Below are 72,089 nucleotides of genomic sequence, written 5' to 3' on the forward strand. Positions count from 1 at the left end.
GTGCCCATCAAGTTTCATCATTAACACACAGGATGGCTGTCAAATGCGTTGGCAATGTTGAGAGAAACAAAGTCACAAGCCACAGAAAATTAATCGCCAGAAATAAACCGTTTTATATACTTACCGAAACATCATCTGAGCTGGAACTGCTGGTCGATGGATGCCAAGATTCATCACTGACAGGATACAAAGGGTAAAGCTCTTTACTTCCACTACTGTCTGTGTCAAATATGCGTTGAAGACCCGAAGACGCTTCAGACGTTCCTGACCCACCTGCCATCTTGCCGTGGCTTGTGACTATGTATCTTCTGAAACTACTACCAGATGGCACAGCATAGAACTGCACTCCATCATAGCCTGCCATCTGTTGCAGTAAAATGGAACTTTTTCAACACATTGTGAAGAAGACATTGTTAAGAATGCCGCAACATGAAAAACTCAATTTCGTGAAAGTTGTGGCTTGTGACTATATCTCTCCGAGCCCTTCATATACCCATTATAACATTTTTTATTCGTGTCAGTGAATAATCTTTCGAATAATATTTGTTACTCAAGAGTAACTTACATCTGCATTCGTTATTTGCCATTCGCATAAATTTCGCCCAATTCTGGTGCGAAGCGAAGCTGATCGCGCATGTGCATCTGTAAATTAGCACCCTGTCTGCAAATGAGTGCAGGCTATGCCAGTCGCGTGTACATGCACTAATGCGGATGCCATTAGCATCGGTAATGTTCGGCAACTTCCGCTAACGTTCACGAAGCGAAGCGTATTAGCGCTGTCACTGGCACACCACAGGCGCATGCGGACCATGTGGATAGGCCACGCGGTTGCAGAGCTCTAGGTGGTGGTAAGTTACTATGGGACCAAACTGCTGAGGTCATCAGTCTCTAGGCTTACACAGTCCTTAATCTAACTTAAACTAACTTACGCCAAGGACAACACACACACTAATGCCCAAGGGAGGACTCGAACCTCCGACAGGGGGAGCTGTGGGAACTGTGGCAAGGCACCTCAGACCGTGCGGCTACCCCATGCGGCCATGCGGCCATGTCTCTAGGGGTGGGGCCAAAAAACTGAGAGATAGAGTATTAAAGGAAACACTAGATCATATATCAGCAGGTCACTGGAGATAAAGATCTACAAACAGGAGAGTAGTGGGGAGATACTGATGGAAGAATAGGAGCCCGCATCTCGTGGTCGTGCGGTAGCGTTATCGCTTCCCACCCCCGGGATCCCGGGTTCGATTCCCGGCGGGGTCAGGGATTTTCTCTGCCTCGTGATGCCTGGGTGTTGTGTGCTGTCCTTAGGTTAGTTAGGTTTAAGTAGTTCTAAATTCTAGGGGACTGATGACCATAGATGTTAAGTCCCATAGTGCTCAGAGCCATTTGAACCATTTTGAAGAATAGGAAGTCGCTCATAGACCAATTCGTACCTGCACAAAGAGCAGGTTTGTATCAGATGATGGTACCATTCCAGAGGTTATCTGAAGCATTTGCACAATTTCGGTTTCTCGGGACTGATGTGTTAGGTCCTTTCAACAAGACACCTGCAGGGAATAAATACATACCTACTACTATAGACTATATTTCGAGATAAGTGGAAATGATCGCGGTGCTCAACCATCTGGCAGCAAAAAAGGCGCAGGCACTAGTAAACAGTTGGATACTGAAGTTCGGAGTACCAGAGACAATACTGAAAGATCAGGGAACCAAATGTTCAAGGAATTGTTAGTTTTTGTGTGTGATAAAACTGGGAACGAATCCTTTACATACTGACGTTAATGGAACATTGGAAGGAGTGCATAGGTTTACAGGGAAGTTGCTTGTATATTATGTGGACGCACATCATTCCAGTTGGATGTTTGTATAAGGTACTTGGTTTCAAAATATAACCCAAGGCAGGGCGTAAATACAGGTTTGTCACCATATGAGGTAGTATATGGTTGTAAGGTGTCATCGCCGTTTGACTTCTTAAAATACAAGATGGGTAAGGCCAGTGAATCTGTTGAAGAGTTCATGAGAGTAATAAAGGAAATATGGAACAGGTTCAAAAATGGTTCAAATGGCTCTGAGCACTATGGGACTTAACTACTGAGGTCATCAGTCCCCTAGAACTAGAAGAAATACTTAAACCTAACTAACCTAAGGACATCACACACATCCATGCCCGAGGTAGGATTCGAACCTGCAATCGTAGCGTTCGCGCAGTTCTGGACTGTAGCGCCTAGAACCGCTCGGCCACTCCAGCCGGCAATATGGAACAGGATATACAAGACTTACACCACGTGGCTAGAAAACCAAGAAGAAACAGTGAGCCATATAATAAGAATGGCGCAATGCAAAGGTGGCCAAAAGGTAATGTTATCGACCTCCTATACAACAAATCAGCAGCTCGTGTACTCGCGGTCGCGATCTTGCTTTCCGAGCACGGGGCCGCGCGTACGATTTCCGGCGGGGTCAGGGATTTTCAGCTGCCACGAGATGACTGGGTGTTTGTGTTGTCCGCATCATTTCATCGTCATTCATGCATGTGGCGAGACTGGACTGAGTAAAGATTGGGAATTTGTACGGGCGCTGACAACCGCGCAGTTGAGCGCCCCACAATCCAAACATCATCATCATCATCTTATACAACAAACATTTGCACATGTCAAGGAGCGTATCAAGCTGTGGAAGCTACATAACCTGTAAACGTCAAGATTCAGTTGCTGATGAGAACGACTCGGAGTAAACCTTTTATCATATCAGTACTTGGAGACGCTATGGAAAGTGCAAAACAGCTACCACCAGAATTAAAGTTGGTCTTGGAACCCAGCCACGAAAACTTTCCTTTCTATTCCAATCTAGCCACGACAGAAGAAGGACCGATGGAGGATGTGTATGTACATTTCAATTTCTTTTCGAGCAGCAGGGAAACAGTCCTCGTATTAATGTTATGCAGACAATAAGTATCTCATTCAGTGAGGGATGCTGAAGAAGATTGTCAGCGTAAAAGTGCAGCAGAGGACAACAGCAGGCATACAGTAACGGAAGTACCAGAGATGCAGAAGTGTTGCAGGGAAGATATTATGGTTTGTCCGAACAGGGTAGCGAGAGGAGGTCAGAGCTCTTGAACACTGTAGTTACTGCTGTGTCAAGAAACAGAAAAGGGCTGCTAAAAAGAGATGATTAGACCTATGTTGTGCTTCCAACAGGTTGAGATACGTTCGCTGTGCTCGACTTTCGATAAAGTGATAGTAGAAGCCAGTTGGTTCCAACGGGGAAGCCCACTACAGCCAGAAGGTTGGAGCTGTATGAAAGTGGATTATTAATAAGCGGGACCCTTTTTGCAATAGTGGGGCTAACTTTCCGTCTACACGATACAATTTTGGGAATAACCAACCTCAGCATTTTGCAGCCTTCATTGTATTTGCCAGAGGAAACGAGGAAACTATCGTGGTACCAGCTGCGTATGTAAAATCGGTCAAAAATATTGATTTCTTTTCTTTAATTCGTGCTACGAATGAAGTAAAAGCCGTCGTGTTTCAACCAATGCGCAGCGCCACTTCTGATTTTCTATATCACTCTGTCCTTTTTTGCGATATTTTATTACTTCCTGCCATCAGTGAAGGTATCTGTAAAGCATGTGAGGCATCTGAGCCCGTTTACGACGCGACTAACCACGATTTGATAAAGAAAAGCAAACATTGCAGAACAAAAACCAGAGCGGAAGATTTAATAACCACATCTAGAAAAGACGCCCTCTACTAGTGTTAAAATTTCGTCAGATGATGCTTGCTTCGATGATGGTAACACTAAAAAAAAATGGCTCTGAGCACTATGGGACTTAACAGCTATGGTCATCAGTCCCCTAGAACTTAGAACTACTTAAACCTAACTAACCTAAGGACATCACACAACACCCAGCCATCACAGGGCAGAGAAAATCCCTGACCCCGCCGGGAATCGAACCCGGGAACCCGGGCGTGGGAAGCGAGAACGCTACCGCACGACCACGAGATGCGGGCAACACTGAAAGAATCAGGACCTTTATGAGACTGGGATTTGATGCCTGTTGCTTCACTGGAAATCCGCTAAAGAAGATTGATGATGTGGAATTGTTAGTTCTGCAGTTTCAGTGAAGGATATTCCCTGAAGAGCACGCCAGAAGGATCAGAATAGAAGCAAAGAGCTACATGAAACCAAAAACAAGAAATGTATGGTTATGGCCAATATTAAGACACTTGTGGTCTAGGGGCGTAGTCCGCTGTTAGCAGCGGTGGGGCAAGGTCGTCGTGCCAGTGTCCCCCTGTTAGCGCACCGCGCGCGCGAGTGTTTACTGTGTACCTTCCGCTGCGGCGAGTGTCACGCGTCCGTGTCTCGGTAGTGCCATGGCGCACTCGTATCGCAAGTCCACCATTAAGATCTCATTTCAAGCGGACTATGCAAGACCTCGAGCACTTGACATTGAACGTTTCATCCGGGAAGAACTTCATATTGCACCTCAAGACATCATTGGGATCCACTTTTCTATAACACAAAGTGTCGTCTACATAAAAATGATCAATGAAAAGGCGTGCACTGATGTTGTGTGTCGACACGCTCATGGACTTAAATTCAAGCATTCTGATGGTCACATAGGAACTGTCACGATCGACCACGCTGGATTAGGCCTTCGCACTCTGAGGGTCTTCGAGCTGCCATTCGAAGTCCCGCCAGATGTTGTGGTGACAGCTTTCAAACCATACGGCAACGTGCTAAGCCACTTGGCTGAAAAATGGCAAACGTTTGAAACGTACCCCGTCTTAAATGGAGTGCGCCAAATTAAGATTGAACTGACGAAGCATGTGCCATCCTATTTAGTAATTGGCGGCTGCAGAGTCATAGTCATGTACGACGGACAACCGCGTACTTGCGCCGGCTGTGGCCAGGAAGGACATGTTCGATCAGCCTGCATTCAACGCCGACTGACTCAGACACCAGTTGGTGAAGTTCCATCCCCGGCGACGCCTACTTCACTCCCCATCACTTATGCAGCGGCTGCAACCGCAACAGCTGTTCCTGCCCAGGATCGTAACACATTATTGCAGTCAGTGGTCGATGACAGTGTGGCGGACAGTATATCCCCCTCTACGACGTCATCGGCAGACTTGCCTCAAGACGGTGATCAATTGTGCCACCAAGACGAACCTAAAGAGAAGATGGAAGTAGAAACTGAAATTGTCCCGACCTCTGCCTTCCTACCAATGGAGACCGCATCAGATGATTGTCGCCCGCACTCTGACACAGAACAACATGTCCGGAAACAACGGTCCCCTCGAAAACGCAAGAAACGGCGCCATACGCCATCCGATGATTGCCTGCTTCGGATGTGTGACTCGGACGAACATCCGGCGTCGGACGACAATCAGGACTCTACCACCACAACTCACCCTTCCCGTCACGATGCTATGGCGGATACAATTTCTGAGCCTCGGTCTGACAACACCATTTCTGCTACTAAACATGCGCGCGAGCGCTCTACTGACAGCACTAATCAACAGTTACCAATTGCTGCATCTGATTCTTGGGCGGATGAGCCACAGCACCAGGAGGATGCCGAAGGCAGAGATGCTCCCGCGGCTGTACCCAGCACCGACCAACAACAGTGACTACGGCTGTATCGTCAGCCTCTGTGGGGCCGCCCCTGCCGCCCACGCCTGGCCTCCTACACAACCCAGTTGCCGACCTGGCTGACCAAACGTACCGTCTAGCGACGATTAACATCAACAACATACGTGCCCGACATAAACTAAAGATGCTACAGGACCTGCTCAACGCAGCAGACATCGACATTGCGCTCCTTCAAGAGGTGTATGTCACAGACTTCAAGGGACCCTATGGCTACAAGACTTGGGTCTCACATGCGTCTGCAAATGGCAGTGGTGTGGCGATCCTCTTCCGCGAAGGTATATCCGCAGACGACGTCGAGTATCTCCCTGACGCCAGAGGCATGGCTCTTACTATCCAAGGAGTCAAACTTATTAACATCTATGTACCGTCAGGATCTGGTCGGCGTCGGGAACGATCCACCTTTTTCGCTCATACAATCACGCCCCTCTTTATGGGCCGTCAGGACGCCTTGATAATGGGAGGGGACTTTAACTGTAGCCAAGCACCTAAGGATCAGTTACCACATCATTCTCCCTGCGCAGAACTTACGACAATTATAAATAATCTGCAATTGGTGGACTCGTGGGAACTTGTTTGTGGCGATCGGCCCGGATTTACTCACTACAGCACCCATTCCTCCAGCCGCATCGACCGGATTTACATCTCGCGCTCCATAGCGGTGGGGACAAGAGCTGCCGAAGTTTGGCCCACAGCTTTTTATGACCACGAGGCCTACATCTGCGCTATTACCCTCGGCCGCCAGAAGGTATGGCACAGCCGTGGTCCTTGGAAGTTGAACGCCGCCCACCTCGCTTCTCAGGAATGCCGCCGCCTTATAGAGAACACGTGGGACTCTTGTAGCCGCCGGCGTGGTACCTACCGGTCTACACTGTCGTGGTGGTTACTCTGCGCCAAACCAGCCCTCCGGAAGACCTTGATAGGCTACGGCCGAGATGTTGCAGCATGGAAGAGACATACCATGGACTTTTACTACAGCATCTTAAGGGAATGTACAACACTGCCGTACTCACCTGCACGGCAGATGACGGTGAACCGTGCCAAGGCACAGATCATCCGATTAACACGTTGCCACCTTGAGGGTGCGATCGTCAGAGCGCGCACTCAAGACAGAATGGTCCAGGAGGAACCGTCTATGTACCACGTCATTGCAGAACGACGGCGCCGACGCAGGACACTGATCCACGCTATCACGACGGAAGACGGACGACGCCTTGATACCCAGCGCGACATAGGAAACGCCCTTCATGCTCACTACACTAGGCTGTACTCGGAACATCGACATCCCCCAGAGGTGATCGCCGAAGTCTCTCAACTCACTTATGGCTCGATCTCTCCGACAGCGGCGGCGGATTTGACTGCTGATGTAACGGAAGAGGAAATCATTGAAGCAATACAGGCTGGGGCTGCTCATAAGTCCCCGGGACCTGATGGCCTTACTCTGGAATTTTACCGGACGTATCAACAATTGCTGGCACCAGCATGGACTGATATTTGCCGCGATCTTATGTCTCCCACGACGCAGATACCTGGGGCCTTCCTAGAAGGACTGATTGTGCCTATACAGAAACCACGAGGCGGATCCAGGATCAGTGACTATCGGCCCTTGACCTAACTCAACAGTGACTTGAAGATTTTCACCCGGCTTCTGGCGGCACGCCTAAAGCGATCAGTACGATGTGTTGTGTCGCAGGACCAGGCATCGTTAGGTGGTGACCATAATATTCGCACTGCATTGTGCCGATATAGAGATATGATTGCGCTAGCCAAAGCTCGCCAACTGCCAGGAGTTTTGGCCTCACTCGACTTTAGCCAGGCCTTTGACAGAGTCGACCACACATTTTTGATGGAGGTACTGCGACACATGGGGTATCCGGACGTCATAGTTAATGTACTGATGCGTCTCCTACGCGGCGTGACGTCCAAGGTGTTATATAATGGCCGTCTTACGCCGCCGATACAGATCCAGCGATCGGTGCGACAAGGCTGCCCTCTTTCGGCGATATTGTACGCCCTCGTCTTGGAACCACTCCTCTGCGGCCTCCGACAACGCCTGACTGGAATCTCCCTTGGTGGACACACTTTTTGCTGCACTGCCTATGCGGATGATCTGGTACTCCTTCTTCGCAACAATGACGAAGTTCGTGCAGCACTGGCGTGGGTGGCGACCTACGGCGCGGCATCGGGGAGCCATCTCAATCTCCACAAATCACACGCCCTGTCTATAGTCAGAGGCCTACCCGACGAGAGTGTCGCACCGCTAAGAATCAGTGACACAATCCGCTGTCTTGGCATTGATTTCACATCTGACATGAAGCGTTCAACAGCCCTTAACTACAGGCGTTTATTGAATCAGATGAGAGCAGGAATAAGTGACCACCATCTGCGACTTCTAGACCTCCTGCAACGGACACGATATGGTAACGTCTATTTGGCGTCACGTATCCCCCATTTTGCACAGATACTCCCCGTACCACCTACCCTGGCTCACCGCATGTTGGCGGTTTTGGGATCCTTTGTTAATACGGGCATGTTATTTAAGATTCGTTACGAGTCCCTAACCCTCCCGAGGAGCAGAGGAGGTTTAGGCCTTTGTCATGTTCAGAACAGAGCGAAGGCCCTGTTCGTCAGCTGTCACCTGCAACTGTGGCGACGAAGTCCGACGTGCCTCACAAGTCTCTTACTGGAAGCCTTACGACCAATCTCACTCGCACCCCCTGTGATGATATCGGACATCCCAGCACCTTTCTTCTACATTAGCCAGTTCTTCCTTGAATTAAGCTACATCCGCACCGCACTACTACCCACACGCTTGATGATGACGAGGGCGGTATATGCTGCCATGCAAATGAACAGGATGCCGAATGTGATTGAAAGCAAACACCCCAAGTGGCGCACGGTGTGGCAGGCAGTGAATGCCACCACCCTTGATACTAACGTGCAATCTGCATGGTACGTAACTGTTAATGGGAAACAGTTGTGCCAGTCCCGCCTACATCACATCCACCTAGCTGATTCACCCTTGTGTGCCACATGCCAAGTGATTGACACGGATGAACATCGTTTCGAATGCGGGTCGGCGAAGGACGTTTGGTATTTGGTGCGTCAGATATTGGCTTTCTCACACGCACGACTCCCGACAGGATCACTACCCGCTCACTTCTTTTCCCTGATAAGATTTATTTCCCAAGAGCAAAAACGAACTCTGTGACGTGGATCAGCGGCCACGCTGTTTCACTACCTCTTCGGTACTGGCGAAAAGACGGTACGCGATTTTTGGTATTACCTCAACGAACGACATTGTGCGATCGTCAAGAACCCTAAATATAGGCAATATTTTTATAATTTTCTTTGGAGCGCATTCCATAATCCGCCTCGCAGCTGGATTATCGATGACATGAGAAGATAACCATAGCACCTCTTCCCAGTTCCTTTTTTTATGAGATTGAACAAACAACGGAAACAACACAGCAACGAGAAGACAGTCATCGAAAAATTCGCAGCGGGCTATAGTATGGAGCATCCTTTGTCGTAACGGGACGACTTCCTATTATTCTGTTTATGTAGCCGAAGAGGAACGGCCTTCCTTTTATCCATTTGTATAAAAATAAACTAAAAATAAAAAAAGCAGAAAAACAAACCTTCCAAAATCATTTTTCCTTTTTTCATTTTGTTTCAACAAAAAAAAAATAAAAATAAAAAAAATAAAAAGACTGTCAATCGTAAGGGCCCGGGTTCGATTCCTGGCAAAAAAAAAGAAAGGGGTAGCGTCTTTGATTCATTATAAAAACGTGTTCGGTCCTGGGTTCGATCCCCGCCACTCCCTAAATTTTGATAAATAATCAGCATTGGCGGCCGAAGACTTATGGCATAAGAAGTCAGCCTCACTCTGCCAACGGCCTTGTCAAAGAGGACGGAGGAGCGGATAGAGGTTCAGGGCACTCTCTTGTCCTAGGGGTGGGAAATCGCCCCTAAAGGCGGAAGAATCAGCAATGATCAACGACATGAGGATGCAGAAGGCAATGGAAACCACTGCATTAAAGACACGTAACGTGTATCCACAGGACACGTGGCCTGTAATTGAATGATCTCTCCATTGGCAAAAGATTCCGGGATATTCCCCCATTCGGATATCCGGGAGGGGACTGCCAAGGGGGAGTTTACCATGAGAAAAAGATTGAATAATCAACGAAAGGATAACGTTCTACGAGTCGGGGCGTGGAATGTCAGAAGCTTGAACGTGGTAGGGAAAGTAGAAAATCTGAAAAGGGAAATGCAAAGGCTCAATCTAGATATAGTATGGGTCAGTGAAGTGAAGTGAATGGAAGACAAGGATTTCTGGTCAGATGAGTATCGGGTAATATCAACAGCAGCAGAAAATGGTATAACAGGTGTAGGATTCGTTATGAATAGGAAGGTAGGGCAGAGGGTGTGTTACTGTGAACAGTTCAGTGACGGGGTTGTTCTAATCAGAATCGACAGCAGACCAACACCGACAACGATAGTTCAGGTATACATCCGACGTCGCAAGCTGAAGATGAACAGATAGAGAAGGTGTATGAGGATATTGAAAGGGTAATGCAGTATGTAAAGGGGGTGCTATAGACGAATGTTGAAAATTAGGTGGACTGATAAGGTAAGGAATGAGGAGGTTCTACGCAGAATCGGAGAGGAAAGGAATATGTGGAAAACACTGATAAGGAGAAGGGTCAGGATGATAGGACATCTGCTAAGACGTGAGGGAATGACTTCCATGATACTAGAGGGAGCTGTGGAGGGCAAAAACTGTAGAGGAAGACAGAGATTGGAATACGTCATGCAAATAATTGAGGACGTAGGTTGCAAGTGCTACTCTGAGATGAAGAGGTTAGCACAGGAAAGGAATTCGTCGTGGCAAGCCGCATCAAACATAAAACCAGTCAGTAAACTGATGGAAAAAAAAAGAAAGAAATTTCCTGCATTTCTCAAAACTTCCATGTTTCATTGTATAAGTAACTTTTCTGCTGAAGCTTGCCAGATGCAAAAGGTGAAATGTGCTACATACTTTGTAAATACTATAATACAGCTTCCTGTGGAACAAAATTTTACTGCCGCCTTTATTCAAATTTATGTGAAATAAAAATTTATGTATCATGCACATAAATTTACAAAATTGTTGGGAGAGTTCTTGTTTCTGTGACACTGTACTGTTCTTTGGATCATGTCCGTATTTGTCACATAAAAAACTGTATGGGCCGACTTTCAGTACTGGAGTGAGGAGTGATGTTTGCATTTGGTCCATATTTCTTCCCATGAGTGGTGCTCATCAGTGTACAGCAAGGGGTTAAATTTGTACTTCTATTTAGAAATTTTCTAATCACCATTCTGTAAACTGCTTACTGACTCGTTATATATCCAAGTAGCTTTGCGACCGATATGGTCACATGTTCGAATCCTGCCTCGGGCTTGGATGTGTGTAATGTCCTCAGGTTAGTTAGGTTTAAGTATTTCTAAGTTCTAGCGGACTGATGACCTCAGATGTTAAGTCCCATAGAGCTCAGAGCCATTTGAAGTAGCTTTGGCGAACATGGAACCACGGAGAGTGACAAATAAAATGAATGAAACTGATGTCAGAAGAATAATAAGAAACAAATTTAAAAAAAACTGTAAACTAAGACAAATCCTACGAGTGTGCCCAGATGCAATGAACAAGTGATCCCTCACGAGTTCACAAATTAATTCTAAATTGAAATTCCACTCTAATTCTCGGTAAACTAGAAAAGCAAGTGTACTTCTTTTTTCGATTTCTTTGTGCTTAATCAAGCCGAAATGTTTTACGGAACTTCGTAGAACTAGAGTCGCCATGTCCCACAAAGCTCTGTTGTTTACTTCTACGAAACACAGTAACGCAAAGTGATGAAGTACCTCAACACCTTTGGAAATGTAATAGCGCAGCTAGCTGTGGCGCTTTTTGAATCGGTTCAGACGAGAATCGGGGGTCTTTTTGTGTCACAGATATCGGGCAGTAGGCGATGAGGGAGCTGGTGGAGGGCGGGAAGTGATCGCAGCAAACGGCAGGACTCTGGGGACGGCAGCGCTCCCGCTGTCGCCTTTGCGAGCGGCGCAGCTGCCTTCGCAGAATCCCAAATAAGCGACGCCCACAGCAGGCGCCTATGCATGCAAATAGCGGACGGACGCCGGGCGGCAATACTGGGTAGGCAGCCGCCAAGAGTGTACAAGCCGGGGCGCTACGACGCCACTCCCGTAGCCGACGGCCCAGACTTTACTGTGACCTTCAGTAGGCGATAGGCTGTGGGTGTCTGCGGTCGCGGCGCGTCTCTGCTCTACAGGCCGACTGGGTGACGCAACAGAAATACCAGGGGTAGTCACAAAGTTTTAATCATCACTCAAATAAAATTACGTAATGTATTTTAGAATTCCGTACCTCGACTGGAAAAGAGAAGCACTGCTCGTTTTCTCGCCCGTCCGTCTGTCTGTCTGTCCCTCTACTTATATCTACATCCATACTCCGCAAGCCACCTGACGGTGTGTGGCGGAGGGTACCATGAGTACCTCTATCGGTTCTCCCTTCTATTCCAGTCTCGTATTGTTCGTGGAAAGAAGGATTGTCGGTATGCCTCTGTGTGGCATCTAATCTCTCTGATTTTATCCTCATGGTCTCTTCGCGAGATATACGTAGGAGAGAGCAATATACTGCTTGACTCCTCGGTGAAAGTATGTTCTCGAACCTTCAACAAAAGCCTGTACCGAGCTACTGAGCGTCTCTCCTGCAGCGTCTTCCAATGGAGTTTATCTATCATCTCCGTAACGCTTTCGCGATTACTGAATGATCCTGTAACGAAGCGCGCTGCTCTCCGTTGGATCTTCTCTATCTCTTCTACCAACCCTATCAGGTACGGATCCCACAACGGTGACCAGTATTCAAGCAGTGAACGAACAAGCGTTCTGTAACCTACTTCCTTTGTTTTCGGATTGCATTTCCTTAGGATGCTTCCAATGAATCTCAGTCTGGCATCTGCTATACCGACGATCAACTTTATATGATCATTCCATTTTAAATCAGTCCTAATGCGTACTCCCGAATTAACTGCTTCCAGTTGCTGAGCTGCTATAGTTAGCTAAATGATAAGGATTCTTTCTTTCTATGTATTCGCAGCACATTACACTTGTCTACATTGAGATTCAATTGCCATTCCCTGCACCATGCGTCAATTCGCTGCAGATCCTCCTGCATTTCAGTACAATTTTCCATTGTTACAACCTCTCGATATACCACAGCATCATCCGCAAAAAGCCTCAGTGAACTTTCGATGTCATCCACAAGGTAATTTATGTATATTGTGAATACTAACGGTCCTACGACACTCCCCGGCGCCACACCTGAAATCACTCTTACTTCGGAAGACTTCTCTCCATTGAGGACGACACGCTGCGTTCTGTTATCCAGGAACTCCTCAATCCAGTCACACAATTGGTTTGGTAGTCCATATGCTCTTACTTTGTTCATTATACGACTGTGGGGAACTGTATCGAACGCCTTACAGAAGTCAAGAAACACGGCATCTACCTGGGAACCCGTGTCTATGGCCCTCTGAGTCTCGTGGACGAATAGCGCGAGCTGGGTTTCACTCGATCGTCTTTTTCGAAACCCATGCTGATTCCTACAGAGTAGATTTCTAATCTCCATAAAAGTCATTATACTCGAACATAAATACCGTATTTCTCCATAACAGATAGGTGTATCAAGTTGACATTTATCTCAAATACTAAGATCTACTATCCCTATGCGGCGTAAAAGACTGAAGCTTCTAAATCAATGCAGTCAAAAGATACGGCTGCTTATGTCATATGTTTTGATACTAGCAAACTCATCCATCAAAACCTACAGATACAGGGTACTTTCCGTTGGCCTAGAATCGTGGCATCTGCAAGAAGCAGCGTTTCACAGTACAACCGAAGCGAAAAAAAATCCGAGAACTGTAAATTTATAATTATTTCGCACGAAAAGAATATTTATTTTGTAATATGTTATCCGACCTCGAAATTGAAATCAAAACAGTTGACAATTCCCCAGCCGCGGTGGCCGAGCGGTTCTAGGCGCTCAGTCCGCAACCGCGCAGCTGCTACGGTCGCAGGTTCGAATCCCACCTCGTGCATGGATGTGTGTGATGTCCTTATGTTTGTTAGGTTTAAGTAGTTCTAAGTTCTAGGGGACTGATGACCTCAGATGTTAAGTCCCATAGTGCTCGGAGCCATTTGAAGTCGTCAATTCTGCCATTCATGATTACTAGATGAGAAACGTAAAAGTAAACAAAAGGTACGGAATGACTTCAGTGCTTACACGACACTTTTCGGAATTTATCCAGCATCAGATACCCAGGAGCGATTACTGCAGTAGATATGGCTTTTCACATTTTATGTGAAACAACCATTCGCTGATTAGTATGTTTGTTTCGTATCCAGTTTGAAACGCCATATCTACATCCAGCAGTCGGTCCTGGATCTCTGATGATGGATAAATTCCGAAATGCGTCATATGAGCAATGAATTCATTCTTTGACTGCTGTTTGATTTTTAGCATTGCCACCCAGCCAGTCTGAATGCTGAAGTACTGATATTATAACAACGATTGCTTGCCCATTGCATGACTTTATGTCACACCATATTATTGTCCGCCTGCTTAGCTGAGTGGTGGCGCGCTTGCGTCCCACGTAGGGGGCCCGGGTTCGATTGCCGGCAGGGTTGGAGATTTTCTCCGCTCATTGATTGAGTGTTGTGTTGTCATCCTCATCACCGGCACGCACGTCGGCCGGTATAGCGTCGATTGGAATAAGACTTGCACTTGGCAGCAGAACCCGAATGCGGCCTAGCAGCCAACAATGCCATACGATCATTTCATTTTCACCTATGCTATTGAAATTAAAACTTTTTCGAGAATCTGGGAATCTCTGGTACCGATATCTTGGCAGTATCAAAGTCGATAACAGGCAAAATTTATCGAGTTTCTCGATTTCTGGGACGGTTGCACTGTCAGTACACATAATTATGTTTGTACGGGACTCGGAGAATGAAAGCATGGCCAAAGCAGGCCGTATTCTTTTTTTTTTCTGTGCCATCGGCCAGTTTCTACCTTGGGTCATTTTGAGGCACGTATGTACATGTACCAGTGATGTATTACAATGTAAAATGAAGTTCTAAGCTTAAGATATGTGCTGGAAAATGACTCAAGTTTGAAACTGGCTGACCGCATAGATAATAAAAAGAGAACAACCTACTTGGCCATGTTTTCATTCTCAAGACACGTTGAGGCTACGAACCCCCTCAACAGCAATAAAAAAAAATAATGATTTATAGGAAACCCTCAGATCGCGAGTCCTACTCGCACACGGTCTTTCTTTCTTTCTTTTTGTTTCCGGGTGACATTAGAGATACATATTGAATGATTACTAAGTTTTGAAACAAACTTTATCTGATACTGCACATATCAGTGCATAATGAACAAAAGCAATCAATAAGTTCTGTCGAGCGTTCGGGAAAACACTGAGTGACTGGCAACCTAGCTTCCACCAGGTAATAAGCTAACCAATATGACCCATTCGTACTACACTTGACACATCGTGCTGCTAAAACCTACATCTACATATATGTAGCTCAAGTGGTGCTTCCTCTAAAAATGATTAAAATGGCTCTAAGCACTATGGGACTTAGCATCTGAGGTCATAAGTCCCCTAGACTTTGAACTACTTAAACCTAACTGCCCGAGGCAAGATTCGAACGTGCGACCGTAGCAGCAGCGCGGTTCCGGTCTGTAGCGCCTAGAACCGCTCGGCCAGAGCGGCCGGCTGGTGCTTCCATTAGAAGAACCGCTAACAATCACCAAAAGTTTCTCGCTCAAGTAATATTACAATACCGAAGGAATATTCAGTGAAAGAAAAGTCAATTATCTACTCTACAATTAACCTACACCAAACAATCACACTCCACCACATCTGTTGTTTAGCCTCATTCAGCCACTGCACATCCTCGGCGACTTATTAATACGTATTTCTTGTGTTCATCTCTTCCTTATTTGTAAACGCAGCTTCATCAGTAAACGAAATTCTTTGAAGAAAGTGCCTGTTATCTTGATGTCACAACAGAACCGAAAGAAAGGTTTTCATTAGTCTCCTGCATTTTGCTAATTATTCATCCGGTGAAGTGACACATGACGCGAATGCGAACAACGATGGATTGTTAATAAAATATTCTCCAGTTTCAATCCGAGTCAAGTGGTTAACTGCCCACCAGCTTTCGGCAGAGGTCTCCTCTGCCTTTTTCAAGTGGTTGACAGTCGTATGAATGCGCCGCCACCAGTGACGTCACTGGTGCCCAGCCCCGCACCATATACGGCAAATGCTTTGGTGGCGCACCCATCACTCCTGCTTCTACTCCCAGGTCGTGCTCAGTTGCAATCCACGGACCTTATTGTCGGTCTTGCCCGATATTTTGATCTCTGTTGCTTCATTTATTACGCTATTCCAGAAGCCGTTGGGCTGTTTAACAATAGAAGTATCGCCGAATGCAACTCGGTCTCCGTTTTCCAGAGAGACACGCAATTTTTATGGAGCTAGTATGTGAATAATGAACGACAGCTGAGAGGACATCTATTTCGTTCAGTCCTAAAGACTGGAATGTAGCAAAATCTGTATTCGACAAATAAAATGGGAGGGATCCACAGACCCATTTTATTAATATCGGTCACGCGGGGTGGCCGCGCTGTTTGAGGCACCATGTCACGGATTGCGCGGCCCTTTCCGCCGGAGTTCGAGTCTTCCGTCGGGCTTTTGGTGTGTGTGTGCGTGTGTGTTGTTCTTAGCATAAGTTAGTTTAAGTAGTGTGTAAATCTAGGGATCGATTAGAACACTGGCCTGCCGTGACACTAACTAATGTTACCCTCTGAGAGGATTTGGGAATTTTGACCGCGTGCGTATCTAACGGATAAAGGCATCGGACAGTAATATTGAAGATACTGCAGTTAATAGAAAACTGAACAGGCTTTAACTTAGGGATTAATGAAAGTAATAAATTTCGTATACGAAAGGAAAAAATGAACGGTCGCCAGCCTAATTAGGCACATGAATTTGGAAATATACATATGTTTAAGAAAATTGAATATTAGTTATTGACGTGACTTTCATTAATATTTCCCTTTGAATAGCACATAGGATACAAGCGGGCACAGGGCAATCTAAGCTGTGGGTAGCAGTAGTTACCTGTAATTCACAAACCAGTAATCATAGAAAGCAAAATTATACCCAACTAATAATAACAACAGCTACAATCAGCTTACGTGACACAGTACTGAGATGTTACTTTTGGAAGCACCGAACTAAAGTTGAACAAGGAGGTGTTTCTAACTTAACTGACGTGTAATAAACAGTAATAAAAGTTTAAAAAAGTAATATCACAGTTACACTGTTTATACTCTCATTTAAAGAAATATATCAGATATCCTTAGTAGCAATAGTATTCCAATTACCTTTCTAATATGAGAAAAATATGGTGGAGACCCATAAACTGATATTGTACCACTAGTCAAACTGTTTGATTATTTATGTAACCTAAATTCAATTCAACTAAATTTAATTTTTAGCTTCACATGGAATAATTTATGTTTCTACTTTTCAAGGCAAATTATTTTACACTGAGTTCAATAACTTACAAAAAATCGTTCATGATAGAAATCAAAGATAAATTATATTTCAAATAAGTTTAGCTTTTACGTGCTTTTTTCATCACCTGTGAAGCAGGTATTTTAGACAGTAACATTTACACAGTCTTGCACAGATTTTTCTTTTTTTTTTTTTTTTGCAAAACGATACATTGCAATAAAGTGAGATCACTTTACCAACATTCTAACTACCTTCAACTCTTGCTAATCCTTCCCCATTTAAGAAACATAAATAAATCACTAGTTAATTTGAAAAAGGATACGCGGTTTTCTGAACGCTTAAGAGGGGATCCTGCATAGGTTCATGATTAGGATAAAAGATATGGTTCTAAACACAGGTTTATATCACTTGGATTATTATTCAAATCACTCACACAAATTAACTGTTCCATGCTCTGATACATATCTGTTCAAAGTTCAAATGGCTCTGAGCACTACGGCACTTAACTTCTGAGGTCATCAGTCACCTAGAACTTAGAACTACTTAAACCTAACTGACCTAAGGACATCACACACACTCATGCCCGAGGCAGGATTCGAACCTGCTACCGTAGCGTTCGCGTGGTTCCAGACTGTAGTGCCTAGAACCGCTCGGCCATCCCGTCCGGCGAATCAGATCTGTGTGAATGAAGTTGATGGAGCAGTGGCGAAGTAGTGGTGGCAAACGATGTGACGGTTAACTGTACTCAAGGCTCTTGATGTTTCAATGCTCTATATAATTTCTTCTTGGCGACGGATTTTTAATGTGTTAGAGCCATTCGTTATTGCCGAGAGTACCATGCAACAGCCAAATCCACATTGGAGGCAAAATTCCTTCCAAAGCGCCTACTAATTGCCTCCCTTGGCACCGTCAAAGTGTTCCGTGCCACAGACTGCGTACCGTGCCCACCAAGTAGCCACCCAGTTCGACCACCAAAACCACCTTTTACATGGCGCCGAGCCACATCCGTTGCATAGGGACTTCCCTACATCTTTTACATTTTACAATACAGGTGCACTAAGCATGAACCATCTTCCAATACACAATGTTTTTCTTCTAAATATACACATACCATAAAATTTCATTATTTTAAACATCATTTAGCTTTTCCCATAGATACGTCACAATACTTTAAATTTCCTGTCACAAATCAATGACCTTAATCAACAGAGAATACACAATTCGCAATTACAGCTACACAGTTACGTAATATAAACGTACTTCCAATCGATATAAGTGTTACACGATTACCTTAGCAGTTTGTTCCCTCAGGAATTCACACACATTTATTTGAACATTTGAACACTATTGTCGGTTAGGGGTACGATTTTGGTACGGATAGTGCCTTTGAATGTCATCAGTTACCTCGAAGAAAACGATTTAATGAAAAATTCCGAACACGGATTCAGAAAATATAGTTTCTTGTGGAACACAACTAGCTCTTAACTCTCACAAAGTAATGAGTGCTATCGAGAGGGGATGTCTATTGATTCCTTTGTTTTAGATTCCTAGAAGCCATTTGACACCGTTCGTCATAAGCACCTTCTAATAAAATTGCGTGCCTGTAGAGTATCGTCTCATTTGAGCTACTGTATTCGTGATTTCCTGTCAGACCGTAATGTGGATTACATTGGTCATGACAAACACAGTACGGCCACCCCAGTGACGAACGAACTATAGCAAGTTTAGATGCAAAAGTGAAACTAGCAGAACATGCGATAGGTATAGAACTACACAGCAACTTAAGCCGTTGATAATTCTCAACACACTAGATGGTAATATCCGAGATCCACAGCTGAACGTTTCACATTAAATGACTGGGACGTACATATCCTGTTCGACCCCAAGGACAACGCGACTTTTGGATCAAAGGCGTGGGGCACAACGCTGAAGCCTGACCTAACCTTCGTCACACGCGGAGCAACAGGCACACACGTGCAGGCTACAAGTAGGCTTTCCCACGCAGCCACAGCTCCCGGTAATTGTAGAGATTTGACCATCAATCCCAATTATAAAAAGTTCCCCAATCCCACGTTGTAATCCGATGAAAAACTGACTGGAAGAAATATCAGTCCTACGTCGAGAACACAATGAATCGGACACCGCCGAATCTTGAAATCTCGTACAAAAGATTCGCAAACCTGACGCGCAAAGCGGCCATAAATGCTACTCCTCGTAGGGTTAGGAAGCAATACACCCCTGATGGACGAAAGAATGTGGGACAGTAATGCAGAAATTTCAGAAGAGCAAGGACAACGAAACCGTGGAACAATTGGTCAGTGCTATAACGAGCAGCGATGGAGCAAGGAAGCAATAGATGGTCTAGATTTTACCCACTCCAACAGAAAATGCTGGAGCCTACTGCGGATATTAGCTGGTGCCACGACGCCTCACTAGCCGTCGTTGGCTCTACCCCGTCTGAGATAGTGACTACCCTGAAACAGACCTCCAAAATCTAACTGAAGACTGCTGAAAAGAAAGCGATTTCCATAAACCTGAAAGACATATTACTTAATAATTCAGTCAACGTGGACATTGTGAAAGGAGTAGAAGCAGAAGAGATTGCTAGCAATTTTGGGAAGAAGATGGTTGGTCAAACTTTACACAGAATGCATCAGAACGGACGCTGACTCTAACATCTAGAAAGAAACAAAAGTCATCGCCGTGTTGGAAACAAGGGAAGTCTGGAGATAACCCAAAGAATTTCAGACCGATATTCCTGCTATGTACCTCCTATAAACTATTCGAGAGAATATTACTGATTAGATTAACTCCATACATCGCAACCAAACTTCCTACTTACTAGGCGGGTCTTCGAGCAGATAGAAAGTGTTACGATGAAGTGCAGTCCCTCACAACCTATATTGAGAAAGGCTTCGAAAACAGGATGAAAAAGGAGCCTCATTTTCATAGATCTTACATCAGCTTCTGATAGAGTATGGATTGAGGGGCTACATCTTGAGGTAAAAAGAAACATCAGAATCTAACAGACTTACACCTTATTCTAAAACACGTTAGCAGACAGGAAAATCAAGGCATGAACAGCGTGAGCATGGTTCTGAATAATGTCCTGCCACAGGGTCCGGCACTAGCATCGATTTTTTCAATCTCTGTATTGTCGACATAGCATACTCAAAATCACGTAAACTTGTGTACGTGGGCTACTTCTCCACCGAATACCAAAGTAAAAACTATCACGACCTCTATGAAATATTGAATCCCCACCCGGAGGTTCTGAACACCCATTACTCCAAGTGGCACATACTGCCATACCCAAACGACACTACAGCACGTTAACAATAGACACTCAGTTATAAAATTACAAATCTCTATGAACGCCCAAAGCTTCAGACGTGGTGATAAGCCCAATGAAATTTCAATTGACAGCTTCTTTCTCAGAGTGTGTTGGCGCACATCTGCATAGGAATAAATGATCATCATAAGAAAATAGTAGAAATTACAGCTTGCTCTGAATGATTTATGTGTTTGTTTCCCCGCGCGCAGTACGACAGCGGAATGGTAAAGATATAACTTGAGAGGTTGAATGAATCCTGTACCAGGCATTTAATGGTAACTGCAGAGTACTGCTGATATCGTTAGTCATAATAGCTTTGGGCGTGCCGTTCAACTATTCTCTTCGTGTTTCTTCTGTAAAGATGTAGAATATGTCATTCCTCTTGGTTTGCGAAAGATTTCTTTTCATAGATATCAGTTACGATACACGTTGAGTGTACACTGAGGTGATAAAAGTCATGGGTTACCTCATAATATCACGTCGGAACAGAGGAAAGTCCACTGGACCTGACGGGATACCAACTCGATTCTACACAGAGTACGCGAAAGAACTTGCCCCCCTTCTAACAGCCGTGTACCGCAAGTCTCTAGAGGAACGGAAGGTTCCAAATGATTGGAAAAGAGCACAGGTAGTCCCAGTCTTCAAGAAGGGTCGTCGAGCAGATGCCCAAAACTATAGACCTATATCTCTGACGTCAATCCATTGTAGAATTTTAGAACATGTTTTCTGCTCGAGTATCATGTCGTTTTTGGAAACCCAGAATCTACTATGTAGGAATCAACATGGATTCCGGAAACAGCGATCGTGTGAGACCCAACTCGCTTTATTTGTTCATAAGACCCAGAAAATATTAGATACAGGCACCCAGGTAGATGCTATTTTTCTTGACTTCCGGAAGGCGTTCGATACAGTTCCGCACTGTCGCCTGATAAACACAAAGTAAGAGCCTACGGAATATCAGACCAGCTGTGTGGCTGGATTGAAGAGTTTTTAGCAAACAGAACACAGCATGTTGTTATCAATGGAGAGACGGCTACAGATGTTAAAGTAACCTCTGGGGTGCCACAGGGGAGTGTTATGGGACAATTGATTTTCACAATATATATAAATGACCTAGTAGATAGTGTCGGAAGTTCCATGCGGCGTTTCGCGGATGATGCTGTAGTATACAGAGAAGTTGCAGCATTAGAAAATTGTAGCGAAATGCAGGAAGATCTGCAGCGGATAGGCACTTGGTTCAGGGAGTGGCAACTGACCCTTAACATAGACAAATGTAATGTATTGCGAATACATAGAAAGAAAGATCCTTTATTGTATGATTATATGATAGCGGAACAAACACTGGTAGCAGTTACTTCTGTAAAATATCTGGGAGTATGCGTGCTGAATGATTTGAAGTGGAATGATCATATAAAATTAATTGTTGGTAAGGCGGGTACCAGGTTGAGATTCATTGGGAGAGTCCTTAGAAAATGTAGTCCATCAACAAAGAAGGTGGCTTACAAAACACTCGTTAGACCTATACTTGACTATTGCTTATCAGTGTGGGATCCGTACCAGATCGGGTTGACGGAGGAGATAGAGAAGATCCAAAGAAGAGCGGCGCGTTTCGTCACAGGGTTATTTGGTAACCGTGATAGCGTTACGGAGATGTTTAATAAACTCAAGTGGCAGACTCTGCAAGAGAGGCGCTCTGCATCGCGGTGTAGCTTGCTGTCCAGGTTTCGAGAGGTTGCGTTTCTGGATGAGGTATCGAGTATATTGCTTCCCCCTACTTATATCTCCCGAGGAGATCACGAATGTAAAATTAGAGAGATTAGAGCGCGCACGGAGGCTTCCAGACAGTCGTTCTTCCCGCGAACCATACGCGACTGGAACAGGAAAGGGAGGTAGTGACAGTGGCACGTAAAGTGCCCTCCGCCACACACCGTTGGGTGGCATGCGGAGTATAACTGTAGATGTAGATGTAGATGTGTAGTGCAGCTACTTGATGTTTCTTGGAATCAGAAAGTCGTTGGCAGCCCCGCAAAAATACTGAACCATTCTGCCTCTAAAGCCGTTCGTAACTGCGAATGTGTTGCCGCTGCAGGACTTCGTGACCTCTCGACTATGTTCCATAAATGTTAGACGGGATTCATGTCGAAAGACCTGTGTAGCTAAATCATTCGCTTGAATTCTTCAAACCAATCGCTAACTATTGTGGCCCGCTGGCGTAGCGCACTGGCAGCCGTAAAAATTCCATCGTTGTTTGGGAACATGAGGTGCATCAATGGCTGCAGATGGCCTCCAAATAGCCGAATATTACCATTTATAGGCCATGATCGGTTTAGCTGGATCAGAAGAGCCAGTCCACTCCATGTAAACATAGGCTACACCATCATGCAGCCACTACCAGCTTGCACAGTGCCTTGTTGACAACCTGGTTCCATGGAACGGCGGGATTTGCGTCACTCTCGAACCCTACCATCAGCTCTTCCCAACTGTAGTTGGAGTGCGAACGATGGCGGACGAGTTTAGGCTTGTTCTGCGCGCCTACGTCACCTATTCTCCGACAGCCAATGAGCGTTCACTAGTGTTTTGAAAGCTCTGCTGTGAATGGCGTAGCTAATATGAGCATTAAAGGTGATCGTAGCGAGTTATTTAGTGAATTTCGATTCCATATGTTGCGAAGTGTCATCGCTGATTGTAAGGGTAAGTGATAAATTCTGCATAAGCAAGACAGAGACATAATTTGCAGGATATACGCTTTCTTCCAGCAGAAATCACACTCATGCGTGTACCGCAAACTGTCTCTTATAATCGTCAACAATACGATGCCCGTCGGTGCCTCGACATGTGCGAACCGCCATCGTACGTGTATAGGATTATAAAATCGAGACACATATGACCTGGCTACGGCTTTCCTGTCATCTAAGATCCAGCCTTTACGGTCACGGATCCAGGAGAGGCGCGCAGTCCATGTCTGCTTCCATAGCCCGTTAACGCCAAAGTTCGCCATCCTGTCATAACACATACGTTCGTCGTACGTCCCGCATTGATTTCTACGGTTATTTCAGGCAGTACTGCATGTCTGAAGCGCTGACAACTCTACCCGAACGCCGCGGATCTCAGTCGTTAAGCAGAGGCCGTCGGCCACTGCGTTCTTCATGGTGAGAGTTAATGCCTGAAATGTGGCATTCTCGGCACGTTCTTGACACTGTGGGACTCGGAATATTGAATTCCCTAATCCGTAATTCCCTAATCCGTAATGCGTCTAGTTCAAGTGGTTCAAATGGCTCTAAGCACTATGGGACTTAACATCTGAGGTCATCAGCCCCCTAGACTTAGAACTACTTAAACCTAACTAACCTAAGGACATCACACACAGCCATGCCCGAGACAGAATTCGAACCTGCTACCGTAGCAGTTTCTGAAAGTATTTGTATGGAGTGTAGCCATGTATTGAAGTGAAACATGGACGATAACTAGTATGCCACAGCTGCAAAATACTAACGCGAATTCTTTACAGACGAATGGAAAAACTGGTAGAAGCGGACCTCGGGGAAGATCAGTTTGGATTCTGTAGAAATGTTGGAACACGTGAGGCAATACTAACCTTACGACTTATCTTAGAAGAAAGATTAAGAAAAGGCAAACCTACGTTTCTAGCATTTGTAGACTAGGAGAAAGCTTTTGACAGCGTTAACTGGAATACTCTCTTTCAAATTCTGAAGGTGGCAGGGGTAAAATACAGGGAGCGAAAGGCTATTTACAACTTGTACAGAAACCAGATGGCAGTTATACGAGTCGAGAGGCATGAAAGGGAAGCATTGGTTGGCAAAGGAGTGAGACAGGGTTGTAGCCTCTCCCCGATGTTATTCAGTCTGTATATTGAGCAAGCAGTAAAGGAAACAAAAGAAAAATTCGGAGTAGGTATTAAAATTCATGGAGAAGAAGTAAAAACTTTGAGGTTCGCCGATGACATTGTAATTCTGTCAGAGGCAGCAAAGGACTTGGAAGAGCAGTTGAACGGAATGGACAGTGTCTTGAAAGGAGGATATAAGATGAACATCAACAAAATCAAAACGAGGATAATGGAATGTAGTCAAATTAAATCGGATGATGCTGAGGGAATTAGATTAGGAAATGAGACACTTAAAGTAGTAACAGAGTTTTGCTATTTAGGGAGTAAAATAACTGATGATTGACGAAGTAGAGAGGATATAAAATGTAGACTGGCAATGGCAAGGAAATCGTTTCTGAAGAAGAGAAATTTGTTAACATCGAGTATAGATTTAAGTGTCAGGAAGTCGTTTCTGAAAGTATTTGTATGGAGTGTAGCCATGTATGGAAGTGAAACATGGACGATAACTAGTTTGGACAAGAAGAGAATAGAAGCTTTCGAAATGTGGTGCTACAGAAGAATGCTGAAGATAAGGTGGGTAGATCACGTAACTAATGAGGATGTATTGAATAGGATTGGGGAGAAGAGAAGTTTGTGGCACAACTTGACTAGAAGAAGGGATCGGTTGGTAGGACATGTTTTGAGGCATCAAGGGATCACAAATTTAGCATTGGAGGGCAACGTGGAGGGTAAAAATCGTAGAGGGAGACCAAGAGATGAATACACTAAGCAGATTCAGAAGGATGTAGGTTGGAGTAGGTACTGGGAGATGAAGAAGCTTGCACAGGATGGAGCAACATGGACAGCTGCATCAAACCAGTCTCAGGACTGAAGACCACAACAACAACAACAACAACCGTAGCAGCAGCGCGGTTCCGGACTGAAGTGTCTAGAATCGCTCGGCCACAGCAGCCGGCGCGTCTAGTTCGAACTACCATTCCGCGGTCAAAGACGCCAGTTCCCGTCTTGCGGCCATAATCACGTTGGCAACCTCATCATCTGGGTACAAGTGACAACTCCGCCGAAGCACTGCCCTTTTATACCTTGTGTACTCGATGCTACCGCTGTTTCGGTAGGTGCGTATCGCTATGCCAGGACTTTTGTCGCCTTACTGTACAATATCAGTCCGAGCAGGTTTAATGGTATCGTACTGCATATATATACGTAAACTGTATGCTCTACACCACATGTGTCCAAAATATTCGTCATTATGATACCTTTCTAAGTTACCAAATCACATAAATAAATGGAATCTATTAACACATTTTTGAGGAAGTTAAAGTTTTGCTACGATTTATTCACTCATTGTCAAACTGTACAACGTTTATTCACCAGCTAGACAATGCTTTAGAGTTTAATTTCTATAGCAGAAACGTCCAGACTCCGTATCACATAACTAAATAGTATCTAATATTCTGAGGAGTCTGAAGTGGAAAATGTTGTGGACTGGCAAGACAGCCAATCCACTAGGAGGAAGCCGAAAGGCACGCGTTTAAGCTCACGCAGGCTGGCGTGTGGCCTGGAACAGTTAAAGGAGTTGAGTCTAGTAAGAAAAGTACGTAGCTGCTGGAATACTTAACTTTAATCCATAATTGGTGAACATCGCTCGTGACGGTACATGTTTTACAGCATCAATAGTGACTGGTAATGGCGCCTTGCTAGGTCGTAGCAAATGACGTAGCTGAAGGCTGTGCTAACTATCGTCTCGGCAAATGAGAGCGTAATTTGTCAGTGAACCATCGCTAGCAAAGTCGGCTGTACAACTGGGGCGAGTGCTAGGAAGGCTCTCTAGACCTGCCGTGTGGCGGCGCTCGGTCTGCAATCACTGACAGTGGTGGCACGCGGGTCCGACGTATACTAACGGACCGCGGCCGATTTAAAGGCTACCACCTAGCAAGTGTGGTGTCTGGCGGTGACACCACAGAAAAATTTCGATCCTTCTACGCAGTGTGTAGTATTGAAGCTTGTGACACAATGCCCACCAAGCGCAGTTTCATGTTCTACGAGTTCTTACAAGTTCTGGTATGTCCATTAGTAGACTGTGGTATTGGTACGCGATAGTGTTTCAATATCCCAAGTTACGAGTCTCGCCAGCGCTGAGTGGATTACTACGGAAGGTTTCTATTCCTTCCGGCGCGAGCAATGCGTAACGTACGTTCCCGTACAGCTCCCATCAGAAATGAAACTCTTCTTATACAGATGCATGCTGCCGATTGTATCCGAATCTGAGTGATAATGCAAGGCATATGAAAAGGAGAAAAGACTACAGGACTTACCAGAACATCACAAATGTAAATACTAGAGGAGTACGTTTCGAGCGCGAAGTAAAGCGTATAGATGTCAGAACCGTAACAGTTACTAGGGTTCCATTCCACAAAGCTAATCTTAAACCAATATCTCGACAGTTAATATACACTTCTGGTCAATACAACTGCTACACCACGAAGATGACGTGCTACAGACGCGAAATTTAACCGACAGGACGAAGATGCGGTGAACGCACATTGGAAGCGTGTATTCGTCATCGCCATACTGGCGTATCACCTGGCGTGATGATATGGGGTGCCATTGGTTACACGTCTCGGTCACCTCTTGTTTTCATTGACGGCACTTTGAACAGTGGAAGTTACATTTCAGATATGTTACGCCCCGTGGCTGTACCCTTCATTCGATCCCTGCGAAACCCTACATTTCAGCAGCATAATGCACGACCGCATGTTGCAGGTCTTGTACGGGCCTTTCTGGATACAGAAAATGTTCGACTGCTGCCCTGGCTAGAACATTCTCCATATCTCTCACCAATTGAAAACGTCTGGTCAATGGTGGCTGAGCAACTGTCTCGTCACAATACACCAGTCACTACTCTGGATGAACTGTGATATCGTGTTGAAGCTGCATGGGCAGCTGTACCTGTACACGCCATCCAAGCTCTGTTTGACTCAATGCCCAGGCGTATCAAGGCCGTTATTATGGCCAGAGGTGGTTATTCCGGGTACTGATTTCTCATGATCTATGCACCCAAATTGCGTGAAAATGTAATCACATGTAAGATTTAGTATAATATATTTGTCCAATGAATACCCGTATATCATCTGCATTTCTTCTTTGTGTAGCAATTTTAATGGCCAGTAGTGTAGTATCTAATATTCTGAGGAGTATGAACTGGAAAAATTTCGTTCCTTTTACGCAGAGTGTAGTATTGAAGCTTGTGACACAATGCCAGCCCAGCGCAGTTTCATGTTCTACGAGTTCTTACAAGTTCTGGTATGTCCATTAGTAGACTGTGATATTGGTACGCGATACTGTTTCAATATCCCAAGTTATGAGTCTCGCCAGCGCTGAGTGGATTACTACGGAAGGTTTCTATTCCTTCTGGTGCGAGCAATGTGTAAGGTACGTTCCCGTACAGCTCCCACCAGGAATGAAACTCTTCTTAAACAGATGGAGGCCGCCGGTTGTATCCGTATCTGAGTGATAATGCTCGGCATATGAAAAGGAGAAAACGGTTACAGGAACTTAACATCAGAAATGTCGTAAATACTGGAGAAGTACGTTTCGAGCGGGAAGTAAAGTGTATCGATGTCTGTATCGTAACAGTTATTAAGGTTTCATTCCGCAAAACTAATCTGAAACCAATATCGCAACAGTTAATGTAGTTATGCCAAAAGACTATACGTCGTTTTGTTGGTTACTTCACATAAATCATTTGGCTAAAAACAGAATTACGATATCGTCAACGACTCAAATGGTTCAAACGGCTCTGAGCACTATGGGACTTAACATTTTTGGTCATCAGTCCCCTAGAACTTAGAACTACATAAACCTAACTAACCTAAGGACATCACACACATCCATTCCCGAGGCAGGATTCGAACCTGCGACCGTAGCAGTCACGCGGTTCCGGACTGCAGCGCCTAGAACCGCTTAGCCACCGCGGCCGGCCTTCAACGATTCCGGTAAAACTTATGAACAACAAAGTTAAATCAGCCTGAGTACAACGTATGTCGTAAGTAAGAATGACAACTGAGGCATTTTAAAGTATACGGTAACAGACGCAAAAGCTTTCCTGTAAACTCTATTCCAGGAACGAGCAGTCTGCGTGATAATGGTGAATGTGTGTTTATAACTTCATTCTGAAACATGGTTGTAATTAGTAGAAACGTACTCGCATATCCCCAAGTAATCGGGCCGAATTTCCCCCATGGGCCAAGGTTGGCGAATGTAGCGCATTCATAACGTGGCATCACCTATTTAACTACTGATGAAAGGCGACACCATACTCACCAGTATTGTCCAAAACAGATCGATCAGAGCCTGTACACTGGCCTCCACCGTTACCTGACCTTCGTCCACTAGATTTTTGTGCTGTGGACAGCACTCCTCCTGATGCGATGGATGAACTGTAGGAGAAAATTGCACAGTCTAGAAAAATTTTCCGAAATTACCCGCGGGTATTTGAAAGAGTTCGTAATTAACAACACAGACGAGAGAGGTGTCACATTCACATGCTAGGGCGGTACGTGGAACGCCTTTAACAGCCACGAGCGTAATGTTAATTGTAGCATGTAATATGCTGAAGTGGTATATCACGTGTTGTAAAGGTAGGTTTGGGTGAATTTTAAACGCAATTAGATGGGAGCTGAATCGTAAAATCTACATTGCAATTAAAATAGAATTTCGTACCGAAATCTATGGCGACTCGTAATCACATGCTGCGCGTCTATATCGATAGTCGATACATCACTGTGAAGTGCGTGGCAGAACTTACTTCCCGTTGCACCATTTATGAAGGCCTCTTTCCGACCCATTCGCGTAAGAAAAATGGCTGTTTAAATGTCTCCGCCTGCGATGTCGTTCATCTAATCTAGATCTCGCGAGTGGGCTTTCTCGGAAAAGTTTGCATCTATTTTCAAGTGTCTGTGAATTCTGTCTCGCCATCAGATTTCTGCGCCAAACAAACGTGAATTTAGTGCTGTCCTTCTCTGTATATATACAGTATCTTCTGCTAGTTGTATTTGGCACGGGTGCCATACACTTCAGCAGTTTCTAGGAGTGGTTGCTCAAGTCTTTTACAAACAGTCCCCTCTGAAGACTGACTGCATTTCCTTACATTTTACCACTGAAACTAAGTCTGGCACAAGCTACACCAACGACGAAACCTATGCGATCGTTCCATCTCGTCTCCCTGTACAATATTACACTCAGCTATTCGTATGCGTTGATTTGTACTAATTGTGACTCGTTGGTACTGAAGTCATGGTTTACTCTGTTTTGCGAAATGTATAATTTTACATTTACGAACATTTAAAGCAAGTTGTCTGTCTTTGCACCACTTACATGCTACTAAATGTTTTATAGTTTTTCAGACAATACTTCTGAGTCGCGTGGCTCGATCAGCGATATTTCCGCCGCCGGTATGGGTCATCTTTCCGCTAGAGTGCGCAGAGCGCGCGGTGGCGCCACCTACCGGGCCGATCGGGGAACGAGGGTCAGCTCTAGGAAATAGCGAGACATTTGCTTTGGGGCGCCTAGCAGTAACGAGGTTTGCCAAGTCTGGCGGACAGTACAGGCGCCGTGAGAGGCAGCAGGAAGAGCACATCTAAAAGGGTCTGTTTCCCCGGGTGACAGCGCCGTAGGAAATATCGCCGGCGTGGAAGCAGCCACGTTACTGGGAAGCCGTTGGTGTATTTCGCTTCCTGCATTTCTCCTGGCTCCGGGATCTGCGGCGGCTGGCTTCCTCGAACAAGCAAGAGGGTAAGGGCAGTGCTTGTGTTGTAAATTGTGCTCGGAATCGACTACTGGGTTCTGTGCTGTTTACTTCATTTTCTTGGCCAGCCGTTGGTACTCCTACCGAGTATGTCCTCAAAACTAATTTCAACTTGCTTAGTACGCAGTGTTCTAGTGAGAGCTGTATGTGATGTGATGATTAACATTTGCTAGGGCCTGGAGTGCTGATACTTACAGTTTGTAGGTTCCTACTATCAGTGTTCAACTGTCATTGAAAACAGTTTGGCTGGCCCTTGTCTAAGTGCCGCCTCATTATTGTATTTATATCACACGACGGAGTTAAGCTGGCCAATTGCTATATACAGGGCGTTACAAAAAGGTACGGCCAAACTTTCAGGAAACATTCCTCACACACAAAGAAAGAAAATATGTTATATGGACATGTGTCCGGAAACGCTTACTTTCCATGTTAGAGCTCATTTTATTACTTCTATTCAAATCACATTAATCATGGAATGGAAACACACAGCAACAGAAAGTACCAGCGTGACTTCAAACACTTTGTTACAGGAAATGTTCAAAATGTCCTCCGTTAGCGAGGATACATGCATCCACCCTCCGTCGCATGGAATCCCTGATGCGCTGATGCAGCCCTGGAGAATGGCGTATTGTATCACAGCCGTCCACAATACGAGCACGAAGAGTCTCTACATTTGGTACCGGGATTGCGTAGACAAGAGCTATCAAATGCCCCCATAAATAAAAGTCAAGAGGGTTGAAGTCAGGAGAGCGTGGAGGCCATGGAATTGGTCCGCCTCTACCAATCCATCGGTCACCGAAGCGTACGAACACTTCGACTGAAATGTGCAAGAGCTCCATCGCGCATGAACCACATGTTGTGTCGCACTTGTAAAGGCACATGTTCTAGCAGCACAGGTAGAGTATCCCATATGAAATCATGATAACGTGCTCCATTGAGCGTAGGTGGACGAAACTAAAATGAACTCTAACTCGGAAATTAAGCGTTTCCGGACACATGTCCACATAACATCTTTTCTTTATTTGGGTGTGAGGAATGTTTCCTGAAAGTTTGGCCGTACCTTTTTCAAACACCCTGTATATACATGGATAAAATTGTCCCCGGATATATTATGCTGCGAATTGCAATAACATTACTGTTACTTTTTTATCTGAAGTAATAGTGTCTGAGAGACACATGTCTAATTCTAAATGAGTAGTTTCATAAATTCTTACGAGTTACTGAGAGGCCCGTTGTTATTGTGTGTTTAAATAGTTTGAAACTGGTTCTATTAATGAAAGTACAAGAAATCCTTCAACATCAATATGTGGATATTGGCTACTGCGGTAATTTTGCGTCGCTCGTGGGGACTCGAGCCGCGCTGAATTCGCCGAGCGGTCTAGGCGCTGCAGTCACGGACTGTGCGGCTAGTCCCGGCGGAGGTTCGAGTCCTCCCTCGGGCAGGGATGTGTGTGTTTGTCCTTAGGATAATTTAGGTTATGTAGTGCGTAGGCTTACGGACTGATGACCTTAACAGTTAAGTCCCATAAGATTTCACACACATTTGAACATTTTTTTTGGGGACTCGATATACCGTTAGCCTCCACGCTAGTTACTTGCGTTTTGATTTCGTTTCATCAAGACTTCTCCTGTTTCTCTTTTCTCTTACCGGGTGCGGGGTCCTGGGTTGTGTCCTGATTGTGCTGTTGTGTATCTGCCGCCCACTTTTCCCGCGCGTGTCGGCTGTCCGTGTATCTAGTTCGCTCGAGGTTTAATGTATGATTGGCTTTACGCACATAAGATTTGTACTGCTTAGCTGATGTTCATTAACAGGTTAATTGTACAGATGATGTGCTGTAATGAATTATTGTTTCTGGTTACTTAAGGCAGATGTCAGTCTGTTGTAGACACCCACTAGTTCTGGGATTTTTCGTGCCCATTCGTTACCGTTGCTGCTCCCGTTTGGGGGTCCATGCCGAGCTTGTATTGGAAACAGCTGAGTGAGCGGGCGCCCGCTTCTGGGGGTAGTTTGTTGAATCCCACGAGTTTGCTTGGTCACATGAAATTTTATATTTTATATCCTACATCGTAGAGTGCCTGCCATCTAAGTAACTTAACTGTGTGCCATGGTATCAGATTTGTTATTGCCTGTACTCTGAATTACTTTCGTAATACCAATCACTGCAGTAACGAAAGATTACATTTTCTCTTTAAATTTTATTAAATTTTTCTTCAAGTTGATCATAGTTTTTGAGTAAATAATTTTTAACTCATTTCACTAAATGAGTAATAGGCCATAAGTGCAGTGGTTTATGAATGTTTAAATTTTGAAGTAACTTACTCTCATCTGAATGGTACATTTAAAGATGTGTGGTAATTTTAAAAATGTGTTGATACTTTTATTTGTTATTTGTCTTGTTTAAATGATCCAAATAAATGTTCAGTGCAACTGTCAATGGTGATTGCTTGATGTGTCACTTGGTCCAGTTCTACCACCCCACAGCCTATTATGCTGAGCTTTTGTCGTTGATTAAAAGGTTGAATTCCATGCTGTGCTGACACATCATACAGATAACTGAATCATCTGTAAAAAGTCTGAGGTTACTATTAATATTTTTGTACATGGGCATTAACACGGAACACAAGCAGCAGTGGTCCCAGCACACCTGAAGTAACTTCTAGATCAGCCGACAACTCTCTATCAAAGATACTGTACTGCACCACCCCTCCCAAGAAATCCTCAATCCAGCTACAAATCTCACTTGATACCCCATACGATCGTATTTATTATAAACTTGTATTGAGTCAAATTAATTTTGAAAGTCAAGAAATACACCTACCTCTCTGACTTCGAAAAGGCTCACTGGTTGGCATGAAGCCGTTCATTCAGTTCGAGATACGTCCTTAAATATATATACTTGGGCAGCTCATATTTTAATCTAGGCAGGTTCAGGCCACACCATCCGTACTAAAAAACAGAGATTGTTTCTTCCCCTTTGTCCAATTTCGCAAGTCTGCAACAAACGCTGCACACAGTATGTGCAGCCCACATTCTCACTTGATCTTCCAGTTCGATTCCAAAGTACACCTCGTAAGCTTGTGTTTCAAATGAAGTTATGTTTTCCCTTATTTTCTTCCCCTTTGTCCAATTTCGCAAGTCTGCAACAAACGCTGCACACAGTATGTGCAGCCCACATTCTCACTTGATCTTCCAGTTCGATTCCAAAGTACACCTCGTAAGCTTGTGTTTCAAATGAAGTTATGTTTTCCCTCATTTTCTTCACAATAAAACTACTGCATATATAGCAAAATGAATTTGAGTTATTTATACAATCTCTCTCTTCAATTATTCAGTACTAAATTACACATAAGAATGATAACAAAATGGTACTTTTTACATGGTAATTTACTGCTTTATGCTACAACTATTTCGACCTGTATAGAAAATTCTTAATAAAAAATGGGTTAAGATATTTAAGATGTACTGCCATTACATTAAAAGAGTTAATTCTGTCCCTTTAAGTGGAGTTATTAAAATATATGGCATTTTTGTAGTGGTGTAATGATCTAAGTGCACAAGAATGAGTTGCATAACCAAAAATTGAAGATAGTAACTTTGAATAAAATATGTGATACGACTGTATAGGCTACATTTTTAGGAACAAGACATAAAAATATCTCAAAATCTAAAATACCAATATCACCATTGACCGGCTTTATGGCTGGCACCTTTATCAGCGAGACCATATGGTATCCTGACGAAGATTGCCCGGTATTATGATGCCCTCACACACCCAAAAGAATTTTAGAATCTATGTTATTGAACGGCTATTCCGGCTCATGGTTCATGGTTCAAATTTCCAGTTGCAGGTGGTCTATCTAACGGCTTCCAAGTGCCGCAAAAATTTGTTTCCCAATATTTTTCACAGTTATTTGCCGAATTTAAAAATTTAAATCCCTGTCATAACGTACTCATTAAGAGATATAATCTAATGTTAACATCCTGCCCACAAGGTGTGTTGGAAGGACGTTAACAGCAATGTTGAGTGGAATTCCACTCGGGCAGTACGTGGCACGGAGCAGGCGACCCCTCCAGTACTGTGAGCCTGACAGGCTAGAAGGCTGCACTAACTTGGGGAATGACTTGAACTACATTGTGTATGTGCACTAAGGCAAATAGGGCGGGTGGATGGTTTTCCACCCCACCTTGTGGTAGGAGGGTTAAAGCTGTACTACAATGATACTGTTACTATAATTAGAAATAGTGTATATGTCCTGAGGCAGGATCTGACAAAATACAAATAACTGGATTAAGGGTCAAAAGAGAGGGCTCTGATCATTATACGAGGATTGTCCAGAAAATTCCGATCGGTCGTGAAATGGACACCACAGTGAAAACCTGATGAAGCTGTGCATAGATGGGTAGTGTCTCTAGTAAGGCCGTCGATCGCATCAAGACGATCTTTTCAGTTGTGAGCGCACTGTGAGCGAGTAAAGGTGCCTAGAACAACGATGCCTCCCGCCAAGTAGGAGGGCCCGCTGAGAGGCTTCGCCTTAATGAATGCAGCCCGCCTAACACAACTACCACGCATGGAAATTCTCAGCCACACTCCGCAGGGGCAGTAAGACGATCTTGCAGCCTTTTCGATGGGAAGTTTTCGATCAGCCACAACACAGGCCTTATTGGCTCGTGCTGAGTATCATCTCTGTTCACATGAAACGCTTGATACGAAGACAACACTTGGGCGTAGCTATAGACCAGCGTAGAGAATTATTGGAAAGCACAGGCGGCTGCCTTCAATGACGATGGTGTTGGAAATTTGGCATAACGCTCCGACAAATTGTGTCGGAGCGGTGAATATGTAGAGAAGTAACTGAAAAGTGTAGCTAACTCTTGCAAATAAAAAGTTTCTGATTTTCACTGTGGTTTCTGTTCAGCGACCGATCGGAACTTACTTTCTGGACAACCATCGTACACACTGCCTAGTCACATTAACGTGACCACCTGTCAAAAGCCTGAATAACAACCTTCTGCAGCGCGCACCGCTGCAAGACGTGCGGGAATATGGTTCAGGAAGGCATCTGACAGGGATGTGGAGCCATGTCGACGCCAGTGCCGTGGCAAGCTGTGCTATGCTTTTCGGTTGAGGATCCATGGCGCGAATAGCCCGATCGACGTGGTCTCAAAAATTCTCGACTGGGCTTAAATCCGGGAAGTTACGGCCAAGGGAGCACGGTAAACTAATCCTGGTGCTCTTAGAACCACGCTAGCCAGCTGACACGTTTTATCGTACTACTAGAACATGCCATCGGGCCGCGGAGAAGGAAACTGTATGTAGGGGTGGACATGTTCCCCCAAGAATAGATGCATACTTGTGGTGATCAACTGTGCCTTCAAGAATGACGAGATCACCCAGGGAAGGCCACGAAAACATTACCCAGATCATAACGCCCCCTCCTTGTTTACTTTCAGATTTTTCAAGTCGTACATCCGATGGAGCACAAAAGGTGACTCATTTTGAGAGTGGACGTCAGTTACGAAATTGCTGTACAGATTCCAGCTTTCCTCACCGATGAACAGTAGTCAGCTTCAATGTATGAACCAGGCACCTGTTGCGCAGGCCTTTACTCAGCAACGTTCACTAAACGCTAGACACTGAAGGTAGCCCCTTGATTCATCTGACCGCTCAGCCGCACAACAGTTGCAAGTCTATTCGCCAGTACACACCTCCACAGCCGTTGTTCACACCTGTCATTTATGGCCATAGTTGACGCCGGCTTCGGGTGGCGCCATTTTGTCATGTACGGTATACTTTAACCAGGACGGCATGCGAAGAGTTGATAGACTTATCCGCTTCGGAAATGCTTTTCCACCCTTGAAACGAAAGCTAATGATCATGCCCTTTTGGACGTCAGATTAATGGCACCTTTTCCGCATTGCGACGTTGAGGTCAAATAGAGGTGACGGTCACATTGTGTCTGACCGTGTGTCCTTAGAGTATTTCAGAATGAGAGCACTTACCTACATCCAGCAAACTTAAACATAATTTCAAACCTTGATGAAACATTTCCTCATTACGTACTTAACTTCACATGTGGCAAGGGCGTTATCGACCATACGCATGCTCTATGAGCCTCTTCCACTTCTGCCTGTCCAATGCGCTGTTTGTCCAGTTGCTGTTGCTGTTCATCCTAATTGTATCTTCCCGAATGTTATCCCGCCATCTGATTCTGGGTCTCCCTCTTCTAGTTCCTTCTATTGTTCTGCTAAATGCCATTCTACGTAGTCTGTTCTGTCATTCTGGCTATATGGCCTGCCCAATTCAACCTTCTCCTCTTGAGCACTTCGACGATATTACGGTGTTTATACAGCCCTCTTAATTCTGCATTTCTTCTTATTCTCCATTCCATGTTATTTTTGTCGTATACAGGTCCAAAAATTTTCCTTAGTACTTTTCTTTCGAATATTAAGTTTTTCTTCATCTTTCACATCCATATAACATCACAGGTATAATGGTCGATTGATATAACCGGATTTTGAAGTTAGTGTTAAGTGATCTTTTTCTTAGAATTTTGATGAAACTAAAAAGTGTCTTGTTTGCTGTTGATAAACAGGCATCTATTTCTATATCTGTTCTGTTGTTATTACTAAAAATACTTTCTAGGTACTTGAAGTGGTCAACAGTTTTGAAATTGAATCCATCTACAGTCAGAGGTGGATCTTTTCTGGTTTTCTTACTTATGGGCAAGTATTTCCTCATATCTACCACAAATTTACAAAAGGATAAAGTTAATCAGTTACTACATTTCCACTGTCCTTGCTGTAAAACTCTATCATGAGGTATGAGGTTTCAATTTATTTCTCATTCACTACAAAAATTATTCGAAACACATGTTTCCTATGTTATTCGCATACACCATTGTATTTACCTGCAAAATTATGTCATTGTAAGACACATATTACAGGAGATATGACGTAGTAAACATTGAAATGCGTGAAAAACTAGCTTTTCCTTAAAACAGCGCGCAAATTACCCAGACTACCTTCGTCCAATGTTTTATAATTGGAACAGTTAGCGACTTCCAACAAACTTTAAACAAAATTTCAGATCGTTTCTACGCTTTTTTTCGCTTACGATGTTAATTCAAATATTTAACGTATTTGTAAACCAAACGGACATTTCAAGACATGTCATACATGGGGTTCGACTCTTTATGGAATCGCAGCTTTACTGGATTCATTTAAACGAAAGTACCTCGAAGTTCGCAAGTTTCACTTTGTTACAGCCGATATACTACTATCACAACTTTTTAAAAACACATATAACAACATATTACATGATAAATTCCTGTAATAATGAGCGTGTGGCATTGGCGGCCGGGAGACCCCTCGCAGGCGGTTCGGCCGCCGCTCCACAAGTTCTTTAATGCCACTACAGCGACTTGCGAGTGAATGACGTTGAAATGATGAAAGACACACAACACCCAGTCATCTCGAAGCAGAGAAAATCCCTGACCCCGCCGGGAATCGAACCTGGGACCCCCGCGCGGGAAGCGTGAACGCTACCGCAAGACCACGAGCCGCGGACATAATTTCCTGTAATATGTTCCGAAACGTAGTGAATATCCTTTCGGTTCTATGTGAATATCAGTTTATACTGTTACCATCACAGGTAATTGCTGAGTGGTGGTGCACTGCACATTTTACGACGGAAAATTGCTGCTGAGGAAACCCACAGTCTGAGAGTCAACTTCCTCACACACTGAATGAAACAGCACGCTGCATACACTAATGGAGACAGACGTCCCACCAACTGTACACCCGCCATTCCAGCAGCAACTCAATTCCGTACCTCCAGAGGAGGCATTGGCCTCCGACGTAAATTAAACGGAATTCAATCTTGAGAGACGAGATTGCTTGCCACGAAGTTCCTCATCGGACGACCTCTCTCTTCAGCTTGCTCTGCCACCTAGGCCCACTAACCAAAGAACCCTCGCCGCTCTTCTACTGACTCGCTTCTGCAAGACGATACACTGTCCTTCAAGTTTTTACAATAATACAAAGCTTCCACAAACTCACACGCTAACCACTTCTAGGATTAAAAGCTTGAATATAACAAGATATGTTGCTATAGGTATCGTAAAGACTCGCTATGAAAACGTTATACAAGTAACAATTCTGTACACTCCAAGACACCTTACAGTGTATAGCGGAAAGTACGACCAGATTTATAACCCTTTTCCCTCCCCCTCTCGCCCCCAATACCTAATGTCCCTGTTCTGTTCGATTCATGGTTGGTACGCATGATGAAAAATTGTCGATAACTCCTTTTATGACTCCTAATTTTAATTGCAGTGTCGTGATCATTACGCGAGATATATGATGGAGGACGCTATATGTTTCTTGACTAGACGCTTCCAGAAACGACTGCTTGGGTGTTTTTGCTAAGTGAGGAAGGATCTACATGATGAGCAGGATCTTTCTTGTAATGTCTCCCTCTGCAAACTGTTGAGCACTTCTGTAGTACCTTCATTAAAGAAATCGATGAAGTGTCGTGGGAGTTCTTCTTTGAATCTATTTGGTCTCTGCCGTTAATGCAACTTGATAATGCTTCCGAATAGATGAACAATACATTAGGTCATATTAAGATATAACTGAAAAGATGGCATTGTGCAATCATCACTGAGAAATATATATAAATTGTTCACAGTAACAGAGGTACACCAATTTGGAGTGGAGAGGAGTGCCCTGCAGTTGTGTGTGTGTGTGTGTGTGACAGACTTTCGAACAAATGCGATGAACGGCACGCTCCGAAAATAAGATCGTTTTTCTTTTATTCATTGATGCCCTTGCATTTTTGTAGTTATACTATGTGCGCGTCTTTTCTGTCAGCTTATATACCTTTTCAGAATGTTTACCCATTGCGTTCTCTACATTATTGACTAAAGGCTAAAGGGATACGTGTTATTATTTCTCATATTATTATAATATTCAATTAAAAAGAACAGAAAATGCTAGAAATTAGAAACTGTCAATTTTAGAGGACGGGAAAGGAATATTAGTTATGATACAGGGGGAGGGGTCACGGGTACATTGTTCAGGAATTTCTGCCGCTAAACTCTAACGCAAAGTCGCTAAAAACATTTAGAAAATTGTGATTGTATGTATTAATACGCAGGAGACAACAACTGCAAATCGTAGTCTCATGTACCAGTAATGAAACAAAGTGGTCAAGAACGTATTGTTCCTTGGAGGCGACGTCATGTAGAACTGTTTTTCCGATGTCTGATGACAGACGAATGACCTGAAATTTTCCGTAGGATACGGAAGAGGGCTTTTTTATTGGATATATTACGAGGAGAGGTGGAGTCCATATGTCATCGCTTCATCAAGGCACCTCCTTTGTAGAAGCCAAACTATAACTTTAACATACATCTGCTGGTTTTATCTCTAACTAGTTGCTCCCCGCTGTATTAGCCGCGGTTAAATGGTCATTTATAAAGAAATGTCAATGCCGAAACTTACTGTCCGCACGCATGCGCCAGCATAAAAGTTATCTCTTGGAGATGCTGAGTGGGAGCCACCTGCAGTACAGCAAACGGCGCGACATCGGAAAAAAATACAATTCGCTCACAACGTCGTTTATCTAAGGAAAAAGAAAATACACGAGCTAGTATCAGGGAAAGGAGTACATAATGTCACGACTGTTTACGACATGCTCAGAAGCAGAAATGTTCCGTAATACGTCTCTGTAAACAACGTTCTAGGACTTCCTGCTCCCTGCGTGTAGACGCCGCGAGAGGTCAACGTAGAGCTATCCGTACGAAAATCGTGGTGTGTCCCGATGAATACCTGCAACTTTTAACGTTTGTCTTTGACTCTTATTTATAAGGACCCCGCTAATATCATAATCCAGCGCAGTACCAAAACACTCTTCTTTACGTTGTTACGGAGTTTATCCTACACGAAAATTTCTGCTGTCGCAGATTTGTGTACGTGCTTACTTCATTTGTCAAAATACTTAAAAACTCTCTAACTCAAACGTATTTCATTCATTTAGTTAACTTTCATGAATGATTTTTTATTAATCACGCTATAAATTCCCCGAGAACAGTGATTTTTTTCGGTATAAAAAGAAGCCTACGTGTTAAATCACCGTATAGGTAAATCTCTAGTTCCGAGCAGCCCAAATTTATAATATTTGTAGTTGTAACAACTTCGTTGCCCTCACGTGTGTGCCTGTTACTATCGGATATGCTTGCATATCCTACTCAGGTCGAGCCTCACTAAAAGACCACCACGTTATATGTGTACACACAAATATTCGCTCTTATGACATACATGGGAATGTATTGATACGTGCAGCATCAAATGATATTTGTTTAAAAACAAATAAGTTGTCAATACGCATTTGTTCAAATGACTCTAAGCACTATGGGACTCAACATCTGAGGTCATCAGTGCCTTAGACTTAGAACTACTTAAACTTAACTAACCTAAGGACATCACATACATCCATTTCCGAGGTAGGATTCGAACGTCTGACAATACGCATTTGTGAGACGTCGAAGAGCTATGGCAAAAACAAGAAAAGTCCCATATTTATGGACTTCAAATAGGAAGTTTTTCATCTAATGGTAATAATTCGAATTTATTTAAGGTTATATTGGCACCCCTACGGATACGTCTAAATTATGTTTGACGATGAAAACACATGCTGTAAATATTTTACAATATTTCATAACGTTTCGATGTAATTTCTGGTCTCTGCGCCATTGTCAGGCGGTAACTGATTCCTTTCGTCGAAGACGATAAAATGATGATGAACAGATTTGTCAAGACAAGGCGCACTTATTTTATTTATATATTTATTGGTTATTCGAAAGTGAGCGTGATACGGCTGAAAAAATTAAAATTATAATTGAATAATTGCAGGAAAAATCATTTTAATTTCAAAAAGAGGGGAAAGGGGGAGGGGGGTTGGTGTTCCACAGGATTTACTAGGGCGTCTATGAAATTTCAGGCACACACAGACAATTCGCTCTACTATTTCATACCCACAAGGAGATCCATTGTTCAGTGGAGTGATTGGAAACATGCGTCAGGCTCCTATGAATAAGCAAGAATGCAATCGTCTTTCACTACACATGTAGTGAAACTCGCCCACCTTCAGTCATGCCAGCCGGCCGGGATGGCCGAGCGGTTATAGGCACTACAGTCTGGTCGCAGGTTCGAATCCTGCCTCGGGCATGGATGTGTGTGATGTCCTTAGGTTAGTTAGGTTTAAGTAGTTCTAAGTTCTAGGGGACTGATGACCTCAGAAGTCCCATAGTGCTCAGAGCCATTTGAACCATTTTCAGTCATGCCAAAAAAAATTTATTTATTACTTATTTAGCATGACTAGATTATGGTCTTAAGGCCCTCTCTTACATCTGACCAGGGGCAACTGATTCAAAAGATATTACAATATTAGCCAATATTAATAATGTTAATAATAATAGTAATAATGATAATATTAATAATAACTGCTACTAATACGAATATTAATAATAATAATTATTATTATTGTTGTAATTATAAAAGACATTTACAGTGATATACATTACCTTAGCATATCTGACTCATGGTTAGTATAATCAGAAGCGAAGTAGATAAAGGAAGAAAAGAATGACAGTGACAGTGGCTGTTACGAAAGAACAGGATATAACTCAGCCGACAAGTGCTAGGGACGAATTCTTGGGGAGGGGGACTGACGAGAATGAGCTGCGCAGAATGTGTGAAAGGTAGCTATTGTGATAGGATATTGGAACACTAGCTGTCTTTTGAAGTTTGGAACGAACTTAGTTTCTGATATTTTGGATAAGAATATCCCAAAGTCAGGCTCCTGACACAGAAAATGATTTAATGAATATGGCAGTGCTATATGATGGTCCAGAGAGATTATAATTATAATAATAATAATAATTATTATTATTGAGAACGAGTATTTCCGCTGTGCTGTTCAAGCTGAAGTTCTCTCCGTGTGAATGCTTATTGCCTGCTCACTCTCTGCTACTTCTCTCTGTGGCGCCACCACTTTACAAAATTCGGGATCTTATTCCGTTGTACCGTTGCCCTACAGAAGGAAACAGGTGTCTCCCCACCTGTTAATCTAAAATCAATGTAGATGAAAGCAGCCTCCTTTCAGGCTATCAAACAAAGCCGCCACCATCTGCTCCCGTCTCTCTGCTGCTGACTGTCGTAGCCGCTATGAAAACTTACCGAGCGATGTGGTTAGCACGCTGGACTCGCATTCGGTAGGACGACGGTTCGAACCAGCGTTCGGCGATCCTGATTTAGGTTTTCCGTGATTTCCCTAAATCGCTTCACTCATGCCTTATCTGCCCGTCTCCATTCTTACGGCTCCAACCAAGCCTTACGTCAAATGTGTCATCCTTATGAACAGAATTATCATTTCCACAATTTCAAATGACACTGGAGATCCACTTTCAGAATGGTACACTCAATTCAGCTTCCAGTTCAGTTGTTCTGCTGTTCATGCTTATAATTACACTGATTGAGCGATGTTGACACGAAGATACGCAGGCTAAAAACAACCACAAAATCACTGGAAAAATGTCGAAATATGAACTAAAGAGAACGTGGTCAAGGAACATTTTGTAGCGTTCTGTTTCGGCTCCTTTTGCCAAGAAATCAATGTATTACATTCTGTACGACTGGCCAGGTTCGGTCTTACAGCCCATTTATGAACGCATTAGGTATCAATGTGTTGTCCAGCTATCCTGTTATTAAACGTCGGATGCATCCGGTCAGAGAAACAACACGTAGCGTTCTGGCGTCAGAATTAAAGCCAGAAAGTTTACTGCGTGCAGTAATAGTCATCATAACTAATTCCACGCTTCCAAAATGAGATTTTCACTCTGTAGCGGAGTGTGCGCTGATATGAAAATTCCTGGCAGATTAAAACTGTGTGCCCGACCGAGACTAGAACTCGGGACCTTTGCCTTTCGCGTGCAAGTGCTCTGCCAACTGAGCTACCGAAGCACGACTCACGCCCGGTACTCACAGCTTTACTTCTGCCAGTACCTCGTCTCCTACCTTCCAAACTTTACAGAAGCTTCTGTAAAGTTTGGAAGGTAGGAGACGAGGTACTGGCAGAAGTAAAGCTGTGAGTACCGGGCGTGAGTCGTGCTTCGGTAGCTCAGTTGGTAGAGCACTTGCCCGCGAAGGGCAAAGGTCCCGAGTTCGAGTCTCGGTCGGGCACACAGTTTTAATCTGCCAGGAAGTTTAATTCCACGCTGTAGGATACTGTATGTATTTGCTTTCGTTGATGGTATTCAACAAGTGCAGTCTACGTCAAGAGCCACGATTCGCCATACAGAATTCACCTTCAGGCAAGGTAATGTTTAGTTATGAATTTTATTGCATGGAACCCTGTTTGCTAAAGTTTTCTCATGCTTAATCACAACTGTATGTCACGAATCTTGATTTATCCTACAATCACTTATCTTTCAGGACCTATTTCGATTGCGCAAATAGTTCGAGCTTCAATACAAAGCGGAAGTGTTGAAGTGAATAATTGAAATAATTCAAAGAAGTGTTACATAAGATGAATGAATGTAGGGTTTTGCCGAATTTCTCTACGTCATATGTATAGGTCATAATTTCCGTTGACGTTAAAAGAATATTTATTTAAAGTACCATATAAAGAGATAACTTTAAAGAGTATTAAAATCATTTTACAGAATTTTAAATCCGCGCAGGTTAGCCGCGTGGTCTAGGGCGACTTGTCACGGCTCGCGTGGCTATCCCCGTCGGAGGATCTAGTCCTCCCTCGGACATGGGTATGTGTGTTGTCCTTAGCGTAAATTAGTTTAAGTTAGGTTACGTAGTGTGTAAGCTTAGGGACCGATGACCTCAGCAGTTTGGTCCCATAGAACTTACCACAAATTTCCAAATTTACCGAATTTAAAGTGTTGATCGTATACAGTAATTACAAAATCAGTACTAGGCCCTATCAGTTTAAAGGGCTACAACATGTCTACTTTTATAACCAGGCTTTTAACCACTTCTTTTGCTTATTTATATTTATGTGTATCTTTTACCATTGTTTAAATGAAACAAAATCCAAGACGGAATGGAACAATATTATGACAATGAAAGTTGTTACTCACCATATAGCGGAGATGCTGGGTCGCAGATACGCACAACAAAAAGACTCTCACAATTATAACTTTCGGCCGCTAAGGCCTTCGTCAACAATACACACACACACACACACACACACACACACACACACACAAGTGCAACTCACACAGACGACTGTAGTCTCAGGCAACTGAAACCACACTGCTAGCAGCTGCACCAGTGCATGATGGGGGATAGTATGGTAGGGGTGGCGGATAGTGAAGTGCTGTAGGTGAGGTTGAGGGTAGGGGAGAGGTGGGGAGGGGGGGGGGAGAAGTGGAAAAGGAAAGAAATGAAAGGACTGGGTGTGGTGGTGGAATGACAGTTGTGTAGTGGTGAAATGGGAATAGCGAAGGGGTTGGATGGGTGAGGACAGTGACTAACGAAGGTTGAGGTCAGGAGGGTTATGGGAACGTAGGATGTATTGCAGGGAAGTTACCACCTGTGCATTTCAGAATAGCTGGTGTTTGTGGGAAGGACCTACAGGGTGTGAAGCAGTTATTGATGTGAAGGATGTCATGTTTGGCAGCATGTTCAGCAACAGGGTGGTGCACTTGTTTCTTGGCCACAGTTTTTCAGTGGCCGTTCATGTGGACAGCTTGTTCGTTGTCATGCCTACACAGAATGCAGCACAGATGTTGCAGCTTAGTTTGTAGACCTCATGACTGGTCTCACAGGTAGCCCTGCCTCTAATGGGATAGGTGGTGTTAGTGACTGGACTGGAGTAGGTGGGGGTGGAAGGATGTGAGGGACAGGTCTTGCGTCTAGGTCTATTTCAGGGGTATGAGCCGTGAGGTAGGGGATTGGGAGCAGGGGTTGTGTAAGGATGGACGAGTATGTTATGTAGGTTCGGTGGGCAGCTGAATACCACTGTGGCTATGGTGGGAAGGATGTCCTGCCCACTGTCCTTTCCAACCTACCCACACTGATATTCAGCTGTCCACCGAACCTGAGTTCTGAGCACACAGTGAGCACTTAAAGATGCTTGGGTCAATAGTGCCTCCCGCCAAGTATGAGGGCCTGGTGTAAGATTTCGCCTGATGTCATGCAGGTCACTTAATATAGCAGTCATGCGCTTCCTTCTGCATGACAATTCTTGGCCGCACTGTGCAGGGGCAACGAAGATGCTCCTGTAGCGTTTTCGATGGGAAGTGTTTGATCGCCCACAATGGAGCCCCTATTGACTCTTCCTGAGTTTCATCTCTGCTCACGTGAACCGCTGGCTATGAAGACAATGTTCTGGCACACACAACGATCAATAGATCAGCGTAGAGAATTGGAAGGAAGGACAGGCAGCTGCCTTCTATGACGAGGGTATTGGAAAGCTGGTACAACGATACGAGAAATGTCTAAATCGGAGCGGCGACTATGTAGAGAAGTAGCTGGAAGGTGCAACTAATTGTTGCAAATAAAACATTTTTGATTTCACAGTGGTTTCAATTTTGCGACCGATCGGACCTTACTTTCAGGCAATGTGAGAACACATACGAGTCGTCTTCGTGAATTACCATGTTCAACAATGTGTGCTAAATGGTTTGACACTATGCTCTACACAGAATTGTACCCTTTCGACAGATCTGCGATAATCGCCACCTAACCTGCTTTACAGAGCAAGCGAGCCTCCACGTTTTGTGATGAAGCGTTGCTGTCCAGCATCTAGTCGTCTACTCGTGGTTTCATCTTCCTGCAATCACATTCAGTAGGTACTTACAACGGAATCACACCAACAGACAACCAACTTCGTCGTTTCTGATGTGCTCGTTTCCAGCCGTTCGGCAATAGCAATATGGCATATATCGAAGTCGTTTACATCAGTGGATTTTCCTGGTGTAGCCCGTATCGTCGCGATGATGATCCCTCATTCATCTCTGATGGCTCCAGCGCTACCAGGTTGCTTAATTGTAACGGTGGTTAGTGAGTGTTCATCAATGTGTGTCACAGGGCTTGCTACTTATAATTATTAACTTTTCTACATTCAGTTACGCACAAAAAGTAGTCATACCAACCACTGATATAACTCATGACCAGAAGTAAGTGAATACGTGTAGAACGATCCAAATTTTTGGATGTACATATTGGTGAAAACTTGAACTGGAAGATGCACATACTGACCTTATCAAGCAGCTAACTTCGACTACTTTTTCTCTTCGTATAATTGGGAAAAAACTAATCATTCTCCTGACATATTCTGCATATTTCGTCTTGATAATGTCTTATGAAATAATTTTCTGTGGTATCTCATCACTTAGAAAGAAAGTATTGAATGCACAAAAGGGAGAAATAAGAATAATATGTGGTGTTCAGCCACGGACGTCATGTAGGTACCTCTCCAAGGGGCTAGGCACTTTAACTGCACTGCCAAAATACACTCCTGGAAATTGAAATAAGAACACCGTGAATTCATTGTCCCTAGAAGGGGAAACTTTATTGACACATTCCTGGGGTCAGATACATCACATGATCACACTGACAGAACCACAGGCACATAGACTCAGGCAACAGAGCATGCACAATGTCGGCGCTAGTACAGTGTATATCCACCTTTCGCAGCAATGCAGGCTGCTATTCTCCCATGGAGACGATCGTAGAGATGCTGGATGTAGTCCTGTGGAACGGCTTGCCATGCCATTTCCACCTGGCGCCTCAGTTGGACCAGCGTTCGTGCTGGACGTGCAGACCGCGTGAGACGACGCTTCATCCAGTCCCAAACATGCTCAATGGGGGACAGATCCGGAGATCTTGCTGGCCAGGGTAGTTGACTTACACCTTCTAGAGCACGTTGGGTGGCACGGGATACATGCGGACGTGCATTGTCCTGTTGGAACAGCAAGTTCCCTTGCCGGTCTAGGAATGGTAGAACGATGGGTTCGATGACGGTTTGGATGTACCGTGCACTATTCAGTGTCCCCTCGACGATCACCAGTGGTGTACGGCCAGTGTAGGAGATCGCTCCCCACACCATGATGCCGGGTGTTGGCCCTGTGTGCCTCCGTCGTATGCAGTCCTGATTGTGGCGCTCACCTGCACGGCGCCAAACACGCATACGACCATCATTGGCACCAAGGCAGAAGCGACTCTCATCGCTGAAGACGACACGCCTCCATTCGTCCCTCCATTCACGCCTGTCGCGACACCACTGGAGGCGGGCTGCACGATGTTGGGGCGTGAGCGGAAGACGGCCTAACGGTGTGCGGGACCGTAGCCCAGCGTCATGGAGACGGTTGCGAATGGTCCTCGCCGATACCCCAGGAGCAACAGTGTCCCTAATTTGCTGGGAAGTGGCGGTGCGGTCCCCTACGGCACTGCGTAGTATCCTACGGTCTTGGCGTGCATCCGTGCGTCGCTGCGGTCCGGTCCCAGGTCGACGGGCACGTGCACCTTCCGCCGACCACTGGCGACAACATCGATGTACTGTGGAGACCTCACGCCCCACGTGTTGAGCAATTCGGCGGTACGTCCACCCGGCCTCCCGCATGCCCACTATACGCCCTCGCTCAAAGTCCGTCAACTGCACATACGGTTCACGTCCACGCTGTCGCGGCATGCTACCAGTGTTAAAGACTGCGATGGAGCTCCGTATGCCACGGCAAACTGGCTGACACTGACGGCGGCGGTGCACAAATGCTGCGCAGCTAGCGCCATTCGACGGCCAACACCGCGGTTCCTGGTGTGTCCGCTGTGCCGTGCGTGTGATCATTGCTTGTACAGCCCTCTCGCAGTGTCCGGAGCAAGTATGGTGGGTCTGACACACCGGTGTCAATGTGTTCTTTTTTCCATTTACAGGAGTGTAAGTCTCTTCGCTAGTGAAATTCTCATAAATCATCCATCATAATTTGAGAACAGTGATTCTATACCTACAACACTAGAGGGACAAATGACACTTATTATCCATTGTTAAAACTGTCAATATCTCAGAAAGGACTTCAGTATGCAGCAACAAAAATTTTTGATCATTTACCCAGAATCATAAAAATGTCTGACAGGTAGCAAAGTGAGTTTTAAATCCTATTGAAAGTCACTTCTGCTGAATAACTCCTTCCACTCTATTGAGGAATTTCTACTTAAAAGCTGGTAGGCAGAAAAAAAAGGCTAGTTTTGTAGCATGAGTATAGGACTAGAGATAATAATGTGTAAACTGACTTATTCCACATAATTTCGATTAAAGAATCGCTCAAATGGTCTATGGGACATGTAACTAATTAACAAACTAACCAACTAACTGAGAGTCGTCACTTCAATGACACTTAATGTCGCGATCATGGGCGTGCATCATACAGGTCATACATTTTTAGCTCTGTAGTTAACCATGGAAATACATGTATCGAAATCTCAAGGAACATAGAAGTTGATTTTGTTGAACATCTAATAGTAAAGTAGGGGACAACACGACTTTCTGCAAACAAAGCAATTTTTTTTTTTTTCTGAGAATCATTGACGGCCAGTGCCTCAGGCAGTCAGTTTGTTTTCTGAGAATGCCCGCCTCATATTTAAATTTCTGCTGAATGGAGCACCAGGTTATACTCCATTTCTGAGAGGAACTCTGAGAGCTTGAAAGGTGGCCTCTCTGTCGCGGGTGCATTTAATACGTCGCGCACCCGCACGCCACGTGATAAGTCACTTGTCAACTCAAAGACTATCGCTCACTGACTACTTTTGTCCGCAGGAGAGGTACGTCTTTGCAATCAGGAAAGTGCAGGTATCTCTTGCGGAACGCAAAAGCTTTTACTGGTGGAGGCCAATCAGAGCTCCAGACAAGGAGCATTCTCTTCCTCGGCAGCACACTGATCAGAAACTATTAACACTCTTGTATATTTCATATGGGACAGTAAGACCAGCAGCTATCATCATAGTAGTAAGATTGTACTAAGCTGCAAGCATTTGTTTTGTATTCATTCAATGGAGAACTCAAGTGTTTTAGCGTTATGCAAAATTGTATTCTTTCCGTACTGAATCTGGTATTTGCGCTTGTCTTGTAAAATGTTATGCCTTTTTTCTCGGTTATGATCTCATCAGATCATGCGGTGACCGGTATCGTTTCTGACTTAAACATCTGTAAGCTCAAGTGATTTACAAACAGGTCCTCACACTTGGGAGGTTATTTTCCATAAGAGTGTTAATTTGTTTTTACATATTCTTGTGCTTTGATGTTTGGATGGGATTTTAAATGCTCTAATCCAGTGCCTGTGTTTGTCAGTGAGGGGTAGATTTTGTAAGTGGGGTATTAACGAGAGAGCTAGATACTGAAACAACGGTGCATGTCATATTCAAGGTCACTTATGGCAAGTGTCTATATCAACCCCCAGGCAGAGAAGGGGAGGGGAGCAGAGTGGGAGGTCAATCAGTAGTCATCATTCTACATCCAAATGCAGTTGTCTGCTAATGGGAATCAAGCTCCAAAAGTCCAGTAGGGATCATTCGATGTCCGTGCTCTGTAGTGACCACTCTAAAACACTGTCAGCAGGGAACAATCACTGTCTCCGGGAAGCAGAAGAATATCTGATGCAAGTATTTATAATAACTGGTCGACCTGTATACTGGAGAGAGAGAGATAGGCTAGTCACTGCATCTGATTTTACTTTGATCATACAGTGGTGATCTGTATGTTATACATACAACTTGTATTCTGCACTGACTATGATAATAAGCTAAACGCCAATAAATTCAGTATAAAAATAAAACTGAACTAGTGTATTGCATATCGGGAGAACGTATGAAATATCAGAGGATTATGATGGGGAGAGAATTAGGGAGTGTGACAGAGTTGTATTAAGGGACTAAGGCTGTAGGCTGTAAAGTGCCTGTGATTCAGTAGGTACGTTTGTAGTGTTGCATATTCCATGAAACAAATACCTTACAGGTGAAGTTTAGGGTGGCAATCATTTAAACGAAGGTGTTTTTCGCAGCAGCGGGACCTTCTGATGAGATTTCAATCATCAATTCTCTGCTCAGAGTGTGAAAGTATTTTGTTGGCGAGGAGAAATGATCATCACTATGAAATACGAGGAATCAGAGCTCACACGGGAAGACTTAACTGTTCGTGTCTACGAGACGCTGTTCGAGAGTGAAACAGTAGAGAAGTAGCTTGAAAGTCGTTCGTTGAACATTCTACCAGGCACTTGATTGTGAATTTCAGAGTAATCATGTTACGGTGTAAAGTCAAGCGGCGGCACGCTAGTCGGGAACGGGAGAGACGGTATGAAGTCATTCCATAGCACCGATTCCTCTCTAGGACAACAACGCGACAGGAGTGGCCCCTAGGTGAAGATGACGTAAGCGCTGCACCCGACTGGTCGCGGTGAGTTAAAGAGTAGCTTCAAGATTAGACACTTGTGTAGCAGCGACTTATGATAGTTTATGCAGAAGAACATTGCTTATTTCGCATGTCGCCCTTTGTTTGCGACACTTCTGTGTAATAGTCAAAGTTAAATATTGTAATCTTATCATTTTGTAATAAAACTCATTAGTACGATTTTCTGAATTGTTTGTCTAGCAAACCGATAAGGCAGGCTTCCTACACCCCATATATTTGACGACTAGGCTAGTTTTAACAAATCATGTAGATCTAGATGTAAGTCATAGTCCTCAGATCATTGTCATCAGAATTGCGAGAAACGAAATACGAATAGTGCGCAAGCACGAGTCTCTAAGAAAGGAAAGTTCAATGCTTTACAGTATAACCCCCAATCGTTCCCTTCCCTGTCCACACCAGGGGAGGAACGACGGTCTAAATTACCTGGTGTGATGTTTTCTCCTCGATCCCTGGTTTGCAGCCGAACAGATGGGGACTCATTTCTGACCACAAAGCCTCAGTTTTTTGTAGAAAATTTAGAGGACAAGTTTGGAGAAGTTGAGGGCATGTCTAAAATGAGGTCTGGAGGAGTCTTCATACAGACAGCATCCCAAGCACAGTCAGGGGCATTGCTTGCTCGTGACAATGTTGCAGTCTCCATTATGGCTCTTAAGAGCCTCAGTATGGTTCAGGGACTTATTTTTCATCGTGACCTGTTGTTGCAGTCTGACGACGAGCTTCGTACAAATCTGGAACGCCGCAGTGTCCACTTTGTACGACGTGTCTTCAGGGGACTTATAGTAGGGTCGCCACCAGCGCCTTATCTTGGCTTTCGAGGGAGACACCCTGCCCAAGAAGGTCAAGGTGGTGATATATCGATGTGATGTTAAGCCTTATGTCCCTCCTCTCATGCACTGCTTTAAGTGCTGGAGGTTTGTGCATATGTCACCGAGATGTGACGCCAACCCTACCTGTCGGGATTGTGGACGTGCCTCCCACCCCAATGTCCCATGTTCGCCACCCCCTGTTTGTGTCAACTGCGGACAGAAACATTCGCCTTGCTCGTCAGACTGCGCGGTTTATCGAAAAGAATGGAGGATTATGGAATATAAGACCTTGGACAGGCTCACTTTCACAGAAGCTAAACGAAAGTACGACTTCACCCTGTGCACATTTCATCGACGTTTGCTGCAGCAGCTTCGATGTCTGCCTCCTCTGGCTCCCCTCGCGTGGAAGGGATCGCCTGGTGCCCTCCATTCAACAGTTACTGCCCCTCCAGATGTCAGCCAGTGGCTGAAGAAGCCACCACCTGAGGGCCGTAGGGCTTCCAGGTCTTCCTCGGTCCGTGAACCTGGGTCAGAAAAGCCCACCCAGCCTGATAAACCGAGGAACAAACGGGACCCTACCAAAAAAGAAGAAAAAGCAAAAGGAGAGGGACATAGAAACAGACATGGAGTTCACCACTGCACCTGAAGATGATGTGGAGCATCTAGCGTCCCCTCAGGAGCTAGATGTTGCTCGACCTGCAGCTCCTACGGAAGTTGATCAGGCTACTTCGCAATCAGTGGCCACGAGCGCTTCTAAGGCGTAACCTACCCCCCCTCCCAGATTCTTTCTTTCATGTTTTCACAGTCAGATACCATTATCCTTCAATGGAATTGCCATGGTTTTCTCCACCACCTTGCTGAGTTCTTTTGTGCCACTTCCCTGCCACTTGTCTGGCCCTACAGGAAACCTGGTTTCCTGTTCGGTGGAACCCCTCCCTCTGTGGCTACCGGCGTTACTATAAGAACCGTGTAGAATATGATAGGGTGTCTGGTGGTGTCTGTGTTTATGTTCTTGCCACTGTTCCTAGTGGCCCAGTGCCTCTTTACATGACTCTCGAGGCTGTGGCTGTTAGAATCTGGGCAGGAATGGAGCTTACCGTCTGTTCCCTCTACCTTCCCCCAGATGATGTTGTCCCTCTTGCCGACGTAGCTGCCTTGTTCGCCAAGCTCCACCCGCCACTCCTCCTTTTGGGAGACTTAAGTGCCCACCACCATTTATGGGGTGGGGTCCAGATCTCGGGCCAGAGTAGGAACATTGAGGCTCTCTTGGCACAGCAGGACATTTGCCTCCTTAACACTGGTGCTCCCACATATTTTAGCTTGACTCATGGCACATACTCGGCCATTGACCTCTCTCTTAGTAGCCCAGGTCTTCTTCCATATCTCAGTTGGAGGGTCCACGACAACCTCTGTGGTAGCGACCACTTTCCTATCCTGGTTTCTCTTCTTCAATCCCAACCCCCTGACCAGCTGCCACAATGGTCTCTTTATGGAGCTGATTGGGCAGTCTACACCTCAGCTACTGTGGCCATTGCTCCGCTTCCTGGTGACATTGATTTGGCAGTGGACGAGGTCACTATGGCCATTGTTTATACTGCTGTGGCCACTGTCCCCTGCTTTCCAAGTACCCTAAGGCCTAAGTCAGTCCCTTGGTGGACACCAGAGATTGCAGAAGCTATACAGGACCGCCAGCGAGCCCTGCAACGACACCGGCGTCATCCTTCCCTAGAGAATATGGTTGCCTTTATACGGCTGCAGGCCCGGGCTCGGCGGTTAATCCGGCGGAGCAAACAGGACTGCTGGGAACGATATGTTACCACCATAGGTTCTCGCACCTCCCCATCTCAGGTGTGGTAGCGGGTTCGGCGCATTTTTGGCTTTCGCCCTCATGCATCTGTCCTTTGCCTTTCTCTTCGGGGTACACTTTGTACTGACCCAATCACTATCACTGAACATCTGGCAGAGTACTTTGCTCGTATTTCCGCGACAGCAGGCTACAGCGCAGAATTCCACGCCATTAAAGAGCAGGCTGAGCGTACGCTGTTGTCGTTTTGCACGAACTGTTGGGAACGATACAACGCCCTGTTGAGTGACTGGGAGTTCCAAAGGGCATTTACAGCTTGCCCCAATATCTCTCCAGGTCCCGACCGAATTCACAACCAGTTTCTTCACCATCTCTTGGCGCTCTGTCAGGGTGAATTACTCGCCCTGTTTAACCGCATGTGGATGGAGGGCGTTTTCCCAACTCGTTGGCAGGATAGCGTTACCATACCAGTGCTGAAACCTGGTGCAGATCCACTGGTGGTTGATAGCCTTACCCACGTTATGTGCAAACTCCTGGAATGGATGGTGAGTAAGCGGCTCATGTGGTTCCTTGAAGTTCGGAGCCTCCTAACCCATCAACAGGGGGGCTTCCGTAAGGGTCACTCAGCGATCTACAATTTAGTCTCGCTAGTCGGCTATTCGCACTGCTTTTACTCGGCGAGAACATCTAGTTGCTGTTTTCTTTGATCTTCGGAAGGCATACTATACCACCTGGCGCCATCATATCTGTTGTGTCGATTCCCTAAGGTCTCGACACAATGAGTGGCTAGGTGCACGCGAAACTAACGCAGACGGGCGTAAATTCTGAAACAGGAGACTGGATGAAAAACTATAAAGAAAAGAAGAGAGATTGTCATCTACTTAACTTTTAATGATGTTCTTCTTGTTGAAATACATCTCTTGCATAGTAGTAAGCAATTAGCAATGATACACATGGCGCCTTGCTAGGTAGTAGCGATGGACTAGCTGAAGGCTATTTAATCTGTCTCTCGGCAAATGAGAGGAATACTTGGTAGGTCTAGTCGCAAGCTATGTCGTCCGTACAACTGGGGCGAGGTCAAGTCCGTGTCTTGTGACCTGCCCTGTGGTGGCGCTACGTTTGCGAATACACAGTGGCGACACGCGGGTCCGACATGTACTACAGGACCGCGGCCGATTTAAGTTACCACCTAGCAAGTGTGGTGTCTAGCGGTGACACCACAATATCCTTGCTACACTACATGAATGGGGCTTACGGGTCCACTTCTGATTTTTATACGGAATTTTCTCTCCAATCGCTCCTTTCAGGTTAGAGTTGGCACATATTTTAGCTCTGCTCATATTCAGGAGAACAGTGTCCCGCAGGGCTCGGTTCTCAGTGTTCTCCTCTTTTTGGTGGCGATTAATGGTCTTGCGGCTGAGGTGGGCTCATCAGTCAGTTCCTCTCTATATGCCAATGACTTTTGTCTTTATTACAGTTCCCCAAGCATCAGTGTCGTTGAACAGCGGCTGCAGGGAGCTATCTGTAAGGCACATTTTTGGGCATCCAACAATGGTTTTCAGTTCTCAGCCTCTAAGACCCAAGTGATGTATTTCTGAGGTCGTCGAACGGTCCACCTCCATCCAGTGCTCTACTTTGCCAATGAATTCCTTCTTGTTGAGGAGACGCTACACTTCCTGGCAGCTCACTTGGACACCTCATCCTTGCGAGCTTAAACAACGTTGCTGGCGGCATCTCAACATCCTTCGCTGCCTCAGCCACACTGTTTGGGAGGGCTACACGAACAACCCTCCTACAGCTCTATAAGGCCTTAGTCCAGTCCTGTCTCAACAACGGGAGCGTGGTGTGCGACTCCGCAGCACCTTCAACGTTGCAGATCCTCTACCAGATTCTCCATTGTGGCGTCAGACTGAAGACAGGTGCCTTCCTCAATAGTCTGGTGACTAGCCTTCTTGTAGAAGCTGGAATCCCTCCCCTACGATTAGGCCGACAACAGTTGCTTGTGTCATACATCATGCCTCGCCCGACTGCCCAAGCTACAGGCTCCTCTTTCCATCTTCTGCACTCCCCTCCCCACGATGACGTCCTAGGTCGGGTCTCCCAATCGCAGTCCGCATTCCTTCTCTTCTCTCGTCACTCAAGTGTTTTCCCTTTCCTCCATCCTTCCGGCCCTCTTCTTCTACCCCTCCTTGGTCCCTCCCTCGCTTGTGGCTTTGCTTGGATTTGTCCTCCAAGTCCTCCCTTCCACATGCCAGTCTTCGTCAACAATTCCTGGTTCTTCTTGCCTTGTTTTGCGATGCAAATGTAGTCTACACCGATGGTTCTGTGGTCGATGGACGCACTGGGTTTGCTTTCATCCATGGCGACTACGTTGAGCAGCAATCCCTGCCTTGTGGGAATTGTGTTTTCACTGCGGAGCTGGTTACTCTTTATCATGCACTCGCTCACCTTTCCTCCTGCCCTGGGGAGTCATTTGTCATACGCAGTGACTCCCTGAGTGGATTGCAAGCACTCGACCAGTGTTTTTCTCAGAACCCTGTGGTGCGCGATATTCAGGATTCTGTTTTTGCTCTCGGCGAGAGTGGTCCTTCAGCGACGTTTGTGTGGCCCTCGGGCCACATCGGCATTCGAGGAAACGAACGTGTCGATCGGTTGGCCAAGCAGGCCACCACTTCGCCACCCCTGGAGCTTGGTCTCGTGGAAAGAGACTTTTGTCAGCCCTACATCGCAAGGTCCGCGATGTCTGGACCTCTGAGTGGTCTGTTTTGGACACGCCAAATAATCTCCGCATGGTCAAGTCATCCACGTCTGTATGGATCTCATCCTTGAGGGGCACGCATAGGGACTCGGTTGTTCTCTGCCGTCTCTGAATTGGACCTACGCATTTGACTCACACCTATCTCCTTCATCATGAGAACCCGCCCTAGTGTCGCTGTGATGCAGGGCTGACAATGGTTCATCTTCTGATGGACTGACCCCTTTTAGCCCCCTTGTGGCAGTCCTTTAATTTACCAGCTGCACTTCCTTTAATTCTCGGTGACGATGCCTCTATAGCTGACTCAGTTTTACGTTTCATCCATGCAGCTGGGTTTTATCACTCGCTCTAGTGTTGGCGCTCTCGCATGATTTCTCAGGCTACACCCACTCCAGCCACTTTTTATTGTGATGTGGATACCAAAATAGTGTCTTTTATGGAAACAAGCTGTGTTGGTACCTCTATCAACGCTTTCCAGCTGGAGGTTCTTCGTTTGTCGTTGAGTGGTTGACCTTTTATCTGATCCATCAACCACTGTAGTATGTTTTACTCTAGTCAACTATTTGCTCTGTTCCTTTTAAGTGTTCTCTATTTTGTGTTACAGCGGTGTTCATTTTAGTTCTGTGCCCCTTCGTGTTCCCTCCCTCTGGGTGCAGAGGTTACGCTTTTACTGTATAGGGCTTTTAGAAGTATGTCTATTTGGAACTGGGGACTGATGACCTCGATGTTTAGCCCCCATCAAACCCTAAACCATCCAACCAACCTCCCGACTACGAGGTGCTGCTACAAGCCAGGCACAGGACTGCGAGATACCATTGCGTCCCAATAGGCCAGCCGCTAGCAAGCATCGCCTACGGCCGAGCACAGCCTTTGAGTTATTGGACGGTCGCTGGCGCCAGCAGCCGCCGGCAAGCATGTCCTGTACTTGGCCGCTTCGATAGCAGCGTAACAACAACAGTCGCGAGATCGGTGCATGGCCACGCTGTGGAACACGGACCGCCGTGGATCGACACCAGACTGCACCACAGGGCACTGGCTCGCTCCCTTGTCTGCTTAAGTATGTAGGGATAATAAAGGAGTTCACATGCATGCCGTTTGCTTCTCTGATGGAGTCCTGTAGCCCGCGCCAACACAATGAACTTACACCATCGAGGTAGTAGTGCACAAACCTTTCAAAAACCAAGAAGAAAGTCTCTACTCTTCTGTACCGGTCACTGCACTCCCAGCGCTGACCGAGCGAAGTGGCACAGTGGTTAGCACATTGGACTCGCATACGGGAGGACGACGGTTCAATCTCGCGTCCAACCATTTCCCTAAATTGTTTCAGGCAAATGCCAGGATGGTTCCTTTGACAGGGCACTGCGATTTCCTTTCCCATCCTTCCCGAGACCGATTACCTCACTGTTTGGTCTCTTCGCCCCAAATCAACCCCAACTCCGAGCGCTACAGTGTGATGAGGTATAGGAAATTATTCGCATAGTTTGAAAGATGGTTGTCCTATTTTCTGCGATAACTCTATTTCATGGGCCACAACTATGAGTAAATTTGATAAATGTTCTCAAGACTCTTAATATCTCTTTAAGTCCGTCTTTTTTAATTATACACTTTAGGAGTGGTCGGTTACCTGACCGATTAAAGTACTCTGTAGTGAAGCCACTTTATAAAAAGGGAGACAGGGATAATGTTGACAACTTTAGACCTATTTCCATGCCATCGGTGTTTGCTAAAGTTATCGAGAAGGTTGTATATACAAGATTACTGGAGCATTTAAATTCACATAATTTTCTGTCAAATGTACAGTTTGGTTTTAGAAATGGTTTAACGTATGAGCACACCACATATTCACAGTAGGAATAGATGTTGACACACGAGCATATTTTACATCAGCAACAATAATTATTGCTGTACCTACAGGAATTAAGGTATTCAGATGATTAGCTACACTATATGGAACTAAATTCAGATTCAATCCACCGCTATTATGAGCTTTAGGATTTATTTTTCTATTCACAATTGGTGGACTAACAGGATTAGTATTAGCAAATTCATCACTTGACATTGCATTACATGATACATATTATGTAGTAGCCCACTTCCATTATGTATTATCCATAGGAGCAGTATTTGCAATCATTCACTTCACTTAGCAGGTGTATCATCTATTCTTGGTGCAGTAAACTTCATTACAACAGCAATTAATATACGATCAGAAAGTATAACTCTAGATCAAACACCTTTATTTGTATGATCTGTAGCTATTACAGCCCTTCTCCTCCTTTTATCACTTCCAGTATTAGCAGGGGCTATTACTATACTATTAACAGATCGAAATTTAAATACATCATTCTTTGTTATCGAGAAGGTTGTATATACAAGATTACTGGAGCATTTAAATTCACATAATTTTCTGTCAAATGTACAGTTTGGTTTTAGAAATGGTTTAACAACTGAAAATGCTATATTCTCTTTTCGCTGTGAGGTTTTGGACGGATTAAATAAAAGGTTGCGAACGCTAGGTGTTTTCTTTGATTTAACGAAGGCTTTTGACTATGTTGACCACAAAATATTACTGCAGAAGTTGGACCATTATGGAGTAAGGGAAGTAGCTTACAATTGGTTCGCCTCTTACTTTAAGAACAGAAAGCACAAGGTAATTCTCCGCAATATTTAGAGTGGTAGTGATGTTCAGTCCCAATGGGGCACTGTTAAGTGGGGCATTCCCCAAGGGTCAGTGCGGGGGCCACTGCTGTTTCTTATTTATGTAAATGATATGCCTTCTAGTATTACAGGTCATTCAAAAATATTTCTGTTTGCTGATGACACCAGCTTGGTAGTGAAGGGTCTTGCGTGTAACATAGAAAAAGTATCAAATAATGTAGTTCATGAAATAAATTCGTGGCTTCTGGAAAACAATTTGATGCTAAATTGCAGTAAGACTCAGTTTTTACAGTTTATAATTCACAATTCAACAAGAACCGATATTTTGATCAGACAAAATGGGCATATTATAAGCGAGACGGAACAGTTAAAGTTCCTAGGCGTTCGGATAGATAAAAAGCTGTTGTGGCAAGCCCATGTCCAGGATCTTGTTCAGAAACTAAATGCTGCTTTATTTACCATTAGAACAGTGTCTGAAATAAGTGACAGTTCAACACGAAAAATAGTCTACTTCGCATATTTTCATACGCTTATGTCGTATGGTATTATTTTTTGGGGTAATTCTTCTGATTCAAAAAGGGTATTTTTGGTTCAAAAACGGACTGTTCGAGCTATATGTGGTGTAAGTTCGAGAACCTCTTGTCGACCCCTATTCAATAGTCTGGGAATTCTGACATTGCCCTCACAGTATATATTTTCTTTAATGTCGTTTGTTGTTAGCAATATTAGCCTATTCCCAACAGTTAGCAGCTTTCACTCAGTTAATACTAAGCAGAAATCAAATCTGCATGTGGAATGCACTTCCTTGACTCTAGTGCAGAAAGGAGTGCAGTATTCTGCTGCATCCATTTTCAATAAGCTACCACAAGAACTCAAAAATCTTGGCAGTAGCCCGAACTCTTTTAAGTCTAAACTGAAGAGTTTCCTCCTGGCTCACTCCTTCTATTCTGTCGAGGAGCTCCTGGAAGAGCTAAAAAATTAAGCAAATTCCAGTGTTACATTGTTGATTTTCTTTATTTAAACTTACGACTTGTTGTCTGAATATGTTTTTATATTTCATTTCATCTGTTTCTAAGATCGTGTTATAATTTCAAGTATTGACTCGTTCCATAACCATGGAGATTTCTCCTTAATTTGGTCCCATGGAACAATGGATAAATAAATAAATAAATAACTATGTTCAAGACTAGAGATGTTGGTCAGAGAAGTCACCTTCACTTTGTCAGATTATAGTCACAGTGTGCAAGTAGCAACTGTGAGGTACGGTACTTGGTTGAAATGGACGGAGGCAGGCCTGCTCTGTATGGAGGCAGCATTATTTAGATATTTTTAATATGATGTTTAAAGAGAGCTATTAAGGGGTGCCGGAGGTGCCTATGCTGCCCATGTTAAAATCACTAAGTTTGAGGAACATTTATGAATAAACTACCAAATAGAAAAATTTTAATTTTTTTCTACATATAGAGTGGTTTAGTATTTCAGTTATGACAGAGGGATTTTGGAGTATCTTTTCTAGTTTCCTTCCAATTATTTTTTTATTAATGACCCAAATTCTTTTACAAATAATTGCTTTATAATTAAACTGAAATGAAACCACTGAACATATTGCCATATGGCTGTGTTACAATTTAAGTTTGACCACTACGAGTGCTGTATAAAAATTTCATCTCTCTAGCTTGAGTGGATTTTGAGAAAATGTTCCTTATATTCGACAAATTCTAATGTACAGGAAATGGCTATCAAAGTTTCTCAATACATTCCTGCACATTCCAAAAGCTTCCTCTTCTGTCTTCTTTTCTGGCCTGTTGTTCCATCATACTTCATATGCCTTTCTCTTCTTTCTGCTCCTCTTATCCTTTCTCTGTCAATATTTCTTAGTACTCATACAGTGTTCACCCCAGCTGTAAATCCTAATGCCTTCAGAACTTCACACTTCACACTGTTCGCTTGGTTGTAGGTTGCTATTGCATCATAAATACCAAAGTGCAGTGTTTTTATGCTTACAAACACCCTTTTAGGAATCACTATCCAACTCAAATTGTTTACACTCTCATTAGGATTCTGCATCTTTCCGTGTAGACATTTGTGTAACAATTCTGGCTGTGCTAAGTCATGAAAAATTGGTTTTATTGCATTTATCACAGCTGCTGGCAAACCATGTTTGTGATCATAGTCCTTTTTTGCATTATATTTGCACCAGGAATCTTTTGGGCACAGGCTGTGTTGAGGGTATTCATTGGAAGAGGCAGTATTAAGGAACAATGCCCACACTGCTTTTCGTATGTCACTAACATTGCTAGTATTTTGCCTTATAGCATACCCATAGTATCTCTGTAGACGTTCAATCACCTCGTCAGTAAGCCTGCCTCTCCCTCGTATTGTCTTTCCATCACTGAGCTTACTTGAACCCAAAGTTTGTTTGAGCCTTCGAAGCCGTGCACCCATACGCTTTTGCACATGCCCAATGCATTCCAACTTTTCAACTACAAATTCATTTCCATATGGTTTCAGTTCCTCTATAGTCTTGAAACCTTTGGAGTCACCATCCCCAAGGTAGTATTTGTACCTAATGTTGTATCGGGGAACTGAACGCTCAAAAATTTGTTTCACTCCATCCCCTTCCATTGCTCCACTTGATCCACTAAAATTTGCCTCACAGGTTCCACTGTGCTCTCCTTTGATTTTATTTTTGCACCTACAATTTTTTGATAGTGTTGCAACATCTATCACTTTTGCACTATCGCCACAAGTAGCAGTTACAACCCCATTCAGGGATTTATGACCCCTCTTTTGCCACTACCAAATACCTAGAACCACCGTTCATTTATACAGATTCCTCCACTGCTTCCTTCATGGTTTTCAAAGCCACATCTTCAACAGAGGATCCTACCAGTTTACAGTAGTACCCAAATTTCCTTGGAGGCGATGGCAAGTTTATAATACCACAAAACAGTTTACCAGCAGCAGACCCTTTTCCAATGGATCGAAGACCATACACAAGTCGAACATTCACATCAAACACTCTAGATCGTCCATTTTCACCAAAGAGACTGGCATGTGAATTGTAGAAAGTCACTTGATACTTCTGATACTTGTAACATGCACAGATTATCTTCATCTCACAAGCTAAACCAAAGTGCTTTGTTATCTCTAGTCCCACTCCTACACTTGAACACATTTTGCACAGAACACTTTCTTTCAGCACAGAAGATAATAATCCAATATTCAGTACTTCGTTAATATCATCACTGTCACTAACATATTCACGAAATCTGTCACTTCCACCAGTCAGCTTCTTGCTAGAAGATGTCACAGGGCTATGGCCGGCCATATGTTGCTTAGCAGAAGAACGCACTGTTTCAGTAATTGTAGTATCGCAACTTGGTATTAGTGTTAATTTTCTCTTCCCTACGTTCTTCCTCTTCTTATATACACGGTTACTAAAACGTGGCATCGTAACCAGAACAACGCTTTACACAAGAAGTATAATACTACCAACAACAGGCGCAACACTGAACTAATTCGAAACGGTAAACAGCAAAAAGACTATGTTCCGCGTTCTTAGCGCTTCATTTGTCACAGAAAACAATGTAGCCAACCCTTGCACACTCGCTGTATGCGTAACATAAGGCGCTGTATGCGTAACAGGCCGAGAAAAGAAGTCACGAGACGGTGTTAGATGCATTCAGCGGCCGCCCATTTCCTCTGCAGGCGTGGGGGAAAATGGTAATAACTCCACTTCTAGGGCGAGTAGAACAATAATTCAAAGTTTACATTAAAGAGAAATGTCCCAATTAATTTTCGGTAGAAAAAAAATCGTAATTTTTTGGATTTGACCACCTCCGGCTCCCCTTAAGCCGAACGATTAGAATATTTTACAAATGGAAAAAGTTAACATGTCAAAGTAATATGGTTTGTTATATCTGTAATTACTTAGTATGCTGGGTTTCATAACAGTGCTTATCGTTTATATTTTCTGTAAGTTTTTTTTGTAATGTAGTTATATGGGTCTGTCTTTCACTAGATTGATAAATACTGAACATACGTTCTGCGAATCAGTTCATGTGTGTGAAAAATGCTGAAGGTTGTATTGTTGCTATGACTTAATGAAGCTAAATTCAAACTTAGTATCGATTCAATTATTTCTTTGGCGGTGAGATAAGTAGCCGATTTTTTCACCTGTATTCATGGCCTTACCTGACTACAAATTCACACTGCATTTCACGAGTTATGTGCTGAGTAACATTTCTAAGTATTTATGAAATATCATCTCGCATTGCACATCACGAGTACGTTGAATGAAACTTAATTTCGACGGTGAAATCACTATTTCATAAAAAACAAGGTTACGGGACAGATGAGCGGTCCATTGCGTACAGTTAAGCCATAAAGTTCTTTATCATTGTAGTTCATATTCGGAGTAAGGCACAGTGACTGTCAGAGTGCATTTACGAGAATAACATCGGTATAAATTCAGAGGTTTAATGTTAAAGAAATATTTTATGAAAGAGCTACATCGTGATTTCAAATAGATTTAACATATAAAGTCTGGTGCTCTTTATTCAATTATTATTTGCTGTGTATTTATGATAATAATCTGGTACAGCATTCTTTTTCTAAACTAACAAAATTTCCCAACATTCAGGCCAACATTTAATGCAAAGTTATTTTGTCATAGAGTCAAGATAGAGTACGAAAATTTTATTTACAACAGATTTCTTTCTCGCACTCGTATTGTGTCATCGTCCGGTTACTTTGGATTTCGCATCATGTAGGGTGAGCTTCATATATTTCGTTCTCAAATAAGCTTCACGTATTTTCAGTCAACATTTCTCAATTTTCTCTGCATATTTTTCCGTCTGAGTTCACAACTGTACGAGAGTTAAGACATTTAAATGACACTTAAAAGCTAATGGTAAAGAAAATTTATTTGAGGTGTTTGACTAGAATTCAGTAGTGACAGTGGGAAGGAGAGAAAACTGGTTCGAGGAGATGCATGGGAGAAAAGTAAGAAAGAGGAAACTCCCGGGTAGAATTTTGCACCGAGCATAATTTAATCAATGTCAGCACTTAGTTTAAGAAAAGTGAAAAACCTTTGAGAAAGAGACCTTGGGGCACTGGAAAGTTTGATTATGTAATGACAAAACACACTTCGAAACCAAGTTTTAAATTATACGGAATTTCCTGGGCAGATGTGGGCTCTGACCACAATTTATTGGTGCAGACTAAACCCTAAGAAACTACAAAAATGTAGGAAACTAAGGAGTTGGTAATCGGATAAGTAGAGGGGATCAGAGTTCTTCAGCGCATTAGAGGTAACATTAAGCAATGTCAGACTGAAACAGAGGAGAGGAATACGGTAGAAGACGGTTCTACAGATTTGAGAGCTAAAACAGGGAACACAAGCAGAGAATCACATGGTTAGAAACACAGGGCCTAATGGAAATCGCTGGATAATTGATATTGAACCAACCGAAAAGGAAGACAGAAGTCTATCGGATAAGACTGATAGGAAGTGTAAAATAGGTAAGTATAATTGAGTAAAGGACAAACGCAAGACTGTAGCAGCATGAGATAAATAGGAAAAAAGATGCCGGTTATAGGCAAATTAGAGACCTTTGAAGAAAAGAGAAGCAACTGTATGATCTCAGATGGTAAACATTTGAAAATAAAAGGATAAAATGTTGAAACTTGGAAGAAATGTATGCAGGGTCTACATTAGGAGGAGCAAACCTGAGGACAATGTTAACAGAAAAAAATGAGGCGCAGGTGAGATGAGAGAGAGATACCGCGGGAAGAATGTAACTGAATAGTGAAAGATCGAAATGGCAACAAGGTCCCTGGTGAGCGTGACATTCCCTTAGCAATACAGAAATTCATGGCAGAGCTAATCACAACAGAATTATTCTACGTAGTGTGAAAGATACATGACATAGCGAAATATCCATTGACGGCAGGGAGAATGTAATAATTCAAACCCCCAAAGAAGGCAGTTGCTGACAAATGTGAATACTACTGAACTATTAGTTTAATAACTCTTTGAAAATATTGGCATAAATTATTTACAGAAGAATGGAGGAACTTATAGAGACCGACCTTCGGGAAGATCGTTTTGGTTTCCAGACGAATTTGGGAACAGGCGAAGCAGTACTGACCCTACAACTTATTTTGGAAAACAGGTTGAACAACGGCAAACCTAGTTTATACCTCTTTATATTTAGAGAAAGCTTCTGATTATGTTGACGGACTACACTGAACCTTTGAAAGTAGAAGGATAAATACAAGGACCCAAAGGTTATTTGTAACTTGCTTAGAAACCGGATGGATGGTAAAGAGACGAAGGACATGAAAGGCGAGTCACTATTGACAAAGGAGTGAGATATGGTTATTGCCTAGCTCCGATGTTACACAAGTTGCAGAATGAGCAAACTGCGAAGAAAATCAGGAAACATTGCGGAAGAGATTTTAAGTTCGGGGGAGGAGAAATAATAACTCTGCTGTTGGCCACGATATTGTAATTCTGTCAGAGACGGCTGAGGACTTGGAAGAGCAATTTTACTGAATTATCAGTGTATGTAAACAAATTATAAGATGAACATTAATAAATGTAAAACAATGGCAATGGAATGGAGTCAAATTAAATCAGACAGTGCTGAGGATGTTAGATTAGTAAATGAGAGGCTAAAAGTAGAGGACTTTTGCTATTTGGGAAAAAATAACTGATGATGCTCAAGGCAATGGAGATGTAAAATGCGGTCTTAAGACGGTAAGAAATGCATTTTTTTTAAAAAAAAGGACGAGGAGTTTGATAAAATCTAACGTCAAATCGAATAATAGGAAGTCTTTCCTGACTGTATTTGTGTGGAATGTAGTCTTGTATGGAAATGAAACGTGGAATACAGGCAGTTCAGTCAAGAAGAGAATCAGTTTTTGAAATTTGGTGCTGCAGAAGAATGCTGGATATATATATATATATATATATATATATATATATATATATATATATATATATATATATATTGTGTCATAGAATCGCAATGTTTTCAAATAAGATTTACTGAGTTTTGGTGAAACGTTTTTGTGACAATACGTAGTGCATTTAGGGAATTTCATTGTGTCATTTATGTTTTGAAGACCACGCTCAGATGTTGACCATTTATGTTTATCCGTTACTGTAGCAGCTTCCGAAAACTCCGAGTACCTTGAATTGACTCCTGACGTGGAATACGATCGACTTCCTCCTGTACTGTTGTCATCAGATCTTCAAGGCAGTGTTGTGGCTTGTTAACATATACTGGGGACGAGTGATATTCGCACGAAAGGAAGTCACAATATGCTCCAGATGCCACGACTACCCACTCTAACGAGCAAATCAATGCGACCCCCTGTAATGTTATGCATATGTAGGGAAGCTAATCTGCCGGCCAGCACTGGTACGAGATAAGATGAAATTGTTGTACGGTTGAACGATAGAGGGTCCAGGGGTCAGGGCGCGCTGCAGCAGGTCTGGCTAGGGGAACAGTATAGGTGAGTCCGGGTGCAGAGGCAAGGATTGTCTGGCTGAAAATGGGCAAATCCCGGTATTTTGACGCTTAAGAGGACAGACCATGCTGCACGAGACGGTGGAGTGTCAGCCAAGCTGAAGAATGGCTTCTACAGCTCTTAAAGAATCTATAGTGATTGACACTCAAGTATTAAAGCAAACCTGAACACATTTGCGATCTCAGAAAAGTGAGGTGGTTGGTTGGTTGGTTTGGGGAAGGAGACCAGACTGCGTGGTCATCGGTCTCATCGGATTAGGGAAGGATGGGGAAGGAAGTCGGCCGTGCCCTTTCAGAGGAACCATCCCGGCATTTGCCTGGACTGATTTAGGGAAATCACAAAAGTGAGGTGCACCCAGCGATAGAACAGTATTTAAATACCTTTAAAACTACACAAGTCAATATTTCACAGCGAATAAACATTTTCATAACCAGCCTTTAAACGCTTCAACATACAATATCTCACATGATAGAATAGAACTAGAGCTATAATCTCGGAAAGCTGTACTTCTGTACCTATTTTATTTTTTGATTTATTACTTATTTTGCGTCTTTCCATTTTGTAGATGTTTGTCGCAACACGTTATCTCCCGCAATTACACAGGAAATGAACACATCATGATTACCTCACATAGTGTCATACTTGTGCAGTGCAGGGCATGAAAGCAGACCTGCGTTGCATTATCCTATCGCTACATCGAGATAATCTTTTGAACGTAGTCGTGCGTAGCTCAGGTACTTAAAGTACGAGAAACGACAGGCAAAGAAGCAGCTGGTTTGCATCTACAGCGTAAAACTGTTAAGTACTGCCTCATCCCCACTCTCAGAGTCCAACCTTCTGGCAGTACTACCCAATTCAAAAACTTGCTGTTTCCGTGACAGACATGAGGTAACAAATGAGGAAGTACTGAATCAAACAGAGAACAAATGAAATTTATTACCGAACCTGACTAAGACAAGGGATTTAGTGTTGGTATTTCCATCCTTGTGATTGGAGGTCTGGGGAATTTCAGCCGTTTACTATGTATGAAAATGAAATACCTACAGCCGTCCTTATGGTGTCATTTATTGTGTGCCTACCAACTTTGATGCTACAATCCACCATCTTCAGGCTCATATGTGTAAACACTAATGATAGAATCATCAGCTCATTAACAACGTAATACAAAGACACACTGAAACAGAATAAAAATCAACGCGAGACTCTATAAGTGAATTTACAGTAATCATTTCATAAAGCCAACGGATACTTCCATTGTCACATAACTAAAGAATGCCTTGAGGAATTTCTACTCTATACATTGTATAAATATACTATATAATAATAAAACCATTAATTAAATATCCAATGACTTTTATTGGCCAGTTGGACAATACATCAGCACAATCCTGAAGAAACCTACTAAATGACAAATATAACTGAAGAAAATGATAAATGTACGAAAGAATCCACAACCTCAGAAATAAATAAGGCGAAGAAACAAGCATCTATGCGCAGTTAGTCCTTGCACAAGGTCAGCATCATATCTGACTTGTAAAATTCTAAGCTGACAACCGAATATAGACCTATTTATGTCATACGTATAAAATGAATGTGCAAACACATATCAAGAGGCGAAATGTAGAGAATCACCTATGTCATACCGTGCTATATGCCAATATAGGCCCATTTGTGTCACATGTGCAAGACGAATGTCCAAAAACATATCAAGAGACCAAATGTAGAGAATCACTTATGTCATACCACACACTGAATATATAGAACTCAAGATAATGATCAGGATCAGCAACGTCTACACATCTGCGAGAAAGTAGCCTCACTGGAAGACAACCTCAACAAAATATAGGTGTCTGTATGGTAAGCAGCCGAAACGAAAACATAAATAAAACTATGTGTCATGACAAAGTATAAAATGCTGAAGTACAAACCGTTGAGGGCCATACATACCGTTAAAATAAATGTCCAAAACATGTAAGAGAGCCAAATGCCTATAATGTATGAAATCCCCCTCCTCCCCCCTGCAGGAAACTGTTCATGGTGAACAACATTCATGTGCAAAGGCATCCATATATCATGTACTTCCATGGAACAATAACACACAAGGAAGCTATGTAATTAGCCCCTGAGGTTTCAGTGCACTGTAAAGGATAACGCAGTAATATCTATACATGAAGCCAAAATCTTAAACATGGCTGCGAATCTGAAACTGTATAAACCTGAAGACATTGAAAAAAATCAGCCAACCAGTTGGAAAACAAAGGTTTATTAGCTCTTGAACCTAGATATCCATATTTCTAAAAATATATTTTTCAGAAGGAGTGGGCATTGTTACATCACATGGTAGTACATCACATTATCTGACGGCTTTGTTCTGCAAGTGGCTGGCTGATTCTTTTCAATCTATTCACATTCATGAAGTATCATAAAAGCTTCCTGACTAGCAAACCACTCAAAAAGTACTCTTATGTATCTATTAAGCACAAGTGGACACAAAAATATTAAATAAAATTTAAAATTATTACAGATAGTTATGAATAAGTTACTGTAATCAGTACACACCGTAATCTTTCACACACATTAAAACCATAAGCCATCACATCCACGCAATCAAAACTTCAAAAGAAACATACTCGTCACACATGTCATCTGAAAGACAAACCATGTTATTAATTGCCTGAGGTAGCCACACAACATGCTAATAATTAAATCATAATTAAATGTAATGACTATGAACACGTGACAACAATCTATAAGTTGACAATACATACAATATTACAACAACACTGGCAGTGCCACGAGTCCTGTCTAGCGGAATTTAAGTGAGGGTAAATGCAAACCCACGCAAAATTGAAGACGGGAGCGTAATCACTAAATGTGTCACATATGACTAAAATAAATGCATATAAAAGAGGAGACATTCAAAGTTACCCAGTTATAATTCTAAAGCTAACACAGAAAGTTCTTCATTCTAGCACCTAACTAGGAGGCAATGCCAGCAACGTACATGTCAGCATAGATCATTGCCCGAAAAATTCTCTAAAGTACGCTACATACTATTTATCATCCACGAAACCGAGCGTATTTAGATAATCCAAACCATGTTCAGTAACAACTGTATCATGAAACGACCAACTAACAATGAGACTGGGTAAGAGGCACGTACGTAGTCGATGTTATAACAGTTGCAAAATGGCGGAAACGTGACCTGTAATAGGTGGTGGGCGGAAGGAGGAAGGGACAAGAACGCACAGTCACAAGAGGGATTGTAGTAGACACCCAACACCCACAATTGCAAACGACGTACATCTAATATGAAAAAAGCTGAAACCCCACTAATTACGACGCTTCGTCCAGAAAGCATACGTCAATACAGGCATGAGGGTGTCAGTGGCCAACATCTATAGCTGGTTTTCGCAGATTACCTTCAGAACGGCACAGACCAAACAAACACCAGAAGGTGCGACTCAAATAACCACCACTGAATAATGCCGCAAGTACGTGTAGCCTAAATGTTGTCTCTCCAACCATCAACAATTAACTGACTGGAAAAAAATTCAAAATTGAACGTTAAAATATTTGTCAGCGAACACTCAAAGAAGTTCCCAGAATGAGATTTTCACTCTGCAGCGGAGTGTGCGCTGATATGAAACTTCCTGGCAGATTAAAACTGTGTGCCCGACCGAGACTCGAACTCGGGACCTTTGCCTTTCGCGGGCAAGTGCTCTACCACCTGGGCTACCGAAGCACGACTCACGCCCGGTACTCACAGCCTTACTTCTGCCAGTATCTCGTCTCCTACCTTCCAAACTTTACAGAAGCTCTCCTGCGAACCTCGCAGAACTAGCACTCCTGAAAGAAAGGATATAGCGGAGACATGGCTTAGCCACAGCCTGGGGGATGTTTCCAGAATGAGATTTTCACTCTGCAGCGGAGTGTGCGCTGATATGATACTTCCTGGCAGATTAAAACTGTGTGCCCGACCGAGACTCGAACTCGGGACCTTTGCCTTTCGCGGGCAAGTGCTCTACCAACTGAGCTACCGAAGCACGACTCACGCCCGGTACTCACAGCTTTACTTCTGCCAGTATCTCGTCTCCTACCTTCCAAACTTTACAGAAGCTCTCCTGCGAAACTTGCAGAACTAGCACTCCTGAAAGAAAGGATATAGCGGAGACATGGCTTAGCCACAGCCTGGGGGATGTTTTCAGAATGAGATTTTCACTCTGCAGCGGAGTGTGCGCTGATATGAAACTTCCTGGCAGATTAAAACTGTGTGCCCGACCGAGACTCGAACTCGGGACCTTTGCCTTTCGCGGGCAAGTGCTCTACCAACTGAGCTACCGAAGCACGACTCACGCCCGGTACTCACAGCTTTACTTCTGCCAGTATCTCGTCTCCTACCTTCCAAACTTTACAGAAGCTCTCCTGCGAAACTTGCAGAACTAGCACTCCTGAAAGAAAGGATATAGCGGAGACATGGCTTAGCCACAGCCTGGGGGATGTTTCCAGAATGAGATTTTCACTCTGCAGCGGAGTGTGCGCTGATATGAAACTTCCTGGCAGATTAAAACTGTGTGCCCGACCGAGACTCGAACTCGGGACCTTTGCTTTTCGCGTGCAAGTGTTCTACCAACTGAGCTACCGAAGCACGACTCACGCCTGGTACTCACAGCTTTACTTCTGCCAGTATCTCGTCTCCTACCTTCCAAACTTTACAGAAGCTCTCCTGCGAAACTTGCAGAACTAGCACTCCTCTCCGCTATATCCTTTCTTTCAGGAAAATAAAAGTTGCATAGCAGGGAAACCTCGCGAGATATTTACTTCTAAGCGCGTACTACATGTTCACTGCAGAAGCCACGGAAATCTCACAAGTGCGCAAGTCGGCACTGCGAAATATTTCTATCTCCAGCTACCACGCGCAAAAACTGCTCCACTCTCAAAGTCTTTCCCACGACTGTACGTCCGTCGCGCCGTACTGTCCAGAACTCTCCGTGTCCCGTGCGGCCATCCCCTGCGCTGCACTGTTCAGAACTCCCCCGTGTCCTATCCTGTACTGCCCTCGCGCCGCACTCTTATTAACGAGCGCTGTGATTGGCTAGAGCTCTCCCGCTCCGTCTCCAAGCCAACGCACACTCGCAAACATAATGAAACACATTTCAAATACTGGATTCACATTTAAATAACTTGGAATTAAATAAATATTCTTATGGCTGGGCCATAAACACGCTCTAACACACGTTATTAAATACATAAACAAATTAAATATACATAAAATGAATACAACAGAAGTAAGCCAGTAGCCTAATGTCTCTGTACTTTCTAACACACAGTAAGTAATTGACCAATTTCTTCATGAATAGTATATATCTGATATAAAAAAAAATACATAGACGAATAAATATATTTTTTAAGCATGCTGCTACCGTTTTTTCGTGTAACTTTGGAGTACTTATGGCCTGACGCGATCGATAATAATCGGCCACTTTGACCTCCAATAACTCATGTACTACTGAAGCTACATGGCTATAATTTATACCAATTTAGTTTTACACTAATATATTTCTAAAGACACGTCGATCGATAAAATCGGATGAACCGTTTAGATTTTAGAAATTCGTTGCTGGATGTTACTTGTATAATTTATCGTCGAATACTAAACTTTAAACTAATAAAGATATTGAAAATCTGGCTACACCATCAGAATCGTAGTGCAAATAATGGCAATGTACATGTTTCTTTTTGAGGTATCATGATTCATCTGGC

The sequence above is a fragment of the Schistocerca nitens genome, chromosome 4, assembly GCF_023898315.1.
Source record: "Schistocerca nitens isolate TAMUIC-IGC-003100 chromosome 4, iqSchNite1.1, whole genome shotgun sequence".
In the NCBI taxonomy this organism is placed as follows: Eukaryota; Metazoa; Arthropoda; class Insecta; order Orthoptera; family Acrididae; genus Schistocerca; species Schistocerca nitens.